At 39.6% G+C, this 72,089-nt stretch overlaps 1 protein-coding gene across 4 annotated transcripts; it reads left to right on the top strand.

Moving 5' to 3' along the window:
* The first annotated feature begins 25,252 nt into the window (after positions 1-25,252).
* Positions 25,253-52,432, top strand: CDC7 (cell division cycle 7). 4 transcript variants are annotated; one of them, XM_047871715.1, is made up of 12 exons: positions 25,253-25,357; positions 26,094-26,288; positions 34,686-34,769; positions 36,210-36,345; positions 39,510-39,603; positions 39,689-39,831; positions 41,447-41,696; positions 42,299-42,394; positions 43,169-43,347; positions 44,201-44,283; positions 46,958-47,107; positions 50,667-52,432. In XM_047871715.1, exons 2-12 carry the CDS (start codon positions 26,174-26,176, stop codon positions 51,059-51,061), a joined length of 1,725 nt encoding a protein of 574 aa, XP_047727671.1. In that variant the 5' UTR covers positions 25,253-25,357; positions 26,094-26,173; the 3' UTR covers positions 51,062-52,432. The 4 variants fall into 4 exon arrangements, with proteins under 4 accessions (XP_047727671.1, XP_047727672.1, XP_047727673.1 ...); XM_047871716.1 differs by having other exon boundaries at positions 25,277-25,357; positions 26,111-26,288; XM_047871714.1 differs by lacking the exon at positions 25,253-25,357 and adding an exon at positions 25,462-25,630.
* Positions 52,433-72,089: the final 19,657 nt, after the last annotated feature.

The following is a 72,089-nucleotide window of genomic DNA, read 5'->3' as shown; positions in this document are numbered from 1 at the left end:
CCAGGATTTATTAGTGCCTCCTAATTATGTGTCAGTGCGGCTGTAGATCTCCATAGCTGCTAATAACTTAAAATTAATGGCTCATCTTCCTTTCCTAAGGCTATTTGCTATCACTTTCTTTCCTCAGCATTCATTCTAATCCTTGGTGCTATCCTTAGTTCCCACAAGGTCCACATGTCTGGTTTCCAGAGATCATTTCACAAAATGAGACACAGTTCCCCTCTAGAGACTTCTTGACCTTGCTTTGGGGAATACATTCTTACATTTTTCCCAGCATTTTAAAACAATTTCCGTCCTGGCTTTAAAAAACTGAATGCTGCCCGCTTCTTGTCATTTTGAGAGTTGATGAGTTGCAGCCTTGCCTAAGCACAGTGAAGCTAGCACAGCTAAGGAGCACGGGGAGAGAACCAGCTGGCTCTTCTCAGATGAACCATGCAAGACTCACTCAAACCTTGGTTTCACTTTTCAGCCCCTCTCAGTGGCACCTGGAAATGCTCATGCTCTGTAATGCTAATGGAGCACCGTGCAGTATTTACTTCCCACTGTGGGGTGAGGTTGGCTCTTACCACCACAAATGAGCTGTCCCTGTCCCTTCTCAGATGCCAGTTCTAACCATGCCCCAACCGTGACTACGCCCGCCCCCTCTGGCACTCCCCGGGGATGTGGTCAGAAGGGAGGTGGGGAGAGAAAAGAATGCAAAGAAAAACCACAAGGGGTCCCATCCCAACGCATACTCACTCAGAAAGGAGGATCTAAATGTGAAGATCCTAGTGTTAGAGGAATGGACCTCAAAGCCAACTAGTTCACTGGCCATTAAACTTCTTTGCATGTGGGCCAATTCAGGAAAAATGAAAACATTTACAGGTGTGGCAGGAATGGATCTTTGCAAATTAACTCACATTTTTTACCCCAAGTTTCCTCATGCCTCACGACCCTGTCTTTACTCAGGTAGCAGATAGAATATGAGATCAAAAAAAAGATGATAGAGGGGCGCCTGGGTGGCTCAGTCAGTTAAGCCTCAGACTTCCGGCTCAGGTCATGATCTCACGTCTCGCAGTCCATGAGTTCAAGCCCCATGTGGGGCTCTGTGCTGACAGCTCAGAGCCTGGAGCCTGCTTTGGATTCTCCCTCTCTCTCTGCCCTTCCCCTGTTCACACTCTCCTCTCTGTCTCTCTCTCTCAAAAATAAATAAACATTAAAAAAAATTTTTTTTTAAAGATGACACAGCAGGCCCCAGATAATAATTCTTGGCTTATGAATTTCAAAAGCCTAAGCTGAGGTTTAATAATAATATTTAATTATAAAGCATTTTACATGTCTTCTCTTATTTAATGCCCACAATAATCCTATTATGCAGGACAGACAGAATAAACCCCTCAAAGATCTCCTTGCCCTAAGCCCTGAAACCTGTGAATATAATACAGGTAAAATTTAGTTAAGGATTTTGAGATGGGGAAATTAGCCTGGATTATCCAGGTGGGTCCTATGTAATCACACGGGTCCTTATAAGAGGAAGGCAGAAAAGTCATAGTCAAGGATGTGATGGTGGAAGCAGAGGGGTAGGGGAGAAGAGGGTGGAGGGGAGTTCAGGCAATCACTCATATAAGCCAGGATCAGGGAATGTTTGATTATTTTTCTGATTTGGACAAGGTTCCTATTTTGTCCTGACCTAAGTATGGAGGGGTCCCGTTTTTGCCTTGATCCATCCCAGTTGCAGAGTAGGCTTGACTGATGTTGCTGTTTTATTAAATTGTTTATGTTCAACAGGGAAACGGTAATGCCTGGCCAATAGCACCAGGCTAGCTGTCAGATCAGGGGCCACTTCTTTCTTTCTCATTTTTCATATAGTTTGTATAATCACCCATTCAATGTTCCATTCTTCATTCTCCAGTTGTTTCCAGATTTTCAGTAAAACTGTAAATTTAGACTTCCAATTGCCTTAAACAATAAAAGAGTTTGGCGCTTGTGACTTATGTCAAGAAAATGAAAAGACCAGCCACAGACTGGGAGAAAATATGTGCAAATAAAATAAAGCCCTTGTGTGCGCAAGATACAATAAAGAACTCTCAAAACTCAAGAAAGCAAACAGCCTAATTTTTAAAGATGAAAGGAACAGCACTTTCAAAAGAAGATAGACATTTGGCACAAGACATGAAAATATGCTCAGCATCACTACTTAATAGGTAAATGCACAATGAGATGCTACTATACATTTACCAGGATGGCTAAAATGAAAAGACTAAGCATACAAGTGTTGACAAGAACGTAGCAGAACTGGAACTCTCAGCTGCTGCTGGTGGGCTGTAAGGTAGTACAGCTACTTTGGAGAACAGTGGGGCAATTTCTTTCAAAGCTAAAACATATACCTATTGTGTAATCCGGCCATTTTGCTCCTAGGTATTTACCCAAGAGAAATGGAAATATATGTCCCTACAAAGACTTGTATACAAATGATCACAGCAATTTTATTTGTACTAGCCAAAAACTAGAAACCACCAAAAGTCCATCAACAGGTAAGTAGACATGCAAATTATAGTACATCCATACAGTGGTATACTGCTAATAATAAGGAATCATACTCAGTAATAAAAAGGAATGAACTTTTGATGTCTACAACATAAATTTCAAAATAATTATGCTAAATGAAAGAAGCCAGACTCCCCCCCAATACATCTGTATGATTCTATTTATATAAAACTCGGAAAATGCAACTAAAAAAAAGAAAGAAAATACAACTAATCTGTAGTGAAAGAAAGCACATCAGCTGTTGGTGGGGAATGGGGAGGAGTGGGAGTGATTGCAAAGGGGCTGAAGAAACTTCTGCAGATAATGGATAGGTTTACTATCTTGTTTGTGGTGCCGGCTTTACAGGATATGTATATGTGAAAACTCATCAAATTCTACACTTTAAATACGTGCAATTTATCGTGTGTCATTATACCTCAAAAAGCAGGGAGGGGGTGGGGTGGGGGTGGGTGAGTGGAGGGGCAGGTCACCTGGGTGGCCCAGTTGGTTGAACATCCACTCTTGATTTCAGCTCAGGTCATACCAGGGTTGTGAGATCGAGCCCTTCTTTGGGCTCCAAGCTGGTCCTGGAGCCTGCTTGGGGTTCTCTCTCTATCCCCACCTCCGCCCCTACTGCCCGCCCCCCTCCACCCCATCCATGCTCTCTCTCAAATTAAAAAAAAAAAAAAAAAAAAAAAGCAGGTGGCAAGTAAAGATGGGTCAGTGAAACCAGTTATTGTCATCAGCGATCTAATTTCTTTCCCTTTCTCCACTCGTACTTCTTGGAAAACAAAGCTCCCCCCTGATTGACAGGGAATTTCCACAAAAAGACTGGGACCTGAAAATCACCCAGATTGGGTATGCATGGATCATGTGGTTACCAAACAATCACCATAGCCAGGAAACAATGTAGTGAACAGGGCCTACTGCTGGCTGCCATGTCATAAATCTTTGTAGCTCTCAGGATTTTCTTAAGAATTTTACAAGTAGAGGGGCACCTGGGTGGCGCAGTCGGTTAAGCGTCCGACTTCAGCCAGGTCACGATCTCGCGGTCCCGGAGTTTGAGCCCCGCGTCAGGCTCTGGGCTGATGGCTCAGAGCCTGGAGCCTGTTTCCGATTCTGTGTCTCCCTCTCTCTCTGCCCCTCCCCCGTTCATGCTCTGTCTCTCTCTGTCCCAAAAATAAATAAACGTTGAAAAAAAAAATAAAAAAAAAAATAAAAAAAGAATTTTACAAGTAGAATTACTGCGGGGGGGGAAAAAAGGTACCCCCAATTTTTTTTAATGTTTATTTATTATTTTTGAGAGAGAGAGAGAGAGAGAGAGAGGCAGAGAGACAGGGAGACACAGAATCTGAAGCAGGCTCCAGGCTCTGAGCTGTCAACACAGAGCCCGATGTAGGGCTCAAACTCACAAACGGTGAGATCATGACCTGAGCCAAAGTCAGATGCTTAACCAACTGAGCCACCCAGATGCCCCAAAAGGTACCCAAAATTTTGAAATGTAATACCTTGGGGGAAAAGAAAAAGAAAGGAAGGCACACCCAAAAGGGTAATCAAGGAGAGATTATTGAAGGACTACTTACAAAGGAGTGAGAATTAAGGGCTGGTGAAACTTCTGGGCACTGACAACAGGGAGGGGTGGGGGCGGTGAAGGGTGGGGAAGCCTTTGCATTTTCTAGACCTGAAGGGTGAATGGAGAGCTGTTCTTGGAATCTGATGAGGATGAAGACTGAAGGAGAGGAGCTTTTGGGATAGGTGGGTATGGCCTTAGGTAGGGAACACAGTTCAGCCAATCTGGGGCCTAGTAGGGAGGGAGCTGAGGAAATAAATCCACAATCTCTCTCCTGCTCCTCACCTCTTGCTTACCAGTTACCCAGCCTCACCCAGACACCAGTTCGTGATGTGACCCAGTCAGTAGAGATCAGCCTCCCAGGGCACAGAGCAGAGTGGAGGGAGTAGACAGTGGATATAGAGACAATATTCAATACAATACTTCTTGCTAAATTGCTTTCCACAAAGCTACTGTTTATAAATTGGTATTTACGGGGCGCCTGGGTGGCTCAGTCAGTTAAGTTGTCAAGAGTTCAGCTCGGGTCACGATCTCACGGTTCCAGCCCCCAGTCGGGTTCTGTGCTGACAACTCAGAGCTTGGTTCAGATTGTGTCTCCCTCTCTCTGCCCCTCCCCCACTCATGCTCTGTCTCTCTCAAAAATAAATAAACACCAAAAAAAAAAAAATCAATGAAGGGGAACCTGGGTGGCTCAGTCGGTTGAGCGTCTGACATCGGCCCAGGTCATGATCCCACGCTTCGCTTCCTGGGTTCAAGCCCCATGCCCGGCTCTGTGCTGACAGGCTCAGAGCCTGGAGCCTGCTTCAGATTCTGTGTCTCCCTCTCTCTCTGCCTGTCCTCCACTCTGTCTCTCTGGCTCTCAAAAATAAACATTAAAAAGAAAAAATTCTTTAAAAAATTCAATAAAAATTTAAAAATAGATAAAAATTGGTATTTGCCTTTTTAAAAATACTGTTTGGAGGTGATTAATGAGGGGCTTCCATGCCCTGCTAAGAAAGAGCCTCCTGTCCTACCCTTGCCCCCAAATTGTTTGCCAAATATGTTTGATATTGTTCTACAACAACTGAAGTTCTCTGAAAGGCAGGACAGCAGAGCATCCTGCAAACAGGGAATGGCTGTGTGTGTGTGTGTGTGTGTGTGTGTGTGTGTGTGTTTTAATGTTTATTTATTTATTTTGAGAGAGAGTGCCGGCATGAGAGGGGCAGAGAGAGAGGGAAAGAGAGAATCCCAAGCAGGCTCCGTGCTATTGAGTCAAAATCCAAGTCAGACACTCAACCAACTGAGCCACCCAGATGCCCACAGGAATGACTTTTTAAAGGAGAGTTTTGCCATTCCAGTGGCTCAAACTATCTTAAATCAAAAGAAAATCCAGATGTTCTCTTTCTCTAGGCTCTTCACTCTCCCCAAATTCATAAGCTGAACAGTTTTAGTTGCATAAAAATATAAAATATCACGGTGCCTGGCTGGCTCAGTCAGAAGAGCATGAAACGCTTAATCCTGGGGTTGTGAGTTCAAGCCCCATGTTGGGTGTAGAGATTACAAAAAAAAAAAAAAACCTTAAAAAACATATATACAAATAAAATATCAGTCCCCTCAATTTATCATTAAAGGTATAAACATAGGGGAGGTGCCACAGAATAAAAAGAGATGGGACATTCTACCTGAGAATAAACCATATTAAGAAAGAAGAAAGCAACTGAAAAAAGATAGTGACTTCCATGTAAAACAGAGAGGAGTTCTTTGATTTCCAAGGCTTGGTGTCTAATATAAAGTTATGTTGTTAATGGTTTTTATTGCAGTACCAGGGAGCACAGTCTAAGCAGTGACTTTCTCCATACCAGATTTGTCTGGTTGTATCTGCAAATCACTTAGGCCAAATCCTATCAAGTGTGGGCTATGGAATCTATATAAAAATGTATAAATCCTATATAAATACATATATTAAATATGTAAAGTCATATATATATTTATATGTATAAGTTATGTAAATCCTATATATGGCAGGATTTCTCAAACTTTGATGTGCAGGGGAATCATGTAGGATCATTTAAAAATGCAGATTCCACTTCAGTAGGCCTAGGGTGGGGCTTGAGACCCTCTGCCTTCTCCTGAGTTGCCAGCAATGAATGCTGCTGCTGCTGGTTGAGGAGCACACACTGAATAGCAAGGCTATAAAACAGGGCTGCAAACTCAAAGTCCAAGCCTGCAGCCGATGGAGGAGGATACAACATAACATGCTGGGGACCAGCGGGAAGTGTGGTGAACTGGGGCATGCATTCTCTGCCTTCAAGCATTCAAACAGCAATACTGCACTCTCCCAAAGAAAGCAAGTCTGTGGTTGAATTCCACCCCACCAGTGTTCAGCCGCTGCACAAGGGAAGAGGCAGGCAGGCATGTGTGACCTAGCAGCAAAACCTGAATAATAAACAAGAGGCCTAATTCTTGCTTGCTCAGAATTTTCTGTTTAGCCCCACCATGGACTCATGTCTGTGTTATGGAGAACAGAGACTTTAACATTGTATTGAGCTGTTGCACATAAAACCTTCTAAAAGATATTTGGGCACAGGTAGTATGCCTCTGCTCGCTCTTTCTCTCTCTCTCTCTCTGATAGTAAAACACAAAAGGATCAGAGCAACATTCTCCCCTAATTGCAGTTAGGTGTTATTTTGGCACCTTTGAAGTTTCCTCTAAAGTCACACAGGTGGCAGTTCCAAGTAGATGCAATGGTTCCCAGTGGAAGCAGCAGCCATGGTGCCAAGGCAAGGTGAGGCCTACAAGAAAAGGGCTGGAGCAAGAGGGAAAAAAACCACATAGGAACTAACATTTGCTCATGAGACCCCTTGGGAATACCCAGAAGTAACAGGATGGGATGAGATGGGGGTCTCCAAGAGCTAGGAACCTACATTGGTAGGTGGAGCAAGACTCAGCCAAACACAGGTTACATTAAGATCACTAGAGGGGCACCTAGTGGCTCAGTCAGTTAAGCATCTGACTTTGGCTTGGGTCATGATCTCACAGTCTGTGGGTTCAAGCTCTGCTTCAGGTTCTGTGTCTCCCTCTCTCTCTACCCCTCCCCCTGCTCATGCTCTTGTATGTCTCTCTCTCTCTCTCTCTCTCAAGAATTAATAAATATTTTTTTAAAAATCACTAGAAATCGTTCCATTTGTCTCATGTGATCATTTGTAACTCTGTTGTTTTATATTCCATCTTCATTTCCATCTTTTTAAACAGGCTACACCAGCACAATTCAATAGAGATACAATGTGGGTCACATGTAATTTTAAATGTTGCCAGAAGCTACATTTTCAAAAGTAAAAAAGTGCAATTGATTTTAATAATATATTTTAACCCAATATATCAAAAAATATCATTTCAACATGAATTCAACATTTAACAATTGAGATTTTTCACCTTTTTTTCTACTAAATCTTCAAAATAAGTGTGTGTTTTATTCTCAGAGCACATCTTCAACTCAGACTAGCCACATTTTGAGTGTTCAATAACCATAAATGGGCAGCAAAGGATTAGACTATCCTTCACCTTGTTTTATAGTTTAAGAACTCATTTCACATGCATACTCTTATCCTATAGGATGAGTTCCACCAAACATTAAACATCATGTATTTGTATCCTAAAGCTTATTCTAAAATGTATTACAATATAATTTATATGATCACTAATCTATTGTAATAAAAACACATTCCAGATAATATATTTACTCATCTCTCTGAACTCCAATTGCTTTAGTGGAGAAAAAATATTGTGGTCTCATCTTGACCAGCCGTGACGCTAAATGTTAACAGCTTTAGTTAATGGGACTTAATGAAATTAACAGAATTTTGTCTTACTATTGGTGCTATGTATTTAAGTTAGAGGTTATTTGAAGATTTAAAAACCTGAAACAGGGACACATGGGTGGCTCAGTCAGTTAAGCATCCAATTCTTGGTTTGGCTCAGGTTATGATCTCCCAGTTGGTGGGATGGAGCCCTGTGTCGGGTTCTGTGCTGGCAGCAAGGAGGCTGCTTGGGATTCTCTCTCTCTCTCTCTCTCTCTCTCTCTCTCTCTCTCTTTCCCTCTCTCTGCCTCTCCCCCACTCTTGTACATGCACACTCTCTCTCCCTCTCTCAAAATAAATGAACTTTAAAAAAAAAACTGAAACAAAGTACTGTGTAGCTTTTAAATGTTTTGGATAAAACTTCCTACCTACTTTGAGGCTGTTGAAGTGGTAGTTTGTTTTTTTTTTTGAAGATTTTATTTTTTTAAGTAATTTCTACACCCAACACGGCCTCACAACCCCAAGATAAAGAGTCACACTCTTTACCAACTGAGCCAGCAAGGTGATCCTGAAGTGATCATTTAAATAAGCTATATCTAGAGTGATCATAGGCTCCAGTTTTCCAGGAATAAAACCAGTTTATACCTGTTGTTCCATCATAATTATTAATGATTCCCCCTTTCACCCTCAAAACTATCCCAGTTTGAACAATTTTGTATAAAGTATTACTAACGTGTACTGCTTATGCTTACATATTCTTTCTCAAAAAACCCAAAAACCTCCTATGTTGAGTTTTCCTGTGTACAATCTTTTACTCAGGGTAAAGAAAGAACAAAGGGCATTTCTGTCTTTTTTAAAATCTTTACTCCAAGACTATACTCAATAGACTCGATTTACTTAACTGAATTATAGAAAATTGACCCATGGGCATAACAGAGTCTCTTTATTTTCCGTGTTTCTTTCTTTAAGATTATTTTGTCCCCGTATGGTGTTCATTTCTGAACATAGCACTCTTAGCAATATGTTAGCATTCAAGTTTTGCAAAAAAATGCTATGTGGATATAAATAATTCTTCCTGCCATGAAGGTAATATAATTACTTACATTTTTTCCTTTGCTTTATTCACTTCAACAATTCTTTATTGAGGTTGCTTTTTTATTTTTATTTTTTTCTTCCAAGATTTTATTTAATTTTTTAAATATTTATTTATTTTCTAGAAAAACAGAGCATGAGCAGGGGAGGGCAGAGAAAGAGGGAGATACAGAATCTGAAGCAGGCTCCAGGCTCTGAGCTGTCAGTACAGACCCTGATGTGGGGCTCTAACTCACCAACCATGAGATCATGACCTGAGCTGAAGCTGGACGCTTAACTGACTGAACCACCCAGGTGCCCCTCCCCCCAAGATTTTATTTAAATTCAGGTTAGTTAACATACAAGGTGGTATTGGTTTTAGAAGTAGAATTTAGTGATTCGTCACTTACATATATCCCAGTGCTCATCACAAGTGCCCTCCTTAATGCCCATCACCCATTTAGCCCACCCTTTCCTTTGTCTCTGACTCAGAAATCTCATGTCTTCTGCCTGCATCCATGAAACTGTGACAGCCTAACTTGATAGCTCACCGGTAGGGTAAAAGTTGGGCTCTTTCCAGTTCTTGACGTGAACTTCTTCAAACCCTGTTGACCACAACTCTCACTTCAGCCGCTCCTGCAGCAACTTGTTCCTAATTTGGGGCAGAAGCAATTTGATAGTACCTTTGCTTCAACTTGTGGTATGTCCTTCTACCTGTCTGCTGTGGGGAACCTCTGACACCCCTGTGTAGAACACCCAGAAGATCCCCCTCCATGTTCTGGCATGTGCAACCTGCAAAAGAAGAGGAAGTTGACCAATGGGAAACAGAAACCAATGGATACAAACTTGCTTCCTCTTTTAAACCCAGATGAAAAGTTCTACATACATTTCTACAATAAAAGCCCCCTCGGAGGACGATATGTCAATCACCCATGGGGTAGCCAACCCTTAACACATCCTCGTTGCCTTCTCTTCTTTCCTGCCTTGTATGCCTGGCTCCCTAGAGTCATGTTTAATAAACGTTACTGGCCTTAAGGAGAACCCAGACAAAGATACCATCTTATATGTCCTGGCTTTAGCAATTGTTATTTTCCCATAAGTTAATATCCAGAATATTTGAAGAGTTATTGTTGCATCGGTGTTAGGACTGATCTGTTTAGTGTAAAGAGTCTGGGATCCTGGGTTCTAACAGAATACCAATGTTTTTCAGGTGTGTTAAGAACATTTAGTCCTGTTAACTTCTATTACAGGACTTACTTCCTAATCTCATATTGAAAAAGAGCAAATGTAAAATGATAACCACATAATGGCATGGAAGAGGGAAGTGGGCATATTCCATAAACACATTAGTCTTTATAACTGCCTACTTAAGTTTTACTTAACAACAACAAAAAAAAAACAGGCAGGAAAATTAGAATGCTGGTTGTTAGACCAATTTTATAATAAAGTGCTCACTTTGTTCAAGCAAAATGTAAAGTTTAAGGGAACTTATCCTTTATTTTTAACATTCATAGTGACTATCCATGGGTAAACTGCAGTGGAAATGTGGTGGAAAGAACGCATTGGCCAGGGGTCTTGCTACAAGGAACTATCTTGTAAAGTTAACTTGCTTTGACAAGTTCCAGATGTGCTGCATCTTACCAGAATTTCTGACATACTGGAGTCAAGCATAGATCATGGAGATGTGATTTCTTGCTATATAGAAGATGAGTGTTTATATAAGCAGTTGTGGTCTCCTTCCAGGATCTAAACATAGAATATATGGGGTTTTTGTTGTAATCTTTCTTGGTAAGACTATTTAGGATATTATCATTTATACGTCACATGTAAGAAGGCACCTACCATTTTAATTCCAGCGCCTCTGTTTTTCCTTTTATTTTTTGGTTGCCACCCTCACTCACTTTCTCAGTACACAGCTCACTATCTTCGGCGATGGCTAATAGGCAAGGGATCCTCTTCAGCTCCCGGTAGCATGTTCTGAGATCCCTGCTATCCTTCTGAAGAACTTCCAGGTTTCCCAAAAGGTACCATAAAATTAATTTTAAAAAGTGTCTTAAAAACTGAGAATAAACTGAGGGTTGATGGGGGGTGGGAGGGAGGGGAAAGTGGGTGATGGGCATTGAGGAGGGCACCTTTTGGGAGGAGCACTGGGTGTTGTATGGAAACCAATTTGACAATAAACTTCATATTTAAAAAAATAGAAAAATAAAAGTGTGTGATGTAACTTATTTTAATTGGCTCCAAATTTTATGGCATGTGTACTACTTCATGTGGCTAGGGGAGACAATGTATTAGAACGTACATGTAACAATGTAAGCTGGACTTAAACTGTTAAGAAGGATTACAAGCACTGCTATTGAAGGACGTTGAAGTGATTTTACTGGCTTTACCACAATTCCCAGCTTTGCAAAGACAGAAAGAAAAGACTCACTTCACTTCAAGGAGGCACTGAGTGTTTGCTTGTGTCTCTTCCCTGGTGTCAAAATTAAACATCCAAGTCGCCGTCCATCTACAGTAAATTGTGCCTGTGACTCCAGTTTAAATTACATTTTAATATTTGGGGGAGGAAGAGAGATTTACAACCTAACTGTAAAATTCTTCTTTGGGATAAAGTTTGGTCTTTAAAAATATTTAAAAATATTTATTTGTTTACTTTTGAGAGACAGAGAGAGACAGAGAACGAGCAGGGGAGGGTCAGAAAGAAAGGGAGACACAGAATCCGAAGCAGGCTCCAGACTCTGAGCTGTCAGCACAGAGTCCAACATGGAGCTCGAACCCACCAACCGTGAAATAATGACCTGAGCCGAAGTCAGAGGCTTAACCAGCTGAGCCACCCAGGCAACCCTAAAGTTTGGTACCTACAACAAAAAATTATTCTACATCTGAAAAATCACTAGCATTGAACCCCAATTAACATTACTGTATTAAATTATATCTTGATAAACCATCTTGAAAATAATGCACATTTACTCCTTTGAATTTTTTAAAATAAAAGTTGACTAATTAAAATCTTATCCTGGAATTTAAAGACACACAAGGATATTAAAAGTTCTATACAATACTGATATATCATTTTAAGAATTTACTCTCTAGTGTATTTCTTTTCCAGAAAAAGGGCATCAAGACAAAGGCCCTGAACTTGGAATTTCTAGGGATTTTTCAAAACCTTAAATCATCTTCTTTAAAGATAACAAGGAATGGGAAGTCAAACCTTTACGACTTCACTGGGGTGAATATTCTTCCCATTAATGGCTAAACTGAAATTGTCAGACGCTTCAGATTGGTACCAGATGCTACAGTGCTTCAGTGCCTGGAGATGAAACTTGACACATCCCAAGATCTGCTCCTTGACCCCCCAGCCATAGTAGTATTTTACTTAACATTGGAGCCCAGTAAATGGGAAAAAATATAATGAAATAAATAAATAAGACAAAATAAAAATGAAACTCAACTTTCATAAGTTTACGTTTAAATTTTAAAAATATGAATTTGTTCCTATGGTTCTCTGAATTTTAGTGACAATGGCAAGATTTATTCCAGAGTGTTTGAAATCTATATGTTTTAGGGGAAAAAAATACGTTGTTTTCTTTGTATGCTGCAGTTACCTTCAAGTATAACATGATGTTATTTTATCCTATAAATATTTTTTCTTCTTTGTCAGATTTCCAGATATTTCTTACAAAGCTTCCTATTCTTCCTATTTTTAATTTTTAAACTGGGTTACAACTACCTACAGGTACCACAAAGATGGACAGATGAACAGAAAGAGAAGACAACAAGATAGATTTTTATACTGAACAGCTTGGCTTTCTTTTTTCTTTTTTTTTTTTTTAACCTAATTCTAAGATAATTAAATCTCTTTAAACTATGTCACAAAATAATAAGACAAAAATCAGTATCTTCTTTTTAATAATAGAGCATGCAATTACTTGTACTTTCAAATTGAATTTAAAATTTAACTTAACCTGAGCCATTTATTTGCTAGCTATGTTGAATGAAATGTTTTTAAAAATATAGTTGATATCTACTGGAAAAACTGGGTATCCACATGCAAAAGAATGAAGTTGAACTTGTACCTAAAACTATATACAAAACTTAATTCAAATGGACCAAAGTCCTAAACAGAAGAGCTAAAACTATATATCTCTTAGAAGAAAACAAAGGGCAAAACTTCACAATATTAGATTTGGCAATGATTTCTTGGCTCTGACACCAAAGGGCACAGTCAACAAGAGAAAAAATAGACAAACTGGATTTTGTGAAAATGAAAAAATTTTGTTCATTAAAAGACACTATCAACAGAGTAAAAAGGCAACCCACAGAATAGGAGAAAATATTTGGAAATCATATAGCTGATAAGGGACTAATATCCAGAATATATACAGAACACCTAAAATTCAACAACAGCAAAATCTAGTTTAAAAATGGGCAAAGGACATGAATAGACATTTCTTTAAAGAGGATATACAATTGATCATACTTGATCATACAATTGATATACACTTGAAAAGACGCTCAACTTCACTAATCATTAGAGAAATGTAAACCAAAACCACAGTGAGATACAACCTCATACTCATTAGGAAGCTTCTATTTAAAAAAGAAAATTCAGTGCCCAACTCATTGCCTATGACAGTGCTCATTAATGTTTCTTCTCTTTCTCTCATTATACCAATAATTCGAGCATACATCAAATGGGATTAAGAGGAAGTTCTTGGAGGTTTTCCCATAAAACACTGCTATTGAGCTTTCCTAATTTCTGTTCAGGATGCCTGAATGGGAGGAAAGTCCTATAGTTTGGTCACTATAATTATGTCCCCCAATGTCAGGAAATGCCCATTTCCCCACACTATTTTATTGCAGGACTAAGCTTGAATATTATCTATCTACCTCAACTACAACCAAACCCTGAGGAAAGGGGAACAGTTGGAATCATTTATCCCAATTCTCTCTCAACCATCCACCAGGTTCTTAAAAATAAGGAGGCCTCTTTCTTAGAGGAGAAGCAGCCAATAAAGAAAGCAGTGCCGCCAGCTGCCAGACTCATGTGACCCCACACCTTATATACAGGGCGTATCTATCCTGAATGTTCATATTCTCTCACCATTGACTCTAGAGTAGCATATTCTCCTGTTTTGGGTGTTTTCTCGAAGAAGAGATATGTCTGGAGGCAAGTGCCATGTTAGTGACTTCTTGGACCAATGACTTTGACTGCTACTAGCTCTCCTCTTTTTATATTTTTTTTATTTTTAGTTTTTTAATTATTTTTTTAACCTTTATTTATTTTTGAGACAGAGAGAGACAGAGCATGAACGGGGGAGGGTCAGAGAGAGAGGGAGACACAGAATCCGTAATAGGCTCCAGGCTCTGAGCCATCAGCACAGAGCCCAACGCGGGGCTTGAACTCACCAACCGTGAGATCATGACCTGAGCCGAAGTCGGACGCTTAGCCGACTGAGCCACCCAGGCGCCCCAGTAGCTCTCCTCTTCAGGGGGAAGCCCAAAAGGTAGAATCAAGGCTCAATCCATCACCCAGATAAAGCAAGACACACATAGGAAGCACCTTCTGTGTCCAGGGCTCACGTTGTCCCCTCCCTAACCCCTCCTTCCAAGAGGACCCACTGCTCACTAACCTACCTCCTGTAAAAATAGCTACATAAAAATAAGGTAAATAGTTTTCATTGGCTAATTTGTTCCTACATCCATACATTAGAATCACTGACCTAATTAATATTGCTTCAACCGCTTTCTCTTGCAAAGGAAACCACACTGGCAATTCTAGAAACAACATTCTTTCAGTCAAGTCAGCAATAACGAGAACATGGTTGCTACTTTTCATTCTTGTACACCTTTTAATTCATAAACAATCTATAGTCTTGCTCTCCTTTCAACATCCCTCAAGGAGATATAAACACAATATAGAAATGACTTGTACACAGCATAAAGCCTTATGAAGAAGTAGACTCAAAAAATTGAAGCTTTTCCAAAAGGAGACGATTTCAGGTCATCTATTTCAAGTTCTCACTCTTGCTGACTCTAAACATTTATTGAATAGGTCATGCAGCTTGTAACCTCTTTCTCTTATAGTTTATTTTCTGTGCTCTCCTCAAAGTGATGTTAATATAACTCAAGTTTATATTTCTCTTACCCTGGTTTAACACCTTTATTAGCCCATTTTGAGGGCTAATTATTGCCCATTTTGAGAATAGCATACAAGAATGCTCATGATGAGGTCTGTGTCTACTCTCTGGCTCATCTCTCTCCAATCTTTTTCTATTTGTGTTGAAATAATACTAAATAACTTACAGTTCTGTGAACACATTTGTCTGTTTCAGTTCTTCTTCAATGGCTAAGAGAATGCCTCTTTCTTCCCCTACTACTAGGTGTAGTGGTAAACTCATATTAATTTTTCAAACCTCAGCTTGGACTTCAATTTCCCCAGAAAAAGTTCTCTGATTCAAGTTAATAACTCCCTCTTCTATGCATTTATTCCATTTTACTCATTCATTCATTTGGACAAGATTCAGTAACATTTGACAAGTATTTCCTGACTTACTTAATATATGTCAAATATTGTGCTAGGGAATCTCATCACCACTGTTATCCTCCTGGCTAATACTCTCATAGAGTTCACCATGTGCCAGGCACTGTTCTAAACAATACACATTTATTAATTTATTCACCTAAGCACAACCTTGTGAAGTGGATACCATCACCATTGTATAAATGAAGCAACTGAATCCCCAAGAGGTTAAGTAAGTTGCCCATGGTCACCCTGGCAGTCCAGCTTCAGAATGCATGTTCCAGACCAGTCTCGTCCCCATCATAAGAGATAGCAAGTGTAATGACAAAGATCTACATTAATAAGTAATTATAACAAAATGTGACAAAAGAAAGAGTACAAGATGTTATCGAAGAATACACCTAGAGACCTAACCTGTTCAGTTGGTGAGGCTTTCTTGAGAAAGAGGTGCTTAAAGCCATATCATAAAGGATGAATATGAAAACTGTCTCTTTCAACCCCCAGATAGACTTCATGCCACTTGAGAGAGGAGTCCTCGTCTTACTCATCTCCATATGACAGGATCTATTCTATTGCTAGGCATGAGTATGAGAAAGTGTTTGTTGAATGAATGAATGAATTAAAATGTATGACTACATTAAAAATTTTTTTTTAATGTTTATTATTTTTGAGAGAGAGAGAGCAAGCAGGGAAGGGGCAGAGAGAGAGAGGGAGATACAGAATTGGAAGCAGGCTCCAGGCTCTGAGCTGTCAGCACAGAGCCCGATGTGGGGCTCAAACTCACAGACCACGAGATCATGACCTGAGCTGAAGTCGGCCGCTTAACTGACCGAGCCACCCAGGTGCCCCTGTGTGACTACAGTTTAATGTAATGTATGATTAATCAATGTATGATTAATTAAAATCTATAAGCTCTACCAGAAACCTTAAATGTTTTCTTAATCTGTGTAACATTTCTGCAAGGCAGTTATTTTTTACCTCCTGCATTACTAGTTGAGAAACTGAACTTCTGTTCATTCATTTGTATATTTCAAAAATCCTTGCTATTCCACTGCAGTTTCAGAATTGAGTCATAGCTCTTTAACTTTTAAATAATTTATACTTTGGGGGCACCTGGGTGGCTCAATCAGTTGAGCATCTGACTCTTGATTTCTGCTCAGGTCATGATCCGAGGGTCATGGGATTGAGCCCCATGTTGGGCTCTGTGCTGAGCGTGGAGCCTGCTTAAGATTCTCTCTCTCTCTCTCTCTCTCTCTCTCTCTCTCTCTCTCTCTCCCCCCCCTCCCTCTCTCTCTCTCTCCCCCTCCCTCCCTCTCTCCCTCTGCCCCTCTCTCCTGAACTCTCCCATGCTCTCTCTCTATATATAAATAAATAAATATACACACACACATAAAATAATTTATGCTCTTATTTTTGAAAAGGCTTCTTCCCATGAAATGCTATGTTTCATGTATATTTTACAATGAATGTGTAGAATTTTATTTTATAAGGTAGGGGTTTATTTCATTTACTTATTTTTGTTGTAGTCCATTCAGGCTGCTATAATAAAATACTGCAGATTTGGGGGCTTAAAAAACAAACATTTATTTCTCACATTTCTGGAGGCTGGCAAGCCCAAGATCAAGACCCAGACAGATGAGAACATATTCCAGGTCCACAGATAGCAGCCCTTCTGTAATGTCCTTACCGGGTGGAAGGGACCAGGGAGCTCCTTGGGGCATCTTTATAAGGACACCAATCCCAATCGAGTAGTCAGTCTGCTCTTAGGACATAATTACCTTGCAAAGGCACCACCTCTTTACACCTATCACAGTAGGGACTAGGTTTCAAAATCAACATGGGAATGGAGGGGGCACAAAAACATTGAATCTATAGCTATTGATTGCCCTGAGAGAAAATTTCTGTTCACATCCAAAAGCTACATATTTGCTTTATCTTTATCCTAGGTTATCTATCTTTGAGGATTTCCTGAGAGAGTGCCTCAGCTTAATAATGGAGGTAAAAAACAAACAAACAAAAAGTGGGGGAGGGGGTAAGACTTCCAATAACTTTTCCTGTTACTAGTTGACTGCGTGGAGAGAAAGAAAGTTGAACAGAATTCTTTGAATGTTATGCTGGGAACTTATTCTGAGTTGACTATACAACTGACAGGAACTCCCTGCTTTTCCTCGAGTGATAGACTGTAACCGATTCAAATTCCTCAAGACCCAAGGTCTCCACCTGCTGGGTACCTGCTTTTTGCAGATAAGTTGTCTATAATTACTTGGCGTCTAAACACAGATTGCCTGATGCTCAAGTAGTTTCAATCCCACTAATCAGATTGTCCCCGTGAGTTCCCTATAAAGAAAGAAGAAGAGTAGGAGGGTAGGACAATCTTTGCCGCAGAACAGACTCCCAGTCTCACTGGCAACAAGAGGTCCATGACTTCTCTTGCTCACCGTTAGCTAATAACTTTTCCCAGTAAAGTTTATTCCTTTACCTAAACTGTGTGCCTCCGATACTATAGAATTCATTCTTAGCCACCTTGGAGGGCAGCCCTAAATGATTCCTTATTTGTCAAATAAAAATTTCTGCTTTACTTAGCACTCAGGAGCAAAAGGTTTTGAGAGGGAGCTGTGTTAAAGGGTAGAGGGTGAGAGGAGGTGCGCTGACAGGGGAGAGATTTCTAACATAATAGGATAAACATAAGAGGAATTGGGGCCATATGGTACCCAGGCCCCAGCCCAGGTAGACAATAGCTAATTGTCCCCCTAACTTGCTCACTCCTCTAATGGAAAATGAGCAGGTTTGGGGACATAAAGAGGAGAATCATAAAGCCTGACTCATTTACTGTTGCATGAACTTATTGATCAGGTTCAATTTCCAACTCGGCTGTTCAAAAAACTGCTGCAATTATTTATCTGAATCTGCTTTCATTTACCTCCGAGACATCATTCTGCTGAGATGGTAGGAAATTCAATATCTGCATTCCCCTCTAATCCTGGCAGGAATTATGCAAAGATTCGGTGGTGGGAGTGGGGAGTCTCATGCAGCACCAAGGCACTGGGGAAACCACCTGTTAGTGATAAGGTACCCACTGTCCAGCCCGCTTGGTCCTTCCCTGCTCCTGTCAACAGGGATGAGCATCTTGCCAGGCCTGGGAAGCAGTCTTCCTCTAACTGCTGAGTCATTTCTCCATTCAAGATTTCCACCTCCCCCTCCAGTGGACAGGACCTACCAACCTGGTCACACCCCTCTGAAGGATGCTTATCTCCTCCCCTATTTACTTTTTCTTTTTTCAATTTTTAAATGTTTTATTTATTTTTGAGACAGAGAGAGACAGAGGATGAGCAGGGGAGGGGCAGAGAGAGAGGGAGACACAGAATCTGAAGCAGGCTCCAGGCTCTGAGCTGTCAGCACAGAGCCCGATGTGGGGCTCGAACTCACAGACCCCGAGATCATGACCTGAGCTGAAGTCGGACGCTCAACCGCTCAACCGACTGAGCCACCCAATCCCCTATTTACCTTTTCCCTTCCATGCAGAACATCTAGAATAATAAGATTAAAGCCAGCACAGTGACCTGTGTTTTCATATGTTAATTCCCTTTTCTACTTCCACTTTCTCTTTCTTACTTCTCTTTCCCATTCCCTATCTCTTACTTTTGAAGATGAAGAAGTCAAAACAGTTATTTTACATAGTCATTGTCTTTTCTCTGACCCAGTTTAGAACCACAGAAGGACCTATGTAATAATAAGCCCTGTTCCGATATCAATTGCCGAAAATCATTGCAGAGCTTTCTCATGCCTTTGAAATAAGACTACCTCCTAGATCCTTAACTGTCTCCTGTGGAAGTGGAGGAAAGAGAAAACAACCTACTGGATAAACAAACTCCCTTCCTCAGAATATGAATTCATCTAAATAGGATAAAAAGACTCAGTACATACATTGTACACTTGAAACTAATATAACACTGTATATTAACTAACTGGAATTAAAGTAAAAGTTTAAGTGGGGGGGGGTAGGGGAGAAGGGAAAATGGCTAAAGGGCATTGAGGAGGAGGGCACTTGTTGGATGAGCATTGGGTGTTCTGTGTAAGCGATGAACCACAGGAATCTACCCCCAAAACCAAGAGCACACTTTACTAACACTGTGTGTTAGCCAACTTGACAATAAATCATATTTTAAAAAATAATAAATAAAAATTAGGAATAATTATTATAGAAAAAAATAAAAATAAATAATAAAAACTTTAAAAACTCAGTACATGTTGATGCTGACTGCAAAAAGCATTAGTAAAACAACTACTCTGTGGCTAGCATGGAATTAAGTGCTATGAAGAATTAAAGAAATCCTTGGAAGACAAGGTCCTTCACAAGATTGCAGTCAAGTTGGAACATGAAACGCACAGAAGAGCAGTGTACCTCAGAGAACATGAAAGTATGTTTAATAAGGAACTAAAGTGTCCAATGCAGTTAATTAGAAAACAAAACAGCATGTGATAAGTTTACTTGTAGATGGTCCATAAAGAGTTAACCATGAGGAAAGGGACAAATCCTCAGCTGGGATATCTGAAGAAATGGAACCTTCACTAACTTTGGAGGATGCATAGGTACAAACAAAAGATAAAAAGAAGACACACACACACACACACACACACACACACACACAGGCCTGTGGAGTCTGAATAAACATGCTGTGAAGGAAAAATAGTGAAGGCACTGGTCTGACCCTAAAGAAAACTTTGTGTTACATAGTTACCAACATCCCTAAGTAACAACTATTAATTCAACCCACAAGTCAAAAATTACTAAATTTTTATTTAATAATTAAATGTCAAGTATATGCCCATTTATATTATTAAACTGAATTTTATAATCAAAATTCAACAATCAACCCATCTTCAATTTGCTCTTGGAGATATAAATGTAACCATTTAAAACCTAAACTCTAATTGTTCATTAATTCCACAGCTATTTATTGTGTCTCTACTATGTGGACAGCACTGAGGATAGGACATAGGGAAAGGGGGAAAAAAACCTACTGTAAATTAAATGAGCTAACATAGTCAGGCCTACTAAGCTAAGCACCTTACATGTTTTATCTCACTTTATCTAACTCAATCCCTCACGCCAAACCAAGCAAGAACTGTGTCCATTTCACATTTTTGAAATAGAGACTGAGTGTCAGAGATACTGAGTAATTCATGCAGGCTACACAGCTAGTATAAAGTTTATAAATAATTTGAGACACAAGATACAGTCATTCAAAGAAGTAGTTACTGCACACTTAGTATAAAAGATACAAAGAAGAAGTTAAAGATTGTACAAGTATATAATTGAGGAGAAATAACTTTGGCAAAGATTATGATAACAGGCTTTACAGATTAATGTGACCAAATCTAAATTAGTGGTTTTCACTCTGTTGCACATTGTAGTCAAATGGGGGAGCTTTAAAAGAATCTGATGTTTGGGGGCACCTGGATGGTTCAGTTAGCTGAATGTCCAACTCTTGATTTCGGATCAGGTCATGATCCCAGGGCCACGTGTCAGGCTCCTCACTGAGTGTGGAGACTGCTAAAGATTCTCTCTGCCCCTCTCCCCTCCTTGTGTGTTCTCTCTCTAAAAAATAAAATAAAATAAAGTAAAATAAAATAAAATAGTAAAGTATAAAGTAAAGCAGGGTAAAATAAAATAAAATAAAATAAAATAGGAGTTTGGATTTTTGATGTTTGGATTCCACCCCCAGAAATTCTTTTAAAAAAATTTTTTTTAAATGTGTTTATTTATTTTTGAGACAGAGAGAGACAGAGGATGAGCAGGGGAGGGGCAGAGAGAGAGGGAGACACAGAATCTGAAGCAGGCTCCAGGCTCTGAGCTGTCAGCACAGAGCCCGATGTGGGGCTCGAACTCACAGACTCACAGATCATGACCCGAGATGAAGTCGGATGCCTAACCGACTGAGCCACCCAGGTGCCCCTCCACCCCTAGAAATTCTGATGTAATTGATCTGAAGTGTAGTTTGGGCTTCAGAATTTTTAACGGTTTCTCAGGTGATTCTAACGTGCAGGCAAGGTTGAGAATCAGTGTTCTAGAACAGTGCTTCTGGGGCTCCAGAAATCATACAAATAACCGGGAGACCCTATTATACTGAAGATTCTGATTCAGTAGGTCTGTGGTGGGGCCCAGATTCTTCATTTCTTTCTTATACCTGTGTCCTAAAATGGCAGCATGCATAAAATGCTAATGGGACCCAAAGGAGGGGAGAAAATGGATTAAGCAAAATAACTGATACCTCCCTGGCCTGAGCATGGGTTTTGGACTTAGGATAATACAATCTGTTCACACCAAAACAGATCTCCCCTCCCCCCGCCTCTCTCCCCACCCCTGCCGCAAAGTTAACTACCCTCTCGAATGCTCTTATCTAAGAAAACCCAATTTTCATCACCCCATGCCCCATCTGCTAGCTCTATCCTTCTAACTCAACCATATACTTCAATTATATCAATTCTTACACTACAGAGAGAGTTCCAATCCATAGTTCCCAGCACTTTGTATTTTGTCTATGTATCGACCTGTCTATCTATATACCAGTATCTATCACCTTCCTATATAACTTTTCCTTTTTGCCTCCCAAAGATTCCATGGTGCATTATTCCAAACACTTCGTTGTAAACACTCTCACTTGCCCCTGTGATATTTATCCTTAGTTAAATCCAACCATTCTTTTCCATGTCTGCATACTCTTGACTGAGGTTGAGAAAAATCATACCAGTATGCCATCTGGACTGTATATATTTTTAAAGTTTATTTATTTTGAGAGAGAGAGAGAGCAGATGACAGAGAGAATCCCAGGCAGGCTCCCTGGCACTGTCAGCGCAAAGCCAAACTCAGGGCTCAGGTCCACAAACCGTGAGATCACGACCTGAACCGAAACCAAGAGTCAGACACATAACTGACTGAGCGAGCTACCCAGGTGCCCCCAGACTACTTTAAATTGAAAATGGGCACTCAACCGTGCTGGCAATAGCACAATCTTTCCACAGTTGACCTTCTTACTCTCAGAATATCTCTCAAGTCTTCTCACTCCTCCAACCTCTTATACCCCCTCTTGCCTCATTTTCAGCTGAAGACCTCATCTCATTTTATTAAGAAAATGTATGTGATCTGGTTGGAACTACTTTATCCCCCCACCCACACACAAACCACCTGTGAAACGCCCAGAGTCTAAGAGACCCCCAAAAACGAACCATCAGAGTCCAGAGTCAAAGCTAAGCAGCAAGGGTCATTTATTGCAGGTTCGAACCTGGACCTCTGCGCCCCCGTTGCCGGTGATGCCAAGAGGCCCTGAGAGAGGTTTTTACACCCCTTTTATAGACAGGTACAAACAAGTCATGGGGAAATCAGGAATTTTCCACAGTTACAGAGCTGCGATTGGTTGGTGTTTAAAGTTGGACACTTAACAGTATTCGATTGGTTCCTGCCTTTAGGTCAGACCACAACCGGGGGTACGGGTATCACAATGATTGATCAGGAATACACGGATGTGCCAAGCAACAATGATTGATCAGGAGTACACGGATGTGTAACAATGTAACAATGGTTGATCAAGAATATACAGATGTGCCAGGCAATAATGATTGATCAGGAATACATGGGCGCGCCAAGCAATTGTACAGAAGCGGAACAAGCTGGTTAAGCTTGGTTAGGTTTCAGTTTGCCATAACTTAAGCTTTTAAGTTTCAATTTTCTCAGGCCTTTCACCTGCATCTGAATTCATCTTATGTTTTTCCCTTGTGTTAAAAGGATGGGAATCTGGGTTGTTCTCAAAGGCCCACTTATGCTTTGGATCCATTCCTTCATTCTCCCCTATAATTTCATTCCTGTAGGTAGTCCCCTTTTCTCCAACATCAACAATTTCTTTCTGTACTACATCATTCCCACCATAATATAAAGCATTTATCTGCCAGCACAACAGTAAAAAAAATTTCCTTTGCTCTACTTAACCCACCAGCCACCATCTTATTTCTCTAATCGTCATCCTCCTTCCCACCAAAAAAAAACAACCAAAGAAACAAAACCTTAAGACTTGTCGCTGATTGTTCATCTTTTGTTCTTCAACACACTTGTCTTTCTGTCTCACTACACCTTGAAATTATTCTTGCCAGAGATTCTAATGATTGCCATGTTGCCAAATCCACTGGTCATTTCTGTGTCCTCACTACTTCACTTCTGTGCAGTATTTACCATAGTTGATAACTTCCTTTCAATTGTAAAACTTCCTTCTCTTGAATTCTATGACATCACCTTCTTACCTCACAGGCTGCTCCTTCTTGGTCTCTTGCTGGCTCTTCTTTCTTCCTCCTCCGCCTAACTTTGAAATGTTGGAGGTTCTCATAGACCAGTTCTCTCTCTGAAATCTGCTTAGATAATCTCATCTAGCCCCAAGGTTTTAAGGTTCATATATAAACTCATAATTGCCAGTTTTATGTCTCCAACTGAGACTCCATTGCAGACCAATATATCCATCTGTTTACTTGACATTATTACTTGGGTACCTAACAGGCATCTCAGACTTGATTATTGTCAATGCCTACCAACCAAACACCACTAGGAATAAAACTGTAGTTGAACAAGTTGGGTTTATTGTTTCAGTAAGTGAGAATACCCACCGTGGAGAACCGTGGGTATCTCAGTAAGAGTGTTAGACGTTTGGAGTTGTTAGGTAATTTAGGGGAGGGTTCAAGGAAGAGGAACTTTATTCTGGATTGGAAGTTGTAGGGAGGCAGGAGTAATTTTATAGTTGGGTATTTTAATAAGGAGTATTATTTACTGGGCTGGGACTATAACTGTAATAGGTAAAGAAGCAGCAGTCACTCATATTAGCCAGGATAGGAAAACATTTGCTCATTTTTGTGGTTTGGACAATGTTTTTGTTTTGCCTATGTTCAGATATGATTACAGATATAATTACAAAAATAATTTTTATTTTTGTCTTGATTTATCGTGGTCAGAGTGACTTTGTCTGATGTTGATGTTCTGTGAATTTACAGTCACACACCCCGCCAATACACCAAGTTCATTTCTACCTTTGCACTTGCTCTATCCTTTGCCTGGCAATCTCTCTGTTGGCTCCCATCATGGTGCCTCCTTCCTAGTCACTAACACATCCTTCTACTTTCTTTCAGAGCACAGATGAATATCTGAAAGAATGTTGTCCATTTGTTCATTTGTTCCTTACTGGAATTTGTTCCTCCTTACTGGAATTTTACTTCACAAAGAGATGGTGGTTCTCTGTGGTGTTCACCTGTGGAACCTCAGCTTCCAGAAACCTGCCTCGCAGCCACAGGCTCAATAAATACACTGACTGAATCAGTGTTTGAATGTCTCTGGGCTCATTTCTGCGAATAAAGTCATAAACAACCAACAGTTGCAGGTTTTGTTTGTTTTACTGAAGTAGGGCACTCAACAAAAGGAAGTGAAAAGCAGGGGGTCAACAAAAGGAAGTGAAAAGCAGGGGGTCGGGAAAGTAACCACCTTTTACTCAGAGTGTGCTGGGTTTCTTGGGTGGCCACGGTATGTCAGGATGTGTCAGTACTCCTAGAACCTGAGACTTTTCTATTTCTGAATTATCTTTCCTGATAATTGGGCTGGATCCTTAACCTCACGGTTCACTATTCTTTAGCAAAGAATCATTCCCGGGCTTTATTTCTGTAACCGCTCTTTTAACCTAGGAGAGAAAACCCAACCCTATCGCGCAAGCGCTCAATGGCTGATGCCGCGGCACCGAGGCCTTTACAGTGCGCATGAGCAACTAGAAGCAGCTAGGCGGGAAGTGTTGCGCAGGCGCTTTTGGCAGAGTCGCTAGGTGGGGATCTCTTGGCAGCGGCGACCCAGGCAGCTGGGGAGCCACAGAAGTCGTATTCCCTTAAACTGTGAGTTTCCGACGGTTTGTTCCATGGCGCGGGATTCTGAGGGACTAGAAACGAATTCTGGATCGTGACTTCGGTCTTGTCTCAGCGCAGTAACCCATCCTCCCACCCCTTGTTCGGATCCCGCTGACCCACGGCGGGAAAGTCATGCGCCTGCGCACTAAGCATCCCGTTGGGTCTCGGGTCTGAAGGAGGAAGGTCCTTCCCCGCTGAGCTCGCGGCCGGTGCTCCCAGAAGGATCCCATTCATTCCCTCTTTCTCTCCCCTCCGCTGATGGCTAGTATCGGATCAGTTCTCCATCAACTTGCATGGGGCCTTGAGCGAACCTCCTGTCCCTCCTTTTCAGTACTCATTCCTCCTTAATTTCCCTCAGGTCAAACCGCTCTCCCCATAAGGCCTACCGTACCCGCCCCTGCTCCCCTATTCTCCAGCTGGCTTGTGTCCCGTCGCGCTGCCGCCCCAGTTACCGCCACCACCCTTCGCTCCACCGCCGGTCGCCGGCCGCCGAGGCGGCTCCCCTGACTAGAACATTTTCCCCTCGCCCCCCCCCCCCCCCCCCCCCCGCCTGTGTTGCTGTAAGGTAAAAGGGAAGTAATTGTAATCCTTAGAAATGGCCCACAGTTTTACCCCCTTTGGGGATTTAGACATACGGTGCGCTTTTAAATATCTGCCCCTGTGGGGACTGGCGTTTTTTTACTGCTTGGTTCAGTGAGTGATTTAAACTTCTCATCTTCTCCAGTTTTCTAATTTTCACAGCTGCTTTGCTCCCCCGGTGGACATGACCCCTTAGCTGGCATTTTGCATCCCAGTTGTTTTGTGATGGAGGCATCTTTGGGGATTCAGATGGATGAACCAATGGCTTTTTCTCCCCAGCGTGACCAGGTTCAGGCGGATGGCTCGTTAAAAAAACATGAGCAGAATTTTAAACTACCAGGTATGTGTTTAATTCCAAGGATGTGCAGGCAACAATTCTGTGATTTCGGTTATTTTTTTTAAAAGGAACTTCCCGAATGGTAAAGTGAGTTGTATGTTTACATGGGAGTGTTTTACATATCAGTAAAGCTTCCTGAGGTCTAGATTTAGGGTTGGATTGCATTTTAGAAGGATTGTAATCCATCCATGTCATTTTACAGAAGTTGCTAGAGTCTAAACATTGGTGGTTATCCAAGAACAGTTTGTTGATACCCAAACTAGAATTTCTTCTCCCAGATCTCTGTTCTTATCTGTCTTCATATTGCATTAAACTTGGATTTAGAAGTCGACGATGGAGGAATTTTCACTTGAAGTATTGAAAAGCAGAATTCACTGACAAATAAATAATGAAATATATGTAGCAGTACAAAAGCACTGTATCTCAGTGTACATCTCAGTGTTGTTTGACCTTAACCCAGACCCTGAAGTGAGGAGAGGGTCAAACAGTACCTGATCTTATACACTAAAATGTGTGCACCTTCATTCCTGCTCTAGCAGTGCCTGGGATATAATAGGCATTTAATAAATATTTGTTAAATAGAGGAGTTCCAGGTGACCATTTCCTTTTTCCTAAAAGATAGCTAAATCTTCTTTTCCATCTTTGTTTTAAGCATGTTTTGCTTGTCCAGAAGATACTAATTTTGACCTTCTATCCACGAGATCTATTTATCCACTACAAAACAGACCTTAACAACACTCTAGAAAAATGATATCACATGCTTTTGCTTTCTGACTAAAACTTAAACTCTTCTTTGGTGTCAAAATGAGTACCCTTTCTAATGTCCCAGTTGTTCCAGTTGCCTGTGCTTAAAAACTCTAGAGTTGTCTTCGACTTAATGATTTATATTTGCTTCTCATAAGAAATTATCCAACTTTATCTTACTTCTTTTTTAATATGTATGGCATTGCTTCTTATTCCTACTTCCACCACAGTAATCTGTTCTCTTACACCATGCTCCTGAATTACAATGAAGTTTCTTACCTAAACTGCCTGCTTTCACTTCTTTTCCATCCTCCAGTTCATTTGGTACACTGCTACTAGAATAATCTTAAAATGCCACTTCATCCAGTTTCATGGTTGCTGTCCCTCTTCCATTTGTCCTGTTCTTCACAATTCAGCTTTCTCCTGTGTCATTGGACCCATAATACAATAACAACAGTCATTGTGTTAACCTTCTTGTATCTTTTAGCACTCTGTGTATTTTGTCTTTTCATTTATACTGTAAGCTCCTTGAAGGCAGTATCTCCTATAGCTCCTGGTGTATCTTGTGCTTTAGGCAGAGTGTATGAACAGATGAATCCGACATGGCTTTAGCATTATGTTCAGGTGAAAGCTACTATTCTAATATTCTGAAAATCTGGGAAATAAAGAGTAAAGTGAATTATAGTCTAAATTTCTAAAGTTTTGTGACTTTTTTGTAACAGAACATTGAACCTTATAAGCAGTACCTTTAATAACTCATAAAACATGCTGAAATCTTATTCATACTTATTTTTAATATGATGCTTAGTAAAAGCTAAGGTTATATAAACAATAACTTCAGTAAGGAGTAAAGCTAATGATATCCAGGCCCATAACTGTCTCATGAGCTAATATGATTCACTTTCTCTTGATGGAATAACTTTTGAATGGTAGGACCTTTTTGGATATCTTTGTATTCCCAGAACCTAATAGTATCCAGCACAGAGTAGGTGCTTAAAAATACATGAATGAATGGTTTAAGGCAAGGATATAAAGTAAAATACTTAGTGTAATGGACGAATAACATGGCCCTTTGTTTTAGGATATGTCAGCTTTTGTAGCTCTTTTTTTTTTTTTGATAAAAAGTGTATGTGATTATTGATGAAAATTTAAAAAGTGTAGAAAACTCAAATAAGGAAATAACGTCTAAATTTTATACATTATTATACAAATATTGCCCCGTTGACCTTCTGTTACAGTCCTTTAGTCATCCTGTGCATAACGAGATACATTTCAAACAAACAAAACTAAATTAGGATCATAACCAACTTATTTCTAGTCTTTATTTTTTACTTAGCAATATGTAACTTGAACATTTCTTATGTAAATTATCTACAGCTTGGTTTAAGTTGACTGGCTAATGTTTCATTGCATAGTATGCTACAATTTATTTAATTACCCTTTTTAGTAAACCTTTAGATTGTTTTCCATTTTTTCCTATTAAGAAAAATGCCACAGTGAACAAAATACTGGGCATAATATTGTATCTCATGTTTACTTTCCTCTGTATTGTTGAACTATACTATAAGTTGCGCTTGTGATGTGTTATATGGATGCTCTTAGTTCTTGCTACTAAAATGGGTTATAGTATGATTTGTGTGGGACAGATCCAGTTTATGCCTGTTGTCACATTGTAATTGTTATTAGTGTCCCCTTTCACTCAAGAGTGCCTAAGTTTGGGCTAAATTATATGATCTTCCTAGCTTAAGAGATGTAAGTCAGTACACAAAGCTTCAGAATAAGCGTCACATATATTCCTAGAGTGGCAGTTTTACTCCACTGTAAGTAATTGAAAACATTTTGTTTATATGATGAATATTAAATATTATGTGCAATTACTTTTCTAGGTGCTGGAATAAATCAGTGCATAAAATAGACAAAAATCAATGCCCTCAATCTACTGGAAAGATAGATGATAAAAGAAATAATATGTTCAAAGGTGGTTAGTATTGTGAAGAAAATATAGAAGGGAAGTGGAGATAGGAAGTGTTGGAGTAGGAGATTGTGATTTTTAAGAAGTGTATTTGGGGGCGCCTGGGTGGCGCAGTCGGTTAAGCGTCCGACTTCAGCCAGGTCACGATCTCGCGGTCCGTGAGTTCGAACCCCGCGTCGGGCTCTGGGCTGATGGCTCAGAGCCTGGAGCCCGTTTCCGATTCTGTGTCTCCCTCTCTCTCTGCCCCTCGCCCGTTCATGCTCTGTCTCTCTCTGTCCCAAAAATAAATAAACGTTGGAAAAAAAAAAAATTAAAAAAAAAAAAAAAAAGAAGTGTAATTGGCCAGAGAAGACTTCAGTGTGGTAACATTTGAACTAAGACTTGAAGGTGGTAAAGTGATAAGCTACATAGATATATGGGGGAGAGCATGCCAGGCAGAGGAAACAGCAAGGGAGAAGGCCCTGAGATGGGAGTGTGCCTAGCATTTAGGAATAGCAAGGCCTTGTCCAGGTCCTTGTCACTGGAGGCTGGAGAGTGATGGGAGTGATGGCAAAGAGAGGTATGAGGAGAGGAGGTAGTTGCTTCACCTTTATATGAAGCAAGCTGTGAAACTCTTACTAGGTTTGAGCAATAGTGACATGGTGACTTAGCTTTCTCAGGATCACTCCGGGTACTATGTTACGAATAGATGGTACAGGCCAGCAATGATGAAAGTTGAGAGCATAGTATTAAAGCCACTTGGATATGTTATGTAGCAGGAAAAATATTTTTCCTTAAAATTTCAAAATGGAAGCTTAGACCTTCATGTCTAAAGTATAGGCATTTAGGGGTGCCTGGGTGGTTCAGCTGGTTAAGCATCTGACTCTATTTTGGCTCTGGCAGCACAGAGACCTGCTTGGGATTCCCTCTCACTCCCTCTCTGCCCCTCTCCCACTGGCACATACTCTCTCAAAATAAATAAACTTTAAAGAAGAAATAAAGTATAGGCATGTAAATGTTTTTGGCTTGTAGACTTTTCAGGATCTTCCCCCTGATGCTCAAAGTATATATTCATTCTCGTCTCTGCCTTTAGTAGTGTTTTCTGTCATTTAACATTAATGTTCTCTTTTGCTATTTACTCTCATCTCCTTCAGAAATGAGGATTTTGCATTCAGTTTGGTTGTCAGAAAGTTTTACTGTTGTTTGAAAATGTCAGAGTTGTTCTGTAGTGACAGGAAACTAATATAAACATATTTTGAGTTTTGTAAAAATACGTAAGTGCCTAGCAAGTTAGTAGTGGCATGAAAACACCTTGAGCTTACATAGTCCTTCACGTGGCTTGTGTATTACAGTAGTTCCTTATTACATGTATTTCCTCTCTGGTGATTTCTAATAGTTAACCAGTGTCTCTATTACTGACTGCCAGCTCATGCTAATACAAAGGGAAGTTCCAAAACATAGAACTCAAAGGAAAATTCATCTAATATAACCCCTTTGATTTTCAGGTTAAGAAAATGAGTATTAATGTGGTTTAATGATAGGAGTTGAATCTGGGCTTTCTTCTATTTCAGCACCCAATAGTACCTTCTGTAATAATGGAAATGTTTCTATGTTGTCACCTATAGCTAATACGACAGGAAATTTTTAATTTTTAAAAATTTTAATTTATAAATTTAAGGGGCACCTGGGTGGCTCAGTCGGATAAGCGTCCAGCTTCTGCTCAGGTCATGATCTCACAGTTCCTGAGTTTGAGCCCTGCATTGGACTCTCCATTCTCAGTGCAGAGCCTGCTTCAGATCCTTCCTCCCTCTCTTTCTGTCCCTCCCTGCTTGCGCATGTGCACTCTCTCAAAAATAAACATTTACTATAATAATAATAATAAAATCCTTAAAAAATAAATTTAGTTACATGAAACTAGAAGACAGCACAACTCTGTATCATATGACTACAGAGCTTTTAGTATTCTCATATATACACACACACAACAAAACATCCACACAAACACTTCAATACATTTTGTAGTAAAGAGACTACAAATAGGGTTCTTCACATTTCATTGTATATAAATACCATTGATTAAAAAAAAAATTTTTTTTTAAGTTAGTTTATTTATTTTGAGAGAGAGAGGGCACAAATAGGGGAGAAACAGAGGGAGGGAGAGAATCCCAAGCCCAAGATGCAGGGCTTGAACTCATGAATCGTGAGATCATGACCTGAACTGAAATCAAGAGTCAGATGCTTAACTGACTGAGCCACCCAGGTGCCCCTAAATACCATTGATTGTTAGATAACCCCATTTTATCTGCTGCTCAGAAATGCTGCCAGTTATACTATGACACAGTGCTTTCTTATCACCTAGAATTTTTTATTTTATACTTTTTGAAAGAGTTCTTTTGGATGTAATTAGACAAATAATTGTATATCTCAGGTACATAATTAAAAAGGAAATTAAATATTTAACATCTTTCTTTTCTGAGTCACTTTGAGTATAGTCACATTGACACCCCATTTTCCCCCTCATAATGTTCTCTATACGTTAATGATGCAGAATTTCTTTGAAGAGTTCATTTTTTTTTTTTAATTTTTTTTCCAATGTTTTTTATTTATTTTTGGGACAGAGAGAGACAGAGCATGAATGGGGGAGGGGCAGAGAGAGAGGGAGACACAGAATCGGAAGCAGGCTCCAGGCTCTGAGCCATCAGCCCAGAGCCCAGTGCGGGGCTCGAACTCACGGACCGCGAGATCGTGACCTGGCTGAAGTTGAACGCTTAACCGACTGCGCCACCCAGGCGCCCCGAAGAGTTCATTTTTTAATTACCATTTGTTAATGCACTCATAAGAGCCCAATTATGTGGAGCTGGCCTACATTTGATTCTGCTTCATCACCTTTACCACTTTTACCTACAACCGTTTGCTCTTAAAGGGTTAAATGTGAATGCTCTTTTATGATTTCTTAGATTTTCGTCAAGTCACTGATACCTGTTCTGTAAGTATTGATACTGGCTGACAATAATTGTAAGTTGCATCCCAATTTCAGAGTTTTTAAAATTGTGTTTCAGAATCAGGGACATGTAATATAAAATTGAATATATCATTTTTATTACCCTTTCATGGTGCCTTTCCTGTGACACCGGAATTTGAAGCTGGTTGGAATTGACACCCATTAAGAAAGATTATAATCGACTATGGCAAGAGTGACTGCTAGAGGCTGGCTTTTTCCCCCTGGCTTTGGTTTTGGTTTCTAGAGTGAAGTAGTGTGTTAGCGTATAGTGAGGTAGCTGCTACTGTCTTGACTTCTTCACTCTTTTGTAACGTCTAAACTTTTGCTTTTTTCCCCTTCAGCTATCTCTGAATGCCCATAATGATAGTAATAATTCATTCACTGAACAAGCATACCAGGCACTGTTCTAACTAGGAGCTGAGTGTACTGTGGTGAATTATGCACACAGGGAACTGTACTGGTGGAGCTTATGTTCTAGTGGGAAGAGGCAGAGAGCAAACAAATAAACAGGATGATTTTATAGTGGACAAGCACTCCAAAGACAATAAACAGGGTAATGAGAGGAATGCTGTTTTAAATAGGATATCAGAGAAGAACTGACCTTTGAGCCAGCCACATGAAATAATAAGGGAAAAAGATTTCAAGTAAAGGGTAAAGCAAAAGTGCTAAAGAAATAATGTTAATAACTACAACAGTAAGAATTACCACTTTTATTTAATATTTGCTATGTGTCAGGCATTGTGTTAAAAACTTCTTAATGTATATTATTTAATTTAATCCTCACAGTATCTCAGTGGCATGGGTACAGTTATTACCCCTTTTCTGTGGTTGGGGAGACTAAGGCTCAATGTAATAAGCTGTGTGCTCAAGGAAAGTCGTACCTAGTCTGGTAAATAATAGCCAGGATTTTAATTTAGTCCTCTCATCTCCAAAACTGTTACTCATAATTACCGTTCTAGTATTGCCTCGTGTATTGAAACCCATGAAGCTTCTCCAGTTCCCCATGAAGTAGATGGGAAAGTAAGTTCTTCCCATTTCCTTAGATGGATTGATACAGTGGAAAGAATACTAGATCTTCTTGGACTAGATCTTGGCTTGTTAGTTTCCAGCTCTTAATGTTCTTCTTCCCCCTCAAATTCATCCTCTACTTGTCATCTTCCTGCTTAAAAGTTTTCCATGGCTTTCAATTGCATTCTTTCCCTCTCCCTTCTTCAGCCACATTGAATTTCATTACCTCCCTCACCGACCTCTCCCCTTGGATAAAATAATCCATGCCTTTTTCTTTTTCCATGCCTTTGTGTACATAGTTCCTTCTTCGTAAAATGCCTTCATCCACTTTTTCTACTTGGTGAGTGCTTCAAAACACAGCTTAATTGTCACCTGGAGCTTGCTGTGTTCATTCCCCTCCCCTTCCTTATATCTAGTAACATATGCATTCTCATTCTTGTATTATTATAGTTACTGTCTTGTATTCAGAGCTTTTAACACCTGACTTTTCCACTAGACTAAACTCTTAGAGAACAGGAGTTGCACCAAATTTGTTAATTTTTTTTTAACATTCCCATCGCTGAGCATTTTTAAAAAATTTATTTATTTTGAAAGAAAGAGTGGGGGAGGGGCAGAAAGAGAGGGAGACAGAGAGAGTCCCAAGCAGGCTCCCCAGTGTCAGCATGGAGCCCAATTCGGGGCTCAATCCCATGAACTGCACGACCATGACCTGAGCCGAAATTGAGAGTCAGACACCCTACCAACTGGACCACCCAGAGGACCCTGAGCACTTTTTAAAACACAGTTGTTTGTTAAAAGGACACATAATTTCACTTTCCTAAATAGGGTTTTCTTATCTGAAAATCAGGATAATTCCTGTTTTGCCAGTATCCCAGTGCTGTTGTGAAGATCTGAAAAGATAATACATGTGAAAGTGGTTTGAAAATGTCTTAAACCGTTATATACATTATTTACATTATTACTATTATAACTTAAAAAGTAGCTGATGTTTGTCTTAGATACTGTAATAAAATCCAATAACTCTTAAGTATGTAGTTTTCTTTTATATCCAGTAGTTTATCACATTTGGTAATACTGCCTTTCTTATTTTAACCATGTATATTTTTGTAAAGAGTTTATATGTATTTAAAAGTAGCAGTTTATCTTATCTCGTCTCAAGGATAAAGGATACTATTGATAATTGGGATAGTTGTTTTTTAAAAAATATTTTTAACATTCTTGAGAGCTTTGGTAGAATTTCTCTCTGAGGGTACACTGTGAATACTCAATATATAAAACTTTCCCAAGCTTGTAAGATTTTGTATCTTTTGGGAAGAGAAATAGTTTTCAAGAAGATTACATTGTGTCCTTGTCATGCCATCTAGTGATCACAGCACAAATTGTTTAGTTATTTTTTAAATTAAGCTTCTTTGTTGTGTTGTACTCTATGCAGTGACAGTGTATCTGTTAATATAATTCTGAGTAATAGAAATTTGATGTGTGTGATTCTGGGACTTAACAGTTTTATGTTTTTTCAAGAAGTGTGTTACAGCAATTTAACAGGGTTTTAAATATTTTTGTCATGAATTTAAAGTTTATTATAGCTACTTTTTAACTTTTTAATTACATTTTAGAATTTATTTCATTGAGGTTTTTTAACTTAAAGTATAAAATATACTTTCATTAATTATAACTATAAATTCTTTTTCCTTGATAGGTGTTAAAAAAGATATTGAGAAGCTTTATGAAGCTGTACCACAGCTTGGTAATCTGTTTAAGATTAAGGACAAAATTGGAGAAGGTAACTTAGAGATCTACTTTATTTATAAGTTTTTTTCCCTTATGTTTTGCTTTGTATAATCTTGATTTTCATTACTATTTCCTTTTGAAAAGTATATACTTTTTAAAATAATAAGATCATGGTCATATTACTAATTATGACATCAGGTTTTCTTTTTCCCCTGGAAAGAATGAAAGAATAAATATTTACAGTAAAATGAATAGTCCTATTTTAATCTTTATGCTGTTATACCGTTAAAAGTGTTGATACACTAATGTATTGTTAAGGATAATTATTGAAAATGAAGAATTTAAGATTCATGTGGAGGAATTTGATCAAGGAAAGTCCTCCTTTTTCTTTCTCTGTTGTAGTCAGGTAGAACTGTATGTTGAAACAGAGAAATCTAAGGTGACAAAATGATGGAAATCAAGTGGTAACAATATTTATAAGATGGTCAGTATCGACATAAATGTCATTGAGAGACTGGCAGTCTTGTTGATTAAATGAAGGGTGAATTTATCAGATGTGAAGTGAATGAGAAGGTAAAAGATAATAAAAGGTTTTGGTGGCTATGTTAGGAAATGCCTACGTAGTTAAAAACAAAAAAGCTTCCATATTTACTTCATTGTTTGCTTTTCACAATGAGAAGTGTCAAACACAAAGAAGCCTAGGTCATTGGGCAAAAAAATTAGAAGGTGAGATGTTTTGGGATGTAAGAAGCAGATCTTTACATCTTTACCTTTTTTGAACACTGACTTAGTGTTCAAAAATTTTGCTCTGGAAAACACTGCTGTCCTCCTAACATTAATAGCTATTCCCGGAGAGGGGGAGGGGAGAAGGGTGTTCTAAGGCTAAATAAGTTTGGAAAATGTAGTATGTGTGGCTCCCTTTTGGTTATTTGTGAGGTACTTAAACACACAAAGCACACAAAGCTCTAGCTTTGGAAATTTTTGTAGTAAAGAAATTTATCAATTTGTTTTAACTCACTTTTCTCAAATCTAACTGACCACCAGCTCTTTTATTTTTTCTATTTAGTTTAATGCTAAATTTAAAAGCCCAGGTGGTTTTGTAGTTTTTTTCCCCCCAAGACTATTAACAAGTCTACTTCTAACAGACCTGTATCCAACTCTAAAGGAAGTAATTTCAAATGACAATACTATAGAAAAATACTTGCTAGAATGGATCATGACCATGGAAATATTTTATGCTAACCCAGGCAGATTTACTGTAGAGCTTTTGTAAATTAATATATCCCCTAAAGAATTGAAGACAGTTAAGAATTTATTAAAAATTGAAAGTCCTATTTTTAGATGTTTTTGCTTTTCATGTATAATATCTTTAAACATATTAATGATAGATTAGGATAATTTCATGGGCTCCAGTTTTAGGATCTATTTTAGCATTGTTTCATTAACATTTTTAAAAACCAAATATTGAAAAATTGAATACATTGTTTTACAGGCACTTTTAGCTCTGTTTATTTGGCCACAGCACAGTTACAAGTAGGACCTGAAGAGAAAATAGCTCTGAAACATTTAATTCCAACAAGTCATCCTATAAGAATTGCAGCTGAACTTCAGTGCCTAACAGTGGCTGGGTATGCATTATCTTTAACTGAACTGCCTGTGTATTTAAGATTTTTAAGCGGATATCTAACAGGGGTGGTTAGATTGTCCGTGAATTCAATATATTTTTCAGTCAGGAGTCTGCAGTTTGGTAGCACTTTCCCCCTCTAATGTTGGGATGGTTAATTAAATTTATATTTTTAGAATGGATTATCCTTGAGGCTCAGCTTGACTTCCTGTTCTCTGACCACTTCTTTTTCTAATCTTCCTGCCAAGTCAAACGGTGGTCTAGATATTTTTTTAAAATGTAGGGAACTCCTATTTCACATCTCCCCAGCTATTGACAGCCCCATCTCATATTTTATTTTGAACAGCAGAATCATCTGGCATGACTTTCCCATTGGTCTTTCTCTTCTAGGTCATTCCTATCACCAAACATACATGATCTAGTATTTCTTATCCCCCTGTACTGCCATCCCTCTTCCAGCTGTTTCATCATTTCTTTGCTGCTCTTCCCAGCCAGACCTCTCAAAAATGATCTATACGTACTATTTTCACTTCCATACCCTACCTTCACTACTCTCACCGTGTGTCTACTTTTCTCTATACTAAACTGAAACCACTTTAGATAAGAGTCCACTGTGACTTCCATCTTGCCAGTTTCTTTTTCTGTTCACATGAACCCTAGGCAGAGTTTAACATAATTGATTTGAACCAATGTCTTTTGACTTCTATACTGTCACATACTTCTTGTTTTCTTCCTGCTTTATTTGGCCTTTCATTGTCAATATCTTTTGCCAGTTCTTCCTCTTCTACGTGACATCTAAATGTTGGAGTTTCTTGGTGCCTTATCCTAGGCTCTCTTGCTCTGTACTCTTCCCTGGGTAGTATCATGAATTTCCATGTGGCTTTAAGTGTATGATAGTGATTCCCATAAGTGTATATCTTGCCTCAGACCTCTTACCTGCAGATTTGTATATACCCACCTACTGATTTGACATTTCTACTTGAGTACCTAATAATTATCTCAAACCTAATGTGCTGAAAATTAAATTTTAATACTCCTTTGCCTGCCAAAACCCCCACAAAAACGCCTACTACAACAGCCTGTTTTCATCTGCTCATCTCAGCCTCCATCATCAAGTCCTGGCTATTTTTGCCTCCAAAATATATCTAAAAACCCATTCATACCTATTTTCTCAACCACTACCTCAGACCAAACCTAGATTACTACAATAGCCTGCTTCTTCTCTTTCCCCCTGAATCCCATGGTCACAGAACAGCTAGAGTAATCTTTGAAATATAAAAATTTGTATGTATGTAATATAAATTGTATACTGTTATTTCCCCCTCTTAAAATCCTTCAGTGGTTTCCCAGTATTCTTTGAAAAAAAAAAAATCCAACCTTATATCATGCACTCTTCCCACCTCCCTCTCTGTGCTCTAGTCACTTTAGTTCCCTCAGATTTGTCTCGAGCTTTCTCATGTCAGGGTCACTACCCATTACGGTTCCCTGGTCACTAAGTCCTCTCCCAGTTTTTGCGGACTGATCTTTCTGATCTGAGCAAGCTTCAAAGATGTCATCTGAATTAAATTAGATTCACCTGTTTGTTATTGTCACAGCACCTTTTGATCTCTTTCAAAACCCTCATAATCTGTCCTTTGTTGTCTTGTTTATTATCTGTTACTGTTCATTAGATAGTAAACTCCATGAGGGCAGAAATCATGTTAAGTTTAATTCACCTTCCCATCCCTAATATCTAACATACTGTCTGCCAAATAACCATGCCCAGTAAATATTTATTGAGTGAATGGACAATCCTATTTCTTTGTTTTGCCCCTATGTTTATTAGAGAAGACAAAAGAATGAGATGGCCTCTGTAAGGCATAATTACATACATTCTACTCCCTTGAATAAAATTGTTCCTTTTTCCCTGTTTTAAATATTTTTCTCTACCACTTTTCTATTCCAGGTACTTCAAAAAAAGTTCATGCTAAAAAAAAGTCTTTATCTGATCTTGCTTCCTTTCTAGCTCCCACACTGGTTTTTCTTCTTTTCTTTGCCAGATATTTTAGGCAAATTGTGTGTTCTACTTCCAGTGTATCTTATTTTCCCTTCTTAAGTCCTGTTTGGCCTCTTCCTTTCCACTTAAATTATTCTCAGAAAAATTACCAGTTAATTCCTCTTTGCCAAACTAAAAGCCTTCCCTCAGTCCTTATTCTCTATGACCTTCATACTGATGACTACTTCTTTTAAAACTCCTCATCTGGGTGACATCCCTTTCTGGGCTCTCTGCCCCTTTTTCCTTATTTTGCCCTCCAACTTGGCAATTTTCCAAGGCTCATTTGCTCTTCTCTCTAATCATTTTCACAGCTTTAGGTATCACTTCTCCACAAGCACTGTCACTGACCTCTCACTTCTCACATAAGATTTAGTTCTGTATCTAGAACTTTTTATCAAAAAGAGGGAGGTCTTCGTTTTTGATGCTTCTTTTCCTGATCTCTCTACATTTTTAGGTGGTATCCATGTTGTTCTACTGACTCAAAACCATGTAAAGTTAATTTCTTCATCTTTTATGATGCAGTATAGCATAGTAGTTAAGAGCATAAGACCTAGAGCAAGCTGTGTGGATTCAGATCCTGGCTCCATGACTTACTAGTTTAGTTAAGTTCCTTAACTTGGGGGGAAGTTCCTTAACCTCTCTGTGCCTTAATTTCCTTAATTGTAAAAAAAGGGGGGGAGGAAATAATAGCACTTTCCTCATAGGGCTGTTGTGAGGATTAAGTGAATTAGTTAATAGATGTAAACTGCTTACTTAGATCAAAGCTTGGCAAATATAGTGAATGCTCAATAAATGTTAGCTATTATTTTTTAATTAACTTACTCATTACTGTTGCCATTTTATCTGCTACAAAGGCTTATTAATTCATTATTGTTTTTCATCTTGTCCTTCTCATTCTGTTACTTCCCCAATTAAAACTAATGATCTCATGTTTGAATTACTATACTAACCTCATAAATGGTGCTATTTTTGTACAAGTCAGTTAAACATGTATACTGTCATACAAGAGCGTAGTTTTAAGTAGTTTTCCAGCATTTTACGCATAGCTAAAGTTGCATTTTTAAAGAAACTTAGCATAAGGTTTCATTTCATTTGACCTTTCCCTTAAAGTTCATTATGCATTTTTCCACTAGGGGGCAAGACAATGTCATGGGAGTTAAATACTGCTTTAGGAAAAATGATCATGTGGTTATTGCTATGCCGTATCTGGAGCATGAGTCCTTTTTGGTAGGTTTTAATACTTACTGACTTTTTATTGGCTAAATATTTAATTGAAAGCAATTTTATGATCTTATTCATAACTTTATTTTAGGACATTTTGAATTCTCTTTCTTTTCAAGAAGTACGGGAATATATGTTTAATCTGTTCAGAGCTTTGAAACGCATTCATCAGTTTGGTATTGTTCACCGTGATGTTAAACCCAGCAATTTTTTATATAATAGGCGCCTAAAAAAGTAAGTATGAAAAGTTACTAGAAGATATTTACACTTGAATGAATTTGTGCTATGGGGTTCACCTGGGAGATAGAGAACATACTATAACAGCCATGCACAGATTTTTTTGTTTTAAATTTTCATTGTGGTTGGAGAATGGAAATACAGTGAAACAAAAGATAAAATTATATTAGTAAAGCAGTGTCCATTATTAGATACACCATGGTTCAGTGGAAATAGCACTTCGCTAAAATAAACTTAAAAACGGTATAGGCCTTTTGGGGTGTCTGGGTGGCGCAGTCGGTTAAGCGTCCGACTTCAGCCAGGTCACGATCTCGCGGTCCGTGAGTTCGAGCCCCGTGTCAGGCTCTGGGCTGATGGCTCAGAGCCTGGAGCCTGTTTCCGATTCTGTGTCTCCCTCTCTCTCTGCTCCTCCCCCGTTCATGCTCTGTCTCTCTCTGTCTGAAAAATAAATAAACATTGAAAAACAACACAAAACAAAACAAAACAAAAAACGGTACAGGCCTTTTTAACTTTCACATTTCTCTTATCTCTGGGCTTCATGAGGGAATTAGAGCACATGATAGCCAATTTCCTGTTTCAACACTGAAGTTCTGTTATTATGTAAGTTTGTATTGTATATGTTTATATACATATATGTTTTTTATACTGATAGAGGTGTTGTAAAGCTGAAAACCTGGCTTAAATACTGTTTATTACATGATGGATCCTACTGAGAGTGGTAGGAGGTATAGAACTATAACTTCTTGGATTTTACACTTCTGACTTTTCTCTTTAATTTTCTTTAATTGAATCAAGTTTTAAGCCTGTGGTTTTATTTTATTTTTTTCTCTTAAGTTTATTTTTTGAGAGAGAGAGCAAGAATGGTGGAGGGGCAGAGAGGAGAGGGAGAGAGAGAGAATCCCAAGCAGCAGGGAGCCCGATATGCAGCTCAGACCCACAGATCATGAGATTATGACCTGAGGCAAAATCAAGAGGCAGGCGCTTAACCAACCTGAGCCACCCAGGCGCCCCTAAACCCATGATTTTAGTTAATTTTTCTTTTAAGCTTGTTAATTAAAAAGTATCTACTGTGATGCCATCTTAACCATCATAAGAGAACAAAGAATTGGGCTTATATCCTGCAGTCCTTGTCTGTCTCGTCAGCACAGGCCATTGGAGAAAAGGGAGAAAGATTTTTGTGTGTGTATGGGATGTATCATTCCTTAATTTTCAAGCCTAGTTAGCTTTTATATCATTACCTTGGCTATAAACTCATTTTTCTTGTCTTTTTTCAAGAGTGTTATAAATTGTTTTTTTTTAAACGTTTATTTATGGAGAGAGAGAGTGTGGGGGGGAGGGGCAGAGAGAGAGCGGGAAAGAGAATCCCAAGTAGGCTCCCTGCAGGCAGCACTGAGCCTGATGCAGGGCTTAAACTCATGAATGGGGAGATCATGACCTGAGCTGAAATCAAGAGTTGGACACTCAATCAACTGAGCAGGTGCCCCAAGAATGTTATAAATTCTTAATCCCCTAAAGAATTATACTTTTTGTGTAAATATGATTAGGGCATTTTATGATGTTACTATGCTTTAGTTGTTACAAAGAAGTAAAAATGCTTGCTTTTGTTTCTTAGGTATGCATTGGTAGACTTTGGTTTGGCCCAAGGAACCCATGATACCAAAATAGAGCTTCTCAAACTTGTCCATTCTGAAGCTCAACAGGAGAGTTGTTCACAAAATAAATCCCATATAATCACAGGAAACAAGATTTCCTTGAGTGGCCCAGCAGCACCTAAGGAGCTCGATCAGCAGCCTACCATGAAGACCGTGAAAAGGCCCTATACAAATGCACAAAGTCAGATTAAACAAGGAAAAGATGGAAAGGTTCTACCTCTTTTATTTAAGTATTAATACGGTTTTAGAAATGTACTTCTTTATCCAACAGAGGGAGATATAATACCAGGATAATACTTGCAATTAAAAAGTTTGTTTTTACATTTGTTACATATTCAATTGATTAGATTCCACTAAGATTTATAATAGGTCGTTTCAAAACAAATTACTTGGTAGATTTATAATGTCTCTATAATGTTACATTATGTAACAAAAATGGAAAATAATTTTTCCCTGCATGTTATAAAGTTCAGATTAATTATCCTTTTTTAAAGAAAACATTAGTTATAGGGGAAAAATTCTGAAGTGTCTATCTCCATTTTAGCTGCACAGCAAAATGTAACATCCATGCAGGTGGTTTTTAAATTTTTTAGTTATATATATTTGTGGATTATGGTAACAGTTATATGGGTGTTAAGAGTTCTGTCTAGACTATTTTCTCCTTTCACAGAAGTGTTTTGGTGCCTGAGAATGACTTGGATGCAGCGGTTTTTGTTTCATGTCACTTAACTCTTTCAAAACTGGCAGAGTACAGCTGGCAGAAAGTGTTACAGATATAATCCTTATTTTCCTTGTTTTTGTTGGTATTGTAGGAGGGATCTGTAGGCCTTTCTGTCCAGCGCTCTGTTTTTGGAGAAAGAAATTTCAATATACACAGCTCCATTTCACATGAGAGCCCTGCAGTGAAAGTAAGTAATGTAGCTTAATAGTGCAAATCATCAGTCAGTACACTGAAGAGAATTTAGGGATTGGTAGACTAGCATTTATTATTACTCCGTTTTTAAAAGTAGAGTTTTGCTGTGGCAGAAGGTATTACTGCTTTGAGCATCTTGTCAACACTTTTATTTTCTCCAGTTTTTTTCCTGAACTTTTCTGGTGGAATTTTTCATCATTTTTGGTTAGCTGACTGTTGTTGCTGTTTTCTAAAGGAACATTTAGAACATTAAGGCCTTTTCTGTCATTACTAGGATGTGAGCTCCTAATAACTAACACATTTCTGACACACAGTTGATGGTGTAAAGATGTTTATAAAGTTTACAAAATTGTCATCAATATTAAACGGTTTTAAATTGACTTACGATATCCTATAACAGCTAGATAGCATAAGCAACAAATTAAAACTGATTTTAGCCAATGTAATTGTGCAGTTTACAGTTCTGAAATGGAGTTAGACACTAGAACGTAACTGTTATACTTGTGTAACCTATCAGGAAAAATTCTAATAAAGTATAAGTCACATATTTTCCAATTGAGGACTGATTAGTAAATTTTAATACATTTATTCCACAGAAGAAAACTAAAAAGATTTTAAATACTTTAATAGACAACTGTTTACTTACAATCCAACAGCACATTCAGCACTTTTAAAAGTTAGGTTTCTACTGTTACGTTTTACCATGCTAGCATTTGAAGGCATTAGGTTAAATATCACAGAAATAGGAAATGCGACTTTTCTTTTACAGCTTATGAAGCAGTCAAAGACTGTGGATGTACTATCTAGAAAGTTAGCAACAAAAAAGAAGCCTATTTCTACAAAAGTTATGACTAGTGGTGTGATGAGGAAAACTGCCAGTTCTTGCCCAGCTAGCCTGACCTGTGACTGCTATGCAACAGATAAAGTTTGCAGCATTTGCCTTTCAAGGTAATGTGATTTAATGCTGCTACCAAATCATCAGCATGCTGCCAGACATGATTAGAAATTGCATTGATTTGGTGGGCAATTGATTTAGTGCAAGGAAGAGAACAACACGGTTCTGTGAACTACGCAGACACTAATGTGGAGAGGTACGATGATGAGCAAATGATAACTGTTGTCATCTAGTGTTCTTTGACATGAATTGCTCATTGGAAAACACATTTGCTCTTGTATGCAAGTAATTTTGGTGGGGGCGGGGATGGTTTCTTTGGAACCTTGGATTTGCACATTTTACTTGCTGATTTAATCTTTTGTTACCTTATTCCTGCCTGTGTAGAATAATCAGAACCAAATAATAGGGTGTCTCTCTCACTCCCACCTCCTACTCTTAGTCTCATAAATTCCTCCCTTTCTTTCAAAACTTGCATGAGCTTTCTTGAGCCTTTCCTGATTAACTTAAGTATATAAGTCAATAAGTATGTCAAATGAATTTTCTAATATCACTCCAAACAGAAGTGATTTTTATGCCTCTGAATTCTATTGCATTCAATTCTGGTGTATTTTACTTTTCTCTTACGGTTCTTATAATCTGCTACCTCCTTTTACACCTGGAAGTTACCTTAAAATTTTTCTGGAATAAGGCCTGGTAACTTGAGGGGTGGGGAGTGGGGGAGGGACCAGTAGGAAGCAGAATTTAGGATTTTCATCACACTAGATTATGATTTGCTTTATAAATAACTTTTATTTATATAGATATCAAGGCAGAACTTATTGTGAAATAAATAGATAAATGTTACTTTTTGGTCTTAAATAATTAAACTTTAACATAACTAGAAAACTCTTATTTCGTCATCATAAGGCGACAACAGGTTGCCCCTAGGGCAGGTACACCAGGATTCAGAGCACCAGAGGTTTTGACAAAGTGCCCCAATCAAACCACAGGTATGTTGCACTAGAAATACAGAACCCAATAAGAATTGGTTATCCCAGGTATATTTTATTTTATGACCTTTATGTTTTACTAATATTAAGTTTTTCTGCTTTTAATAAGTTATGTAAGTAGTTCTAGCAGTGTGGCAGTCCCATTTTTGAGATAATGCTATTGAAAATTTCTACTCCTAGTGTTGGGTTTGTTTTTGCTTTTTTTTTGTTTTTTTCTTGTAACAGACTTTTTCCTGTACAAGGCATCTTGCTTATCTATTTACAAGATGATTTTGCTACGAATTTTGTTAATGTCATATTTGTAGAGGAAAAATTGTGTTTAGTAGTCTTTGCTAACTTAAGACTTGCAGCGTTTTATCTGTTTGCCCAGTACCCCCCAAAAGTCTTCTGTGCTGCACTGCACATAAGATTGTGTATTTGATTGAAATTATTTTTTGTTATTGTGAAAATACTACAGTAGAATTAAAGAGTTAAAGAGTTTTGAAAAAGGAAAAAAATCTAGAATCTACCAAAGTTGTCATGAAGCCAGAACCCAGGAAAAATCTCATTGAGTAAATGAATCCTGCCATTCCCCTAGATAATGGACTTGAAAGAAATGCATTCGTCCATTGTGTGTATTCTGTACTTGCTAATGATACCAAAAAAAAAAAAATTATCTTCTTATACTCTCAAATAATTGTAACCTGTTGAGCATGATTGTAAATCTTTATATGAGGTATTTTAGGGATATTTATTCCTTTTTGAAGGGAATATGGAAGGAAGTTCATTGAAGAGAAAACCACTGAGAAGAGAACTTAAATTGGAGTAGGTGGTTGGCATTGATGCATGAGCAGAGAATCTGAAGAAACAGCATGGTCTAGTCTAGTCAATAGGAAACAAGTTTAGTGTTGCTAGAATGTAAGATGGAAGTGAAGGAATGGTGAGAAATAAACCTGATAATAGGTAGGCAAGTCAGATCACACATGTTAAACAGCTTGGACTGTATCCTATAGGTGTTGGGAAGTTATTCAAGGGAAAGAGATGGTAATAATTATGTTTTTTAAGTTTATTTTTTAATGTTTATTTATTTTTGAGAGAGAGAGAGAGACAGAGCATGAGTGGGAGGAGGGGCATAGAGAGAGGGAGACACAGAATCGGAAGCAGGCTCTAGACTCTGAGCTGTCAGCACAGAGCCCATTGTTGGGCTTGAACCCACAAACTGTGAGATCATGACTTGAGCCGGTGTCAGCCACCCAGGTGTCCCTTACTTACTTATTTTTGAGAGAGAGAGAGAGAGCACACGTGCACAAGAACAAGGGAGGGGCATAGAGGGGGAGAAGGAATCCCAGGCAGGCTCCATGCTGTCAGCTCAGAGCCTGACACAGGGCTTGATCCCACAAACTGCAAGATCATGACCTGAGCTGATATCAAGAGTCAGATGCTTAACCAGCTGAGCCACCCTGATGCCCTGATAATTATGTTTTAACTGCATTATTCTGGCAGGTATGCAGACAGCATAGGTTTTGGAGAGTTGGGGCCTGCTGTGGTCCAGGTGAGAGATGATGAAAGCCTGAATGAGGGCACTAGTAATAGGAATGAAAAGAAAGGTAAAGGAAAGGCAGAACTTATTGGATAACTGGATGTGAGATTTGGGTGTGGGGTGGTGAAGGAAAAGGCACCCAGGATGTTTATCAGATTTCTAGCTTGGGGGACTTGAATGGGTATCAGTAGCCAAGGGGGAGAATAAAGAAGTAACTGGTTTACAGGGAAAGATAAGGTGGATTGAGGCATAATTGGCTTGAGATATTGGTGGGGACACCAAGATAGAGATGTCCAACAGAGTAAAAGTCAAACTTAGGGAAGTTTAGGCTGGAAATACAGTTAAATGTCATCAGTATATAAAAGATGGTTGAAGCTGTGAAGTAGATGGGGTCAGTCCAGGGAAGAGGTTGGAACTGTGGGGAACCTCAGCCTTAAGGGGTGGGGAAAATGTTGAAGGAGCAGGCAGAGCTACAGAGGGAACAAAGAAAGGCAGGTGATACAATGGCCAAGGTAATGGAGAGCAAGTAACTTGGTGATACTGGGGGGTCAGCAGTTAGGAGAGATGTCCCTAAAAGAAAAATTAGTTTAACATGAACCTGTGCTAGTCTTAATGTTAACTGTCAGAATTCTAGAGATTAAAGATTGTATAGCAGAAGTTAGGGTAAGAACCTGGCTGAAGAAAAGCTTCTAATATTCAATACTTTTCACTAAAATAAGTCACTTTCACTATGGTGCATAATTCTTGAGGAACATCCAGATTTTTCCACATAGCTATTTTTGGATTTCTTTTGATCTTACAAAGTACATATCTACTTAGTGTTTTATAATGATGAAATGTCCTTTTAAACTTACCAACATGTTGCTCAAGAAAGAAAATATTGTATTTTGTATTAAGGATGTTAGACTACGGTTTCTCAATCATGGTATTACACTCTAAGCATCTGAGGAACTTAAAAAATTCTGATGCCTAAGCCCTACTCCATAATTAAGTCAGAATCTCTGAGGGATTGGGCCTGGACATCAGAATGTTTTTTAAGGCTCAAGATTTGCATAGCAAAGGTTGAGAACTATGGATGTAACAATGATGTAAATTGACTACTGATGATAAAGTTATAGATATGGAATTTTTTTTAAAGTTTGTTTTCTGTTACAGCAATTGACATGTGGTCTGCAGGTGTCATATTCCTTTCTTTGCTTAGTGGGCGGTATCCATTTTATAAAGCAAGTGATGATTTAACTGCTTTGGCTCAAATTATGACAATTCGTGGATCCAGGGAAACTATCCAAGCAGCTAAAACTTTTGGTAAGCAGTTTTATATTATAGAACAAAAGAAATGCCTTTTTTAATTTCCTATAAATCAAATTATTAAGAAATTCTCTGATGTTATGTAGAAAATTTCTCTGTTGCTTGAAAACTAATAGCATTGTGTAAGAAAATAATTTATCCATTTTTCTTCTATATAATCATTTAATCTCAGCAAGCACAAAGTGCTATTTAAATATTTTAAAGTTCAACTTTATAATCTTAAAAGGATAAGGAATAAAATCTTAACTCCCTGTAGTTATGGTTTGACTTTATTACATAAATATTTCTAATAGTATATGTTTTAGTTTATTATATGTTTATTAAGCATCAGGTGTTCTTGGGCTTGCCTTAATTGATCTCAGTTTATACTAACAAGTAAACAGTTAATTATGAGACAGAATAATAAGGACTCAGTAGGGAAGATAATAAAATGTGGGTTGTTAGGTTCCTTAGGGTTAGGGGAGCAAGGAAGAGAAATGTGCAGAACACCTTTGCTGATGGAGTATTATTTTAAGCATATAGATAATATGTTGTGGGAAGTCACCTCCTTAGTTACACAAGTTCTTATACTTTTTAAGACTTCATGGGGCACCTGTGAATTCTCTCAACATTGTTCTGGCCAATGACTTTAACTCACATGTTCACCTTGTTTTTATTCTCCATGCACAGTTATAGTTAATATTTTCCAAAGTGGGTGGCTGTGATTGTACCACACAATATAGAATACCCCTGTGGGACAAAATTTCAAACAACCCACTTCGTAAGTAGCTGGGCTGCCCTTGTGCCCAGCTCCAGGATCAGTAGGTCTTAATCGGGTCCATATCAGAATTATCTAAAGAACTTAAATACATATGCCTATCTCACTCTACTCCTTCCTGGGAAATAAGATTCAGGAAAATATGATACATAGGAAGGGCCTAGGCTTGTTAGTTTGGAAAAACAAGTGATTTTAACCAAGAACTACTTCTAAGAACCACTGCAAAAATGATTGCCCCTTACTTAGACACCATTGCTATGGTCTAATCCATCAGAAAAGCTTGGTGGTGGTTATGAAGAAAGCTCCGTGATGGAGGCTTACCAAAAAGTGTTTCTTCAGCAAAGTCAATCCACAACTTCTCACTTTCTTGCACCTAGTATAAGAACATGTTATCAAAGGATAATAGGTTGAAATAATACACATACACAAAGGGAAAATGACCATAAATGGAAAGCAAGATGGATTGATACCTTGGAAATTGTATTCTTACATATGTTTACTCTCAACTGATTGAGAAAACTTTTCGTCTAGTGTTGAAAAACTTCATGAGAAGTTTAGGAAGTTTATCAGAGAATGGACATCAAAACATTTTGTTGAAGAGCTTAACTCTCCCTTATCTGTAGTCAAAGTTATAATGAGGACTAACAATGGAAGCACAACAAGCGATGCAAAAGCATTTAAGGGCAAGTGTCATGATAGCAGGCCTAGGCTTTTAAAGATTTATCATCATAATGTTTGTTCTCAGAAACTAATAATGCCACTTAGTTTTTGTCTTGGTTTATTAGTATGACTTCTGCAGCTGTTTCAGTCAAATCTACTAGAACTTTGGGCTGAATACAGAAGGACTCAAAACTTCAGTAGTCACCTTTGTGTTCTCCTTTATGACCCAAAGAAGTGACTTGCTTGGGATTAGCAGTGAGAGTACTTGTACTTCTCTTGTGTATAACGTGCCTCACTGTCCTCCACACCTAGACCTGGCCCCACTGTGGATTGTCATCAAGGACTCGTTATATCAAATTCAAATGAAGGGCGCCTGGGTGGCTCAGTAGTTAAGCAACTGACTTTGGCTCAGGTCACTATCTCACAGTTCGTGGGTCGAGCCCCACATTGGGCTCTGTGCTGACAGCTCAGAGCCTGGAACCTGCTTCAGATTCTGTGTCTCCCTCTCTCTCTGTTCCTCCCCTGCTCATTCTCTGTCTCTTCTGTGTCTCTCAAAAATAAATAAACATTAAAAAAAATTTTAACAAAAAATTTAAAAGAAAAACCTTGAGCTAAAACAAATGCCTGACACTTGGTCTGTAACAAAATATTTTGATTGAATGTATTATTTTCCCTGAATGAGCCCTCCTTTGATCATGTGAAAAAATTTAAGCATGTTGTATAACTTAGGGAGATATTGTAATACATACTGTTAATTATTTCGTAACTTCAGCATAGCCTATAAATTAATGAATAAAACTATATGACTATTCTCCTCTGCCTATAATTTTCTAGAGAGAATAAGAATGATAAAATAGATTTAGAGTAAAAAAGCATTGCCATGTTGTATCCTGAGCAGACTTAGTTTTTGGTCATTTGTTTTCCTTGGTCTCTTCCCTGCCTGCCACCTCCTCCTCCCTTCTTTCCCTGCCTTAGAACACCCAATCCAGTAGTTAGATCAGGACATGTAAAAGTAACTTTATAGCATCCAGAGCTAGATTGTTTTTTTAACAACCCATGTACCCCAGAAATCTGTATGCTGTGCTACTCCATTGTTTAGAGCCACATTTCTGTTTAATAAGGAAATATATAAGGCAAATACAATACACTTTTGCCTGTTTGTATGCTTAGCTTATTTTTGCCCATATGTGAATAATTCTGTCAGGAAATTGTTTCAGAGACATTTATATTTTTAAAAACTAAGATCTGGCTTATTAACTCATTCAGAAACATTTATTGGGACTTTATGTGGCCCAGGTAGTATTGTTGAATCTGTTCTTCCAGAACTTAAATTCTAGCCGGGGAGACAAATCTGTCAGACAAGTGAGTAGTATTGAGAAAGATAAAAGGAGAAAGGGAGAGAAGAGGGCTCAGCTGTTTCAGATGGGTCGGTCAAGGACCCAAGTATCTGTCAGGATGTGATACTTGAACAATGACCTGAGAGACTGAATAAAGCTTTTTTATCCAGTCCAGCCACCATTAATTGAGGACCTAGTATGTACTAGACATTGTCTAGGCTTTGAGGATTCAAAAGTAAATAAAATAGACCCTGTCTTCAAAGAGCTCAGAGTCTAGTAGGGGAGACAGCTCTACAGTTACAATACAGGCTAACAAAAGTAATAGAAATTTTCAGTTTGCGACACAAGTTTAGAATGTTCAATTCTGTCAGTGTCAGGCCTTACAGAGGCCTGAAGCTGAGTGAGGATATAAGTTGGAGTATCCCAAGCACATGGGGGAGCACAGGGGATCCTAGGCAAAGACAGGAACCATATAGCCAGAGGAATGTAAAAGCTAGGAAGGGGGAGAGGGAACAGGAGCTGCAGCTGAGGAAAGATTACAGAAGGATATGGTGAAGCTGAAGGAGTTGACAGTCAAGTGAGTCCCTTACATAGCTTAGTAAGTCACTGCTTTCTACTTACACCGCCCACTTTATGATTTGACCTTCAACTATGTAGTACAAGACACAAATATTAGCATGTGGTACTCTAGCTCTTATGCAGGGCAAATATATCCCCAAAGCACACAATTGGGCATGGATGTTTCCCATTAGAGAGGCTTCTGGTATACTCAAATAATGTACATGTATTTATTCTTTTTTAGGCAAGTCGATATTGTGTAGCAAAGAAGTCCCAGCACAAGACTTGAGAAAACTTTGTGAGAAGCTCAGAGGTATCGATTCTAACACTCTGAAATTAACAAGCGATGTACAAGGGCCTGCTTCTCGTGACCCAACATTTTCAGAGAAGACTGACCATAAAGTTTCTCACCTTATACAAACACCTGAAGCACAGCATTCAGGAAATTCATTGTATAAAGGAGACAGTAATGGCTGTGGGGGTGGTTTGGATACAGATACTACCAATTTAGCAGGCTGGAATGAGGTACCTGATGAAGCTTATGACCTGCTTGATAAACTTCTAGATCTAAATCCAGCTTCAAGAATAACCGCTGAAGAGGCTTTGTTGCACCCTTTTTTTAAAGATATGAGCTTGTGATTATCGTTCCTTATTTATAATGTTTGCTATTGTGTATTATGAGATGGGGTGAAAAAGAGTTTTTTGTAATAGCCATAAGTTCTTGATTAGAGACCAGGGCAGGATGAATAATTTATTTTAAAATTTTAGTATTTGCTGTCTGGCAAATGCTGAAATACGGACTACGATCAAAGATGCCTAGGATAGTTCTTAGGGCTAACTACATGATCTTTGAGTTAGATCTACCCAAGTAGAACTAGATTTTCAGCTTCCTTAATTACTTGTCACTGCCATATGCAGAGAAGGAAGCTATTTTAGCCTTAGTACATAGAGGTTTGAGGTACAAATCTTAAAATTAATGGATGTGATCTTAAAATTAATGGATGTAATGGGGACTAAATGAGTCAAAAGACTTTATTGGTTTCTTTAAGCAATGAGCTATGTGTACTTTTAGAAAACTCAACCTGGTGTTGGTGCTCTAACCATTCTATAGGTAAAGGCGATCATTTCCTCTTCTAGAGGCATATATTACACCTTTTATGAACACTAAAATAACTAATGAGAAAATGTTGGAGGTAATACCACTTAAAATTGAGTTTATCCATTTTTTAATGTATTTTGTTAAAGTATTTTTTGTGTGAATTGCCACATTAATGGTTTCACTCTTGATTTTCTTGCCTTCTCTACCCACACCTAAATTCTCCCTGAAAATAACATGGTGCTTTCCACAAAGTTTCTGTGTGCTTTGTTAAATATTGCACGTGTTTACAGTTGGGTACTTCATGCATACACGGATTGATTAAAGGAAAGCTGCAGGGCCAAGGTGAAGACTGATAGTCCAAAATGCTTTTATTTTTCTCACCATCCTAGGTGTAATTAGGTAGCTGCTAAAAGGAAAAGTGAATACAGCTTTGAGAATATTATTGGAGAGTCTTTCCTCTGAGTGGAGCCATCAGGATCTCTATATCCTATTATAAATAAGATGCTCCTGCTCAAAGGAGATTGATTACTACAGTCTTGGGCAGATTGGGAAGAGAGATAATGAAGTGGGCAGAGTAGAAGAGGACCAGAGGTAGAGACTTATGAATTACTACATTCCAAAATGATATATATCAGTGACAGCATATCAAACTCTTTGTGGGAAATAAGTTTGGGTGTGTGGATCCACGGAGAAGTTTCCCATTTAGTAAGGATAGAATATAGAAACAGCTTATGGATACAGAACATTCTGTTATTTTGTACATTCAAGTCAGTGTGTCTACCTACTCTGGTAAGTATGGCATATGTTTAGCCATTACCACTGATGTACTCGCTCTTCTCATACTATAATCTTTAAAAAAAAAACCTTGAATGTTCTTGAATTTGTATGTTTAATAAAGTTATTCTTTTCTATTTCTTATGTCAAACTATTCATTTGAAAAATACCTCTTTTTAAAAACACATTTGTCACTGGAAATATTTTCCTCTTGAGACTAATGAATGCTGTCTCTCCAGCAAATAGTAGACAGATTAACAAAAATTGACCTGGCTCAACAAATATATGAAAAATGGAAGTAGATTGTTTTATAGAAAAGGTGCTCATTGACCTCATTTATAGGAAATTTGTCACAAAATAGTACAACAATAAGTCATCTCAGTAACAGAAAGAAGTCTTAGCTAAAAAAAATTTTCTTGGTGTGATTCACAAGTTAACATATTCTAAGAAAATTAACGAAGAAAAATTTAACTACCAAAAGTGCAGGGAAGGAGACATTCTCTAAGAGAATTTAATATCTAAGAAAGAACATTTCAGGGCGCCTGGGTGGCTCACTTGGTTAAGCATCCGACTTCAGGTCATGATACATGGTTCCTGGGTTCAAGCCCCACATCAGGCTCTGTGCTGACAGCTCGGAGCCTGGAGCCTGCTTCACATTCTGTGTCTCCCTCTCTCTGTCCCTCCCCTGCTCACCCTCGGTCTCTCTCAAAAATAAACAAACATTAAAAGAAAAAAAATTTTTCCACTTTTTATCAATATCACTGTTAGAATAGAACTTGGTTGATATGGAAGGGGAGGTGAGAGGTAAAAGGGAGCCAGTGCTATCAATCAGTTCTTGGGGGTCTCAGTCCCACTAGAGAATCTTGCCTCCATCTGTGGTGCTGTATCGGCAGAAATTAATAAGGAGCTTCCATACACATGTTCTTCCAAGTTTTTTAGCCTTCTAAACACCATTTTATAATGGCAGATATCGCCCTACAAGATTTTAGTCAAAATAGTCATTTCTAGGGAAAGGTTAAGAAGGTAACTAGTTAATGCCATTTCCTATTATGATGGAAGTTCCCAGAATATTCAGCTATTTTTCATTGTCAGCTTTTTAAAATTCTTATTGCTCACACTATTGAGATAAAACTGTTAAGGGTGTTTTCATTTAATAAGGCTTAGACATTTAGAACTATTAATATAACAAACTGCAAGTGTTGGTTTTTGAAACAGATTGCAGCTCTCTAGCATTTTTAATGAAACTTTTCCTTATATGGAGATGATTATGGTTGTCTTAATGACCTAAATAAAACTGTGGCTCAACAATGATTATTCCAAAGAATTAAACTTAGTTTGTTTCAAAATCTGAACAAAAGTCATCAAGTGATGTTAATCTCATGTTTCTGGCATTAGCATTTTAGGAACAAAATGGTGTTACAGATGTCAGAAAATTGATTGCATAAAATCTTGAAACCCACAAAACATGTAGGCTTAGGTCTTAGTAATTTCTGCTGTTTATGTAGTTTCAGCCCTACGCGTCACTGAGAAGTTATTTATCTTAAGAAACTGTGGCCAAATTTGGCGGGTAATGCTGTCTGCCAGTGTCTGCAGATGTATTGTTTCCGCCTACATTTGTGCGTGCCGTCTGTGGTCTTTAAAGAACACTATCTAACATTCGGCAGAAATGTCAACTCAACTGTTCAGATTTTTTTCTCCGTTCTAAGAACTGATGTTGCCATTTCCTAATTTTGTCAAATTCTGTTTGAACTGCCTGCCTTTCTTGAAAGGTGGGTGTTATCACCCATGTGATAGATAAGTAATCAGAAGTAGTTAATGCTGTGTCAAATTACAGCAAGATTTTCAACAAAGTAACCACAAAGGTCAGTGCTAAGGCAAGTATTTACTAAATAATGACATTTTAGGTATCTAAAATGAAAAGACATTATTTTAGGAAAGCAATTGCAGGTTGGGTGAGAAGTTCAGAAAAGTGAAGGCAAAAGCTTAATGTGACCTAAATTTTTCTCAATAGAAGAAAATGCATTAGAAGAATAAATTGTCCTTGACAACTGTTTTAAGTGTTTTAAAAAGTTAACAAAATAATGTATGGAAAAGAATTCAAAAGGGTAAGTAAAAATCTCATGGGTGTGTGTATGTGTGTACATAGCTTTTCTAAGGCAAGGAAGAGGATGAGAAAACAGTTGTAAGTGGTTTGGAATTCAGATTTAAGAATATACCATGTGCAAGTGCCATTTTAAGTTTAACACACCATCCCAGCCCTTAAAGTGGATTCCATCTTGGACCCTACTGAAGCAATTTGAGAAAAGTAGCAAGTTTAGCACTAGAAAATTTAATACTATCTTATGAAGGAAAACAGAATAAATAACTTCTAGATTCATCTCTAACTCTAGATTTAGAGAAGGCAAGTGTCACTCCCTCTAGTAGGAAACCCAAAATGAATCAAAGGATGGGCTTTTGACACCTGAAATCAACAGAAAAAGCACTGTCAGCTGGTGAATGAGTTGCAGAAATCAGAAAATGCAAGAGCCACCTTATAATTTCTTTCCAATCAGGATTTTTGTATATATTCCTTACCTACATTCTACTGATGTGTTTTTATAGGTGTATAATTATGTATTCATCTTTTGTATAAATTTCTTCTGTAACTTCTGTTAAGACTAGAAATGACTCCAGCTCAGACAAGACTATGACAGTAGATCAGAAGCAGATGTAGGGCTATGTAGCCTCACATTGTTTTTTTAGCTCCATCCATAAGCAAAAGGAGGGGAATCCAGCCACCTCCAGATTTCTCTAGATACTCCCTTTAATGCTTTTTTGCCCATAAGTTTCTGTATTTCTTCTGGCATGTAGCTGGTCTTCCTACACTCAAATATTCTGATTAAAAACAAAACCAGCCCCACTGTGTGTGTGTGTGTGTGTGTGTGTATGAGTAATCTTTAGACAAATATTAGCAATACTCCTTTACAGTTTTCCCCCAAGTTTTGTGAAATGAATGCCTGGTGTTTCTGTGAGTGTCCTGTCTTTTTAACTTCTTATTTTATTTTAATGTTTGTTTATTTTTGAGAGGGGGGAGGTGCAGAGAGAGGGAGACACACAATCTGATGCAGGCTCCACGCTGTGAGCTGTCAGCACAGAGCCTGACACGGGGCTCTAACTCACAAATCGCTAGATCATGACCTGAGCCAGAGTTGCACACTTAACTGAGCCACCCAGGGGTCCCTAATTTCTTAAAACTCCACAGATAAATGGCATATGAAATGTGTACACTCAAAAAATAGAAACTCATTATCACTTTTATGTGTAAAAATAAACAGCAGCATCTTATATCTCTATTGTGTGTTTTGAGGAAGCGTCTTTCTTATTTGTCCCTATGCAGTATGAAGACTAGGCCTGGCATTTACTGAGCAAGCGTTCAATAAATATTTGTTAACTGAATACATTTAAGTTACGTTTAATTAATTTGCTTTCCTGGCAAGATATTAAGCCAAAAACCTCTGTTCATAAGGATGCCTATTCTCTTAAGTTTGGTACAATTTACTTGATAGGGAGTGACATAAAAGTGAAATGCCTCATTCCTTTTTACATAATCTCTGTTCAGTAGACTGTCTCTGCCCACTCCCATTACCTCCCCAAAATACGTAATTTAAATGAAAGCAGTATTTTGATTACAGGACTTAGGTTCAGAAGAGACCTAAAGGAGCCTTTGGACTTTTAGTTGCTGTTACCTACAACCCCTTTCCCTCCTGCGTATCCCAAATGTGTTCTTAGTAGGCTGTCAGACGTCAGTCTTCCTCTAAAAAACCTGCCCTCATGACTCCAATCCAAATGATCATCTCCTTGATTTTCTATACCCAGATTATAAATTTCTGGAAGGTGGAGACTGTTTTATGTCCCCCGCTCCTCCATCCCACATTTCTTATCACATTAGAGAAGTACTCAGTCAAAACTTTGGGGCTGACTAGGAACCTGACACCAGGAGGTATTTCCAAACGCAACCAGAATAATCCCAGTTTAAGAACAGCCTCTTTTTTTTTTTTTTTTTTTTTTTTTTTTTGAGAGAGAATGAACAGGGGAGGAGTAGAGAGAGAATCCCAAGCAGGTTCCCTACAGTCCACATAGAGCCCAACACAGGGCTCAAACTTCCAAACCATGAGATCATGACCTGAACCAAAATCAAAAGTCTGGACACTTAACCAACGAGCCACCCAGGTGCCCCACCCCTTTTATTCTTAAACATCCACAGGATTTAACATCTCCTGATTTCCTGACTCCCCATCCTAGCTGTATCAGTTCTAATTTCCCTCCACTCCATTTTACTGGTGTTCCATTCCCATTGCTTTGACCTCAGTGGAGACAGAACAGCTGGTGGACATTCTGTCTGTAGTAACTCTTCACATCCTTGTGAAAGAGGCTAGTGAGCAAAAATTTCATAATTATTACAGTTGTGTTTTTACCTCCCACAATGTGCCAGGTGCCATAACAATCAAATCAATTTAAGGACTTGTAAGTATGCATAAAGTACTATGGGAAAGCATTATACACACACTTGATTATGCTGTGCCAAAGTGATTCATTTTCATACATGTAGAACCCTGTTCATCTCAGATTTTCCTGAGACTGCTTCAGGTTAAAAAATGTCAGTCCTTGATGTGTTCTGTGGATTCCAACATTTCTGCATCCAAATTGCATTTTTAAGAATGTCAACTAGAAGTAGTATAAAATTGTTAGAAATGTGTTCTAGTTTTTTAGCTTTAAAAATATGTCTGCTGTATGGGGCACCTGGGTCCCTGGGTTGGTTGAGCATCCAACTCAGGTCATGATCCTAGGGCTGTGAGATCAGACCCATGTCGAGCTCCGAGCTGGGTGTGGAGCCTACTTGAGATTCTCTCTGCCCCTCCCCTCACTCTTGGGTGTGCTTGGTCTCTCTCTCTCTCTCTCTCAAAATAAACATTAAAAATATATATATAGGTTTGCTATAATGTGGCACTTGAGGCTCTCTTCTGCTGTGGGAACCAACTGATTTGAGTAAAATAGACAGTCTTCCAGTGTCTTTTAAACACCACATAGGGCCTTAAATATTTTCATTGAGGTTAAAAGCATAGATGTAACAACTGGGAAACCAATGCCCCTGTACCTGTTACCGATTAAAAATAAACCATGTCTAGGAAACAATCAGCAAAACTAAAAGGCAACCGATGGAATGGGAGCAGATACTTGCAAACGACATATCAGATAAAGAGTTAGTATCCAAAACCTATAAAGAACTTATCAAACTCAACACCCAAAAAACAAATAATCCAGTGAAGAAATGGGCAAAAGATAAATACTTCTCCAAAGAAGACATCCAGATGGCCAACCGACACATGAAAAAATGCTCAAAATCACTCATCATCAGGGAAATACAAATCAAAACCACAATGAGACACCAGCTCACACCTGTCAGAATGGCTAACGTTAACAACTCAGGCAACAACAGATGTTGTCGAGGATGTGGAGAAAGAAGATCTCTTGAACCGCTGATGGGGATGCAAACTGGAAAACACTGCAACCATTCTGAAGGGAACTACAGCCGCTCTTGAAAACAGTATGGAGGTTCCTTGAAAAATTAAAAATAGAACTAGTCTACATCCCAGCAATTGCACTACTAGGTATTTATCCAAAGGATATAGATATGCTGTTTCGAAGGGGCATATGCACCCCGATGTTTATAGCAGCACTATCAACAATAGCCAAAGAATGGAAAGAGCCCATCGTCCATCGATGAATGAATGGATAAAGATGTGGTATATATATACAATGGCGTATTACTCGGCAAGCAAAAACAATGAAATCTTGCCATTTGCAACTACGTGGATGGAACTAGAGAGTATTATACTAAGCAAAATTAGTCAGAGAAAGACAAATATCATATGACTTCACTCATATGAGGACTTTAAGAGACAAAACAGATGAACATAAGGGAAGGGAAGCAAAAATAATATAAAAACAGGGAGGGGTCAAAACATGAAACTTAAATATGGAGAACAAACACAGGGTTACTGGAGGGCTTGTGGGAGGGGGGATGGGCTAAATGGGTAAGGGGCACTAAGGAATCTACTCCTGAAATCATTGTTGCACTATATGCTAACTTGGATGTAAATTTAATAAATAAATAAATAAATAAATAAATAAATAAATAAATAAAATTCAAGCAAATGCCAAAAGAAAAAAATAAAATAAATCATGTCTAGAGGTAGCATAACAAAGGAGTCAGCCAAGTTTGGCTTTTCCCTGTACTGTGAGCCTTGGTTTGCTTAGCTGTAAAATGGGGTTTATATACCCACCTTAGCATTTGGAGGAATGTAAGAAGCATGCTCCCTCAGTATAATGTTGACACAGTACATAATTATTTTCCTTCCTTCCTTTCTTTCTTCCCCTTTCATTTCCCCCACTACAGGGGATCCTGGCCTAAGAATATTCTTAATATTTCTTCCTTAACTTTTCTTTTTCAAGCTCCTATTAGGACTTATTAAACCACTGAATCAAAGATTGCCATAATCTGGGATGCTGTGAGCCTGACACTAGTAGCTCATTTTCTATACCTGGTGATGTTCTATCCACCAGATGGCAGGAGTTCCTCTGGCATGTTCTATCAGTTGTCCTGACATGTTTGGACTAGTGCATCAGTAAGGCTATTAAAACAAACAAACAAAACATACACAAAAATAATGGCCCTTACACAATTAAAACAATTTTGCCAGGCAAAGGGGAATGTGGGTGGGGTGGCTAGTGATCATATACCACACCCTCATCTTTCCCAGCCACAAACTTCTCATATGTTCTACTCTTTCTCCCCTGGGCTTTTTCATATCCTCCTTCCTTTGCCTGGAATACTTCGGTAAACGATGGCCTTGGTCACCTGAATAACTCCTGTTCATTCTTAGGGCTCAGCTCAGACATCACCACCTTTAGGAATCCTTCCTTGACCTCTCATTCTGAGTTTAGTGCCCCATGCCTTTCCTCCCTAACCCTCAGATCTTGCTCATCATTAGTATCCTGTTCGAATGTTGCCTCCTCAAACAGGTCTCCCACTTATTTATCATCTCTTCCTCTAGAACCTAGAGCAGTGCTTTGGACAAGCGGACCATCAAAACCCTGTGGTAAGAAATGATGGTACTTCCACAGCACCCTGTAGCCTCCAGTCATTCCTATGTGGCATTCACGGCGTAAATCATCAGTCTCTTACCTGTATCGTTTACTAGATTGTAAAGTTCATGACAACGAGAATCGTGCCTATTTCATGAATCACTGTATCTTCAATGCCTAGCATACAGTGAGGCCTCAGTAAATATTTGTTGAAAACTGAGCATATTTAACACTAATATACACCTGTACACAGTGGGACTAGAGTGAAGCAAATTGTGTTTTGAGGAGCTCAGCGAAGCAGAGGAAGAGACACAGTCGCAGGGCTACTATTTATGCTCGGCTTTTTCCCTGCTACAACAGCATCTGTGTGTGAGTGCTTATTGTGAGCCTCCAGACAAAAGCATTCTAAGCTCTTTGCCCCATGGGTGAAGACTGAACACCTGGCTAAAAGAAAGCCACGTTCTAGAGATGAAGCCTCTGTATGGTTTAAGGATGAGGAGATGCCTGATCAAAGTAAGTCTCCAAGTACAAATGCTGGAGGCTTCTCTGTTCCTAAGTTCCCAAGTGGAAGAAAATGCAGCAGGGCCTGACACGTAGTATGCCTGCAGAAATATTGAGTGGCTCATTTTCTCCCCCCATGCTCCCTACTGCTGAAGTTAACACTGATTCTGTTTTGCCCACTCTCCCCCACCTCAGCAGTGAAAATGGGGCTGAGCAATTCTCCCTGCTCCCTCTTACCTCCTCCTGCCTCGGGCTCCCCACTCACCTGCTTCTTCAGCCTTCCCTTCCTGTGCATCCCCCCGGCCCCGCCTCTTGCTGTAGCCACTGACGAAAGGCAAGCCAAGATTGGTAGCAAGTGAAAAGGCCATGGTATTTCCCACCCCAACATCAAATCCTAAACTGATTTTCCCTGACCCCGAGGAATCATGAGGTGCACCTGGTGCCCTCAATAAAGCCAAGTTGTTTTGATCACCCCAGTGGGACCAAGATGTTTACGTTCTTCTCAACGTGAGATGGATCCAAATATGTTGCAACAGCGTGGCCTTGGGCCTGCGGCTCTTGAGTTATGAAATGTTGTGGCAAACTCTCCTCGTACAGCGATGTTATCAGCAAAGGACTCCGTCCTGAACCCTATCAGTAAGGATGCGAGAGGGCTTTCTTCTTGTCTGTGCTCGCAGATTTTCAAAAAGCGTCTCCCTGATGGAACAAACACCTGAAATCCTTGCGGAAATAGAGGCAAGAATCCTCTGGCAATTCCCTTTTTCCTTCCCAGACACCATGTTTATACAGTCCATCTAAGTGGGGGCTTGGCAGTGGCACGTGAGCCCCCTGAACCTGATGCTTCCCTAAGTGCACATTTAAGGGGTGACAGATGTTTGAATTGGCGGCTGGACCGCAGTAGGTGGAAATAAGAACACCGTGTTCCTTTCCATGTGGAATCATGGATAGTTTCTCCAGCATGCGATAAAGTCGCGGTGAGAAGGAAAATCTGAATTTTAGTTTTTTGGTTTTCCTCTGGATATAAATTTTAGGAAATCTCTCCATATTGCAAAATCTCATAGGACTTTCTCCCTCCTTTAGAGCCTTGCATTGTCCTGATTTATATGCCTAGTTTATCCTTGAGCCATGTCTCATTGGTGTTCACATTCCAAACTCATCCTTTTCCCCACCCAGTGTCTGACATAGGTTTTACACTGAATAGGCATTCAGTGACTCTGTGGGATAGTTCAAATCGCTTTAGAGCTGTTTTCATCCAAGCCTTCCATTACCCGGTCTGATTTGGGGAATTCAGTATTTAAGATGCTAGAACGACTGTAGGAGACTCAAGTTGGGGTACATGCTTAAGTCTCAACAGCTCCCTTTTTCTTTGGGGAACTCCCTAATACACAGGAGTGGTCCCCCAGTGATCATATCAGTGTTGTTACCCTGCCCTCTCCTGAACACACCCCACCAAAGCTGATTTATCCCAGGCTCACACCTGACCAGGCAGGTTTCCTTCAAATTTTTATTTCCAGATGTTTGAAACTTCGAGGGCGTGGGCTTGAGCTGGGTCCTATTAAAGACTGGGATCTTGGGGCGCCTGGGTGGCGCAGTCGGTTAAGCGTCCGACTTCAGCCAGGTCACGATCTCGCGGTCCGGGAGTTCGAGCCCCGCGTCGGGCTCTGGGCTGATGGCTCAGAGCCTGGAGCCTGTTTCCGATTCTGTGTCTCCCTCTCTCTCTGCCCCTCCCCCGTTCATGCTCTGTCTCTCTCTGTCCCAAAAATAAATAAATGTTGAAAAAAAAATTTAAAAGACTGGGATCTTAATGGAAGATTCAGACTTTCATTCCCAGGTCTGTGCTGGTTCACTCTTCACCTGCGATCTGGCCTTCAGCTCCTTCAGTTATGTAAGCTGCCCTAGCATCCTTCCAGGGAAATCCTTTTGTGCTCAGGTGGGCTAGGGTTAGTTTCTTCTGCACATACTCAAAGGATCTGAGCCAGTGCAGTGATGGAAAAGCACACAAAGAAAGCCTGCTGGGCTTTGAGACCTGACACTACTTTCCACTTGCTGTGTGTTATAATACAAGTCATGCCCTACTCTGAACCTCACACATTCATCTTTACGTGAATGATCCAGACCAATGCTGGTGAGAATGCACTGAAGTTTGGATGCAATTGTAAGATGTGGAAATGGCAGAGGGAGTTCGTTCTGAGAATGACAAATAGCATAGGCAAAGACATGTATGCAGGAAAGCAGGAACCTGTTTGGGAAGCAGAGAGCTCTTCTGGAGGATGAGACTCCTTGTTTTTATTTATTTATTTATTTATTTATTTATTTATTTATTTATTTGAGACTCCTCATTTTAAAGTATAAGTTGTATTATTACTTAGGTATGACAAGGCTGACAGGAGAAGACTGCCTTTGAAAAGAGTTATACTCACAATCCCAGGAGAAAGGTCATACATACCATGCCCCAGGGGGCCACATGGGGAAGCATCACAGCTGGTCAGGAGCAGGGCAAAACATGGCCAAGAGCCTTCAGTGTGGTTTCCATGGGAAGGAATAGGCAAGATGGGATGAGCATGTTTAGTGCTCGGTTAGGTGGAGTAACCACCTAGGTTGGGGGGTTCAGGGGCCTAGGGGCTGGCCCTGGGGTGTTTCAGGCAGAGGAGGGTCATCCTGAGGGTGAGAGACTGATAAAGGAGGTGGTTGGGGTGTGGGCTCTGGACTGGGTTTTTGTTTTAAGTAAACTCTATATCTGATGTGGGGGCTTGAACTCATGACCCCAAGATCAAGAGTCACGTGCTCTACTGAGCCAGACAGGTGCCCTGATTTGTCTTTTTTTTTTTTAAATTTTTATTTATTTATTTATTTTGAGAGAGGGCATATGCACACACGTGTGTGCGTGCGTGCTCACACACACACACACACACACACACACACACATACACACACACACACACACACGGTTGTGGCTGAATACCACAACTGTAAGATCACGAGCTGAGCCTAAATCAAGAGTCTGAAAAAAAAAAACAAAACAAAACAAAAAACAAAAAAACGGGGCGCCTGGGTGGCGCAGTCGGTTAAGCGTCCGACTTCAGCCAGGTCACGATCTCACGGTCCGTGAGTTCGAGCCCCGCGTCAGGCTCTGGGCTGATGGCTCAGAGCCTGGAGCCTGTTTCCGATTCTGTGTCTCCCTCTCTCTCTGCCCCTCCCCCATTCAGGCTCTGTCTCTCTCTGTCCCAAAAATAAATAAACGTTGAAAAAAAAAAAAGAGTCTGACAGTTAACAGGCTGAGCCACCCAGGCACCCTGGTTTGCCTTTTTAAAAGTAAACCCTACACCTAACGTGGGGCTCAATCTCACAACCTTGAGATCAAGAGTCTCACCATCAAATGAGGCAGCCAACTGCCCCTGGTTTGCCTTTCAAAAGTGAACTCTGGGGCTAGTTGTTTACTATCTCTAGGAATTAGCAGGCCCTAGGAGGGGCAGTCTCTCCAGGGTCAGCAAGGCCTAGATGTCAAAGAATCACAATACAAAAACAAACAACCAAAAAACAAAAAGCCATGGTTGATACCTCCCTGTATGAAAGAAGAAGGACTTGAGAGAGGACATGGGAGTTGGGATTAGATCATTAGGCACCACAAACATTAAGCTAAGGGGTTTGGGTTTCATTTTATAAATTCTTCTGCAGCACCCTGAAGGACTTTAAGTAGGGGGATGATATAAGAGCTCTCTATTAGGAATGCTATTCTGGGGAACCTGGGTGGCTCAGTCGGTTAAACATCCAACTCCTGGTTTCGGCTCGGGTCATGGTCTCCCAGTTCATGAGATTGAGCCCCACCTTGGGCTCCATGCTGACAGTGCAGAGCCTGCTTGGGATTCTCTCTTTGTCCTTCTCTCTGCACCCCCTCCCCACTCTCTCTCTCTCTCAATATAAATAAATAAACTTAAAAAAAAAAGGACTACTATTCTGGTGCCTTTGGACAGGATGAGGTAGAATTTAAGAATTAGATCAACAGGACCTAGTGACTAACTGGATTTGGGGAGGTGGGAGAAGAAAGGAGTAAAAACTAACTCCAATATTTCAAGCCTTTGTGATTAGAAGATAGTATTGCTATCAATAGATAGGGGCATCTGAGGAGTAGTCACCCCCAACAGGAGACTTGGGAGGGAAGTGGGCAGAAATGATGGGATAGGTTTCACAGATGTCAGGAGGGAAGTGGCACCAGCACATTGTGCTGTGTGACGGTGGTCAATAGGCAGTTCCCAAGTATTGTTGCTTTATGTGATTATATGGCACTATGCGTATCTCAGCTCCCCAGCTATTTCAAAAGAACCCTAAAAGACTTGTGTCTTACTGTCTTTGTCTTACCCCAACACACAGCACAGAGCCCCACTCCCTTTGTCCCTACCCTTTGGAAGGTTAACCTAGACTATTTGTCAGAAGGTACAGCCACCAGACTTGTCCACAGAAAACGGAACCAGTCTCTGTCACTGCCTACCAAAGGTGTCAGAAAGTTACACACTCAGGATACTAATAACAGACTGCCTTACCTCTGCAAATGAAGGGGCTTTCTGGATGTTCTCTAAGATCTTTTCTCAGGCTAACAGGAATCATTTCTAACAAATTTATGAATTTTAAGACTTTGTGATGCTAGAAAGGTACCTAGTGGTACCAGACCTTGTTAGCCTTAGAAGCAGTCAATTGTAAAGGTGTAAGTGCTTTCCTATTCCCTTTCCCGTCCTCCTAACCTTGGCCTCCATTTATGCTTGGGTAAGCCCACGTGTTGGGGTGAGTGGCTTCCAATTTCTGCCTCAGACACAATAAGCAGAATCTCATCAGGACTTCTCTGGAGTATCCTAATTCTACTGTAAGAACATGGCAAAGATCATTCAGTGGTGAAGGTATCAGGATGAAGAAGAAAGGAGAAAGAAAGGGAAAAGGAAGTCACATTAAGGTCCTTCCATATGTGGCCCTCTACTGGGTTCTTTGAATCCCCTTATTAACCACTCCTACAGTGCCTTGTACCATACAGAATAACATCATCAGACTTGTAAACCTAGGTTCACTGTCTCTCTTCCCATTAGAGTGTCCCTCCATGAAGACAGGGACTGTATTCTGACTTGTTCACGAAGTCCCTGTTCTCATTCCTCATAGAGTATCAAGAAAACGCTGGCTATGAGTAAATATTCAATGAATGAGTGAATAAATACACTTCATCCTAATAGTTCTACAAAGAAAGAGTATTTCCATTCTGCTGAAGAAGCTGAGGCTCCAATGGATTTAGTAGCTTGTCTGTGGCCACATGGTCATGCTCCTCGGGCACGTCCTTCCCTGCCAAGCTCCATGTTGGTTCTTTGAAATGGAAACGGACCACAGCTAACTTAAGCAAAACAGAACTTCTTGGGATGATATCAGGGGCTCACAAAATAGAAGAAGAGTTAAGAACCTGGGGCAGAAGCTGGTATCAGTAAAGGCTGAGTGAGGGCCTGGAGTCAGATCCTCTCCCATCGATTTGGTTCCATTCTTATGGATAACAGCTCAACTCGGATTCCAAGAGGGAGAGTTTCCTTGGCCAGAGGAGGGCAGCCTACCTGTATTGATGGTCCCACCAAGAGTGTAGTAACGGGGAGAGGAAACCCCCCCCCCCCCAAGAAAGAATCCACATGATCTCACCAGAAAAAAAGTAGGAGTGTGTCCTGGGCATCCCAAAATATAGCAGGTGTCCGCTACAAAGCATTCCATGGAGGACTGCCAGCATCCTGGGCCAGAAATGAGTTGTCCCCTCAAGCTGCTACTTTTCCATCTGCTCCTCCAGCAGGTGTTAATGGAGGAGGGCAGAGGGTGTGGAGGAATCTATCACGAAGCCATCTTTGAATGCGTGATGGGCTCCTCCTTAGAAGTTCCCAAAGCATTGAAGAAAGTGAGAACTCACGTGTCTCCCAACCCAACACCCCCCTGGCAGACCTGGCCTGGCTGCCTTTGTTTGTTGCCTCTGTTGTTATTCACACTTCCCGTGGGATCATTTCAAATCCCTGTTTCCTGATGGTCCAACATCCTTCTGCAATCAACTGGCAGGGGGCGAAGCCTGCCAAAACCTCAGGTAGCATCCCTGCCCAGCACCATTTTCAGCAACATCCTGTGTTCACAGCTTCCCAGTTCAGCTCCAAATGCCAATTTTGGTTTGTGAAAATTTCCACGGCCTCCCGCTAGGCTGATGTTCACATATCCCAGCACATAGGCACAGTAACCTTGGCCAGACTGTGTTCCTCTCACACTGGACCCCAGCCCTGACTCTGTGCTCTGTGCTATCATTCCCTTTTACAGAACACTTTTAATGTTGGTAATAAGCTCTGACTTCCAGAACATCCTGGCAACCTGTTTGGTAAGTAGACATACCTCAGGAACCTAGAGAGCTTAAGAAACCCCCTTAGAGTCATATGGTGTGATGTGGTAGAACCAGTACTGGAAACCAAGCCTTTTGGACAATGGTCCCAGGCTTCTTCATTAATAAGGCTGCTAAATCAGGTCAGTGAGAGGCTTGTAATTCTGCTATGATACACCCAGAGAGCCCATAATTTTATAGTTAAAACAAAGCCCTGAAATTTCTGTAGAAGTAATTGGTTTAGAAATTTCTCTCACTGAGTACCTATTATGTTGTCAGACCCTCAGCGAAGCACTTTACGTACATTGCCTTCAGTGCTCACAGCTAGCTTAGTATTTACTATTAGCCCCACTTCACGGAAGCTCAGAGGTTAAGTAATTTGTCTGAAGTCCTTACAGGTAGTAGTAAGTGGTAGATGCCAGATTCAGACCCAGCGGTCCGGCTCCAGAACCCCTGTGTTTTTCCACTGCACTTAAATTCATAACTACCTCCCGTGGGTGTTTTCTCTCTTCCTGTAACACACACACACACACACACACACACACACACACACACACACCAAAGACCTCTCTAGGAGCCTCCCTATCCTTCAAAGCTTTATTGAAGTGTAATTTACATACTATAAAATTCACTCATCATATGTGTACAGCCTGATTACATAAACTTATATTTTTTGAGTTTTTATTATTACTTTTTTACTTTAGAGAGTGAGAGAGTGAGCAAGGGAGAGGGGCAGAGGGAGACAGAGACAGAGAGAGAGAGACAGAGAGAGAGAGAGACAGAGGGAATCTCAAGCAGGCTCCACACTCAACACGGAACTCAATGCAGGGCTCCATCTCACAACCCTGGGATCATGACCTGAGCCAAAATCAAGAGTCTGACACTTACCCAACAAAGCCACCAAGGTGCCCTTTGATTAAGTAAATGTAAACAGCGGTCCAATCACAATTATCATAATAATCCAGTTTTAGAATGCCTTAGTCCCACCAAAATGGTCCCTCTTGTTCTTAAGCAGTTCATTCCCACTTCTACCTCCACTCCTCTCATCTGCTTTCTGTCTCTATACCGTTGCCCTTCCTAAAAATTCCATACAAACAAAATCACACAAAAAATGTTGTCTTCTCAGTGACCTTTTCTGCTATGCACGTTTTTGAAGTTCATCTGGGTTGCTGCATAGATCAGCAGCTCATTCCTTTTTATTGGTGCGTAGTTGTCCCTCCCCTTGTATGGATAAACCAGATTTTGTTTATTTACACACTAGTTGATGGACATTTGATTATTTCCACTTTGGGGTGCAGGGAAGGAAAAACCATTTTCCCTCTACTTTTCTGACTACTTGGCCAAGACCCCTGTAATAAAAAACAAATGAACAAGAGACAAACAAACAGAAGTTTATTAACATGTATACCTTGTGCATACATGGGAGACACCCAGGGAATAATGCGTAATGCCCTGAGGTGGCCTAAACTTCCAGCTGAAATACCATTTTTGGCTAAAGAAAGAAGAAAGTCGTGTGTGGGGAAGGAGTGTAGGGATGGAGGCCAGTTAGTTATGGGAGGTTACTAGAAAAAGCATGGTAAAACAGGGGAAGATTTGTTATGTAGCTTTAGGTCAGTGCCCTCTCTATTAATAAGATTCTCTTGTGATTTAGAAACATCCTTCTCTTCCTGGTACAGAAAGGGATACATCGTTACAAATGGAGATTTCTTTATAAATGTAAATTTCCCTTCCAAAGGGGTAATTTGCTATTTTCAGAACTTCTCCTGTGTCTGATGTTTCTTAAAATAATCCTTATACCAAAGAGGCATATTTTGGGGTGGCATATTCTGCTACCCTTCAGGGGCTGTTATGAATAATGTAGTTATGAAAATTTGCACTTAAGTGTTTGTGTGGATATGTCTTCATTACTTTTGGGTAGATACTTAGAAGTGGAATGGCTGGGTCATATAGGAAATATATATTTAACATCTTACTATTTTTATTTTTTGAGAGAGAGAGTGTGTGTGCATGCATGGGGAAGGGGTACAGAGAGGGAGAGAGAGAATCCCAAGCAGTCTCTATGGCCAGAGCAGAGCCCGACCAGGGGCTCAGTCTCACAACCCTGAGATGATGACCTGAGTAAAAATGAAGAGTTGGACGCTTAACCAACTAGGCCACCCAGGTGCCCCTTAACATTTTAGAAACTGCCAAATTGTTATCCAAATTAATTGTACCATTTTGTTTCCAAAACCCAGGTAGGAAAGTTCCAATTTCTCCACATCCTGGTCAATACTTGATATTGTCAATGATATCATAGCCATCCTAGTGTAGGTAATATCAGTTCATTTCAGTTTTAATTTGCATTTTCTTGTGACTATTGTTGAGCATCTTTTCATATGTTCTTTGATCATTTGTATATCTACTTTAGTGAGGTCCCTATTCAATCAAATCTTTTGCCCATTTTTTAAAAATCAATTTTCTTCTTATTGAGTTGTAAGAGTTATTTCTATATTCTGGACACAAGTTCTTTATAGGATATATGATTTGCAAATATTTTCCCCTGTTCTGTGGCTTGTCTTTTTATTTTTTCAATAGCATCTCCTGAAAAGCAAAAGTTTTTAATTTTAAGGAAGTCCAATTATCAATATTTTTCCTTTAAGGATTATGTTTTTTGGTGTCATATCTTTGCCTAATCCATGCTCTCAAAGCCTTTCTCCTATGCTTTCTTCTAGAAGTTTTTATAGTTCCAGCTCTTAGATTTAGCTCTATGATTCATTTTGAGTTAATTTTTGCATATGGTGTGGGGCAAAGATATGTTTGTTTGTTTATTTATTTTGAGAGAGAGAGTGTGCAACTGAGGAGGGACAGAGAGAGGGAGAGTGAGAGAGAGAATCTTAAGCAGGCTCCACACCTAGTATGGAGTCCGACACAGGGCTCAATCTCATGACCATGAGATCAGGACCTGAGCCAAAATCAAGAGTTGGATGCTTAACCCACTGAGCCACTCAAGTGCTCCATTATAAGTTGGTTTCTTTTTTTTTTTTTTTTTTTTGCTATGGATATTCAATTGTTTCATTGCCATTTATTGAAAAGACTATTGAGTTGCTCTAACACCTTTATTTTTTTTAGGTTTATTTATTTATTTTGAGATAGAGTGTGTTTATGCGCATGAGTGGGGAAGGGTCAGAGAGAGAGAGAGAGAGAGAGAGAGAGAGAGAATACCAAGCAACCTCTGTGCTATCAGTGCAGAGCCCAATGTAGGGCTCCAGCCCACAAACTGTAAGATCATGACCTGAGCAGAGATCAAGAGTCAGATGCTTAACTGACTGAACCACCTAGGCACCCCAGCTTTGACACCTTTAGATCAAAATCAATTGACTGTAAACTTAAAGGTTTATTTCTGGAGTCTATTCTGTCCCACTGATCTATATGCCTATCTTTAGGTCAATACCACACTATCTTGATTCCTATAACTTTATAATAGATCCTCCAAATTTGTTCTTCTTTTTCAAAAGTATTTTGATTTCTCTAGATCTTCTGCATTTTCATACAAATTTTAGGCAGCTTGTCAAAATCTACAGAAAAAAAGCTGGTAGGATGATTTTCATATGGACGGTGTTGAAACTATAGATCAATTTGGGGACAATTCCTATCTTAACAGTATTGAATCTTTCAATTCATGGACACTTCATATCTCTATATTTGTCTAGATCTTCACTTTCTCTCAGGAATGTTTTGAGGTTTTAGGTGTACAGGTCTTATATTTCTTTTATTAGAGTTATTGATAAATATTTTATCCTTTTTTGCTATTGTGAATGGAATTTTAAAAATTTCATTGTTTGGTCATTTGTTAATAATGATCCTGCAATTCTATTAAACTTGCTTTTTAGTTCTCTTTTTAAAAATGTTTTATTTATTTTTGAGAGAAAGAGCACAAGCGAGAGAGGGGCAGAGAGAGAAGGGAACAGAGGATCCAAAGCGGGCTCTGTGCTGACCACAGAGAGCCTGATGCAGGGCTTGAACTTGCAAACCACGAGATCATGACCTGAGCTGAAGTCAGATGCTTAACCAACTGAGACACGCAGATGCCCCTAAACTTGTTTATTAGCTCTAATAGACTTTTGTAGACTCTTTAGGCTTTTCTGCATATAAGAGCATGTCACCTAAAAAAAAAGAACAGTTTTGCTTCTTCTTCTCTAATCTGTATGTATAGTTTTTAATGTCTTTTTCTTGCTCAACCATATTGGCTAGGATCTCCTGTATAAAGTTGATTTGAAGTGGTGAGAACAAACATTCTTGCTATTTTTCTGTCCTGTCCTTTTGACAGATCTTGGATGATGTCTTTTCAAAGGCATCCCTGATGCCTCTTCCAGAAAAGGAGGAGGTACTGCAGACACCCAGGATCTCATTATAGCAACTTTCTACCAGTGGCTTGAGACTCTTGTCATTTCTCTTCTCTCCAAACCCTGCCCCCTATCTTAAAGCCCAGTTTCCTTCCACCACAGCCAGGTGACTCTCAACACCAGTTTTAGTATCTCAGTGGAGCACCTGCTGTTTTGGCTCCTTTCCATAGGGTTCAGTAAGGGGGAATTAAAAATCAACTGAGGTACTTGGAACTCTGATGAAAGATCTCCCAAAGCCCTAAAAGTTGCTCAGGATGAGTCTCATGAGAAGACCCTGACAGCTGAGACCCTCCCAGGCACTGTGAGGTCCTGCAATGAGCTCTTTGCCCAGTGCCTGTGCTTTCTTCTCTCCCATGCTCTTGAGAGCACCTGCTGAACCCAAACAGCCTAATCCCTCTAAAGCACCATAAACTCACCATGTTTATCTCATGGTCTTTGGTTATGCTGCCCCCTCCCTCCTGGAATGCCTTCCACTTTCTTTTGCCTGTCCATAGCCTACCTATCCATCAGCACCTAACTCCAATTTCCTGATCACTCTGGGCCCTAGAGAGCTCTCCACCTCACCACAGTTGTACTCAACTGCCACCCAATTCACGCCAGGTTTGTGCTGTATAATTAGTACAGATTTTCCCAGACCACTTGGTTGTGAGAAACTTCACATTTATTTGTTCTAAACACGATCTCCAGCTTGGAAGTACCCAACAACACTAACGATTAATTCAATTTCGGCCACCAACCCCCTCTTTGGAGTTCTTGTAGTCTCTGTGGGGGCAAGTCTTCAGTATACTCCATCACTGCTAAGTTACTCACTATCTATGCCTCAAAGCCCATGAGTTAGTTAGGCAGTGGGAGCAAACTGCAGTTGTCATGCTGAGCCCAGTAATGCCTTGTTGACCAACTGACAGATGGAGGGCACTGGATTCCCTCCTCCTATCATCTGACCTGTTCTTGGTGCCTTCCCTCCCTACAGAGCAGCCTCATGGCTCCCCTTGACACCTTGCAGAACCCCGCAGTGGCCATCCCGGATTGGCTAACATTGACACATGTCATCATAGAAGTGGGTGGTGCCAGCCCTTATGGCCCAGCAGGTGGTGCTGGGGGAGCTGTAGACCCTGGGGCCTACAGTGCCGACCAAGCCCCTCCCCTGGCAGTCCCTGCCTCCCTGAGGCTCCCCTGGTCCTTGAGGTTCCCATCCTTGACCCTGGGACCCGAAATTGTCTCATGGTTCATGCTCTTTCTGCCTGCAAATTACATGCCTGTCTCCCTGTCTTGCCAGCATTTCCATAGCACGCAGAGGGCCATGAATTACAAAAGTTACTTTTCTCCAGTCAATTCAAGTCAGCCTGGCACTCATCCCTCATTCTCTTTTGTCAATGAGGCAAAGACTCAATTGTTCACCCAGCTTTGTCTTGCAGC

This window comes from Prionailurus viverrinus, chromosome C1 (genome assembly GCF_022837055.1).
Source record: "Prionailurus viverrinus isolate Anna chromosome C1, UM_Priviv_1.0, whole genome shotgun sequence".
Taxonomy (NCBI): Eukaryota; Metazoa; Chordata; class Mammalia; order Carnivora; family Felidae; genus Prionailurus; species Prionailurus viverrinus.
The sequence above is the reverse complement of the archived record's forward strand: the minus strand, read 5'-3'. Positions and strand labels throughout refer to the sequence as shown.

Bases quoted from the DNA above. Each gene is read 5' to 3' on its own strand.
- CDC7 (XM_047871715.1), top strand. From the start codon at position 26,174: ATGGAGGCATCTTTGGGGATTCAGATGGATGAACCAATGGCTTTTTCT. The intron at 26,289-34,685 runs GTATGTGTTTAA...TTTCCTTGATAG, and splicing joins GCAGAATTTTAAACTACCAG to GTGTTAAAAAAGATATTGAG. The intron at 47,108-50,666 runs GTAAGCAGTTTT...ATTCTTTTTTAG, and splicing joins CCAAGCAGCTAAAACTTTTG to GCAAGTCGATATTGTGTAGC.